The sequence below is a fragment of the Miscanthus floridulus genome, chromosome 14, assembly GCF_019320115.1.
Source record: "Miscanthus floridulus cultivar M001 chromosome 14, ASM1932011v1, whole genome shotgun sequence".
Classification (NCBI taxonomy): domain Eukaryota; kingdom Viridiplantae; phylum Streptophyta; class Magnoliopsida; order Poales; family Poaceae; genus Miscanthus; species Miscanthus floridulus.
In genome coordinates this window covers 75,450,423-75,521,766 of record NC_089593.1, presented here as the reverse complement: position 1 = coordinate 75,521,766, position 71,344 = coordinate 75,450,423, and the positions used below count along the sequence as shown (strand labels likewise).

Genomic DNA, 71,344 nt, shown 5'->3' with positions numbered 1-71,344 from the left:
CCCGGACGGCATGGCGTCGATATGACCCACGTCGCGTCGGCCACTCCGCTGTGTCGAGCCGTCGTTCGGCTGATATCGTGGGAGCGGTTGAACGCGTTAGTTGGACGTGACGTCCTGTCAGAGAAGTTGGTCAAGGCGAAGGCGACGGGGTTGTTGCCGAGCCGGCCTCGAGCGAGGCGGAGAATCGGCAACTCGTCCGAGGCCTTACGGACGGGGCCTCGGACGAGTCGGAGAATCGGTACCTCATCCGAGGCCTTACGTGCGGGGCCTCGAGCGAGGCGGAGAACCGGCACCTCATCCGAGGCTTTACGGTTTCCTTTTGGGCCGAGCCCACCTCGGATGAGCCCGGATATTGTTCGAGGTGGGCCGGGCGATCCTGCCGATGCTCGGATAAGGTGGGGGTTTGCCGGTGGTTGTCTCTTAACTTCGATTTTGACAAGGTTCTAAGCGATTTTTTTAGTCCTTGCTTAGGGGACCCCTTTTTATGGTACCCGACAGTAGCCCCCGAGCCTCGGGGAGAGTGTGAGCGCTCTCCCTGAGGTTTTGATGAGACTTGGCTCGCGGTAGCCCCTGACGGGATGGTGTTCCATACTCGAGGTTTTGGCGGGTGCGCGCGAGCGCACCCGCCGGGTGTAGCCCCCGAGGCCCTGGAGGAGCATATTTATTCCTCCAGGGGCTTTTCTTATGTTGAGTGAGGGGTTTAATCGCATCTTGCCGAGTCCACGAGTGCGAGTTCGGGTCGCCGGGTCTTGGCTTGATTACAGGAAGAGCCCCCGAGCCTCTGTGCGGAGCAAGAGGGCGATCAGGAGTTTCCCTGTCTTTTTGTGTGGCCCTCGCGCATCCTTTTCGTTCGGAAGGAGGGGTGGAGTATGCCAGGCTACCCTCGGTGGGCGCGAGCAGTGACACCTCCGGTGAGCTATTATCGGGTAAGTCCAAGTTGAGACCTGTGCCCCATTCGATAGGGGTCGGCTAGCGGTCCAGAGACGCACTCCAAAAGTACCAGAGGGCTTCTCTAGTGGGTCCCAGGGCCGTTCGATTGGCCTCGGGGGCTCGGTGCCTCCCTACGGTGGGATCCCATTCAGAGACGTCCCTGTCGGTTTCGGACACGACTTAGGGCATCCCAAGCAATTGCTTGCTTGGGCCTTGGCCATGTACGGGCTCGCCCATAGTCATCCCTGACTCTGTTTGTCCTGGGGAGGCTGTCGAAACCCTCGGGGGCCCAGCCTTCGAACCCCTAGACCGTAACAGGCTCGGTGCCTTTTATCGAGTTTTATCGTGCGAGTTCGGGTTGCTGGGCCTTGGCTTGGTTGCAGGAAGAGCCCCCGAGCCTCTACACGGAGCGAGAGGGCGATCAGGAGTTTCCCTGGCTTTTTTGTATGACCCTCGCGCATTCTTTTCGTTTGGAAGGAGGGGATGTTTGTCGAGCCCTCGAGTGCGAGTTTGGGTCGCTGGGTTTCGGCTTGGTTGCAGGAAGAGCCCCCGAGCCTCTGCACAGAGCGAGAGGGCGATCAGAAGTTCCCCTGGCTTTTTTGTGCGACCCTCGCACATCCTTTTCGTTCGGAAGGAGGGGATGTTTGCCGAGCCCTCGAGTGCGAGTTTGGGTCGCTGGGTCTCAGCTTGGTTGCAGGAAGAGCCCCCAAGCCTCTGCACGGAGCGAGAGGGCGATCAGGAGTTCCCCTGGCTTTTTTGTGCGACCCTCGCGCATCCTTTTCGTTCGGAAGGAGGGGTGGAGTATGCCAAGCTGCCCTCGGTGGGCGCGAGCAGTGACACCTCCGGTGAGCTATTATCGGGTAAGTCCGAGTGGAGGCCCGTGCCCCATTCGATAGGGGTCGGCTAGCGGTCCAGAGACGCACTCCAAAAGTACCAGAGGGCTTCTCTAGTGGGTCCCAGGGCCGTTCGATTGGCCCCGGGGGCTCGGTGCCTCTCTACGGTGGGATCCCATTCAGAGACCTCCCTGCTGGTCTCGGACATGACTTAGGGCATCCCAAGCGATCGCTTGCTTGGGCCTCGGCCATGTACGGGCTCGCCCATAGTCATCCCTAACTCTGTTGTCCTGGGGTGGCTGTCGAGACCCTCGGGGGCCCATCCTTCGAACCCCTGGACCGTAGCGGGCTCGGTGCCCAGTTCCTTAGTCTGAAATGAATCGGGTGGGGAATATTCCCCTCCCATCGGCTGACAACGGCGGGCGCGCCTTTTGGGGTGGTTTCTCAGGGAGACAGAACGGCGCCTGCCGTCGCTGTGGTCAGATGCGACGCGATGTCTGCGAATGGGATGTTACTGTGCGTGCGATTAATAAGGAAAAGGTGGACGCGTGGGCGGTTTAATCAGATCCAGATTAACAGCGCCAGATCTGAGGGAAATTTTCCCGGTTTCGTCGCCCGTCCGTTTTGCCCCCTTCCCTCATAAATACGTGACGAGCCTCGCCCCTCCCCTCCTTACCTTCCCTGCATACGTTCGACCTTCCTGCCCTCGAGCGGTTGCTAAGAACAGAGAGCGCCGGGGAAAAGAAGGGAGAAGGGGGAGGGAGAGAGAGAGAGGGAGAGAGAGCGAGCCTTACCGCCGTAGCCGCATTCTCCACTGCTCCCATGGCTGGCGGCACTGTTGTCCTCCAGGTGGATCCTTGGGGTCCGTCCGACGTGTCCGTAGAGACGCTGCAGTCGCTCATCGATGATGGCCTCCTCCGCCCGGTTACCGACCCCACTAGGCCAGAGTGGATTGCTCCGGGGGGCGAGCCGGAGCTGAGGCCACGCGATGGCTACATTGTGAGCTTCGTGGCCTTTCACGAGCGCGGTCTTGGCCTACCGGTAGACCGGTTCATGCGGGCGCTCCCGCACTACTACGGCGTGGAGCTCCACAACTTCAACCCCAACTCCATCGCGCAGGCGGCAATCTTCGTCGCTGTTGACACCATTTTTTGCACGTGTCAAAATGATCAGAGTGGGCTAATCGGCAGGTGGAAAGTTACTGTATACGTTGACAGCCGATGAAAATCAGCTTGTAAAGATGGTTGCCGATGAATGGTGGTGATCGATGGAAAAGTTGATTTACTCGGGCGTTGCCGATAAGGTTGGAGATGTTATTGTCGATGCCGATGAAGGGAGGCTTGAAGACTACTGCCGATGAAACAGGAAGTATGCCGATGGAAAGGAGGTTGGTGAGATTTCCATCGTAATTGAAGCGGACAGGGAAATAGATAGGAGTTGATTTCCTTTTCTATATTTGTTAGAGTATGATTCATGTAAAGAGTCACGTGTTTCCTTAGATATGGACTTGGTGTCCTAGTTGTATTTTGGTTATGTCTCTTCAGATCAGGGTATAAATATAGATTGAGGGGCAATGTAATGGATATATCAATCAATATCAAAACCAATTTTTACTCCTATTTGCATCTACTTACTTTTCGGCGACTTCGTCAATTTGCATATTTTTTCTTTTTACGAGTTCTCATTGATTCGGCGAGTTGCATCGCTTCAGTGCGACCTTCGGCAATTCTCGAGTTCCGTGTGAGTACCTCTTGGCCGTGACTTCCGGGCGTATCGCTGTTGTCAGGACCAAAGTGCTCGTATCTTCATCCTTGTCGATTAACAGGTCAAATCGACTGGCACGCTTTGGATATCGATTCGGGTATTAGCCCTTTGTGTTTGCAGATCCACTTTTGCATCAACACATCTTTTGGCATGCCCGGTGGGACCAATCAATCCGATCAATATGTTCAATTCCGAGATCGATTCAGGGAACATTATCGCGGTATCAGAAGAAGATCTTAAGGAAGAGCAAAGGCAGGCCATGGAAAAGGCTATAGAAGAATACAGGCAGCTTTGTCTGAGATCGTTTAGCCTGAACAAGAGTGGACAAGTCATCCAGAAGCAAGATTTGCCGTTGCCTCGGTAGGTTACCTTTGACTCCAATCCTGGTAAACTTCAAGAGATGGTTAATTCTGCAGTAAATCATGCTTTGATTAATCATTCCAATGTGCTGTCCAATACTGTTCATAATGCTGTGGTTCGAACTCTCAAAGAAAGACAAGCGTCACCGCATTATGTTGGGCCTGCCTATCACCAACCAGAGCCGTCATCTGTCAATACTCCATCGGCTCCCTTGGCCGTTGTGGGTACAGAAGTTACTTCCCCTCTAGTATCGGCAGGCTTACCTAATATTCAATCTACACCGATACGATCAGATCAGGTACTACCAGGAGGACGAGTTCAGCTTAATACAGATCTATTGGCATCAGCTATGTCCGGCCCTGTGTCTCAGAATAACCAGATTCCTGCTAATTGGTGGGGATATGTTATGCCTCCGGAGTCATCTGCTTTCAATCCTGGGTTACCTCAAGTGTTTGATGCAGTAGGAAAAGCTCCTATACCATCGGTTGTTTCGCCGATGACTCAAGTGCCTCAATATGCTACAGCAACTACTGTGCAACCAACTCCAGGAGGTTTCCAGATGCCTTTGGTTCAAACACCTAATTCAAGTCCATCGGCAAGCTTACTGCCGATGCAGCAGAAAGCCCCTGCTATGAGTCAAACTGGGGTTCAGTTCATGCCTCAAGCTGGTTATAATTATCCAACAATGTCAACAAATTACCAGCCATCGGTAAGTTTTGTACCAATGAGTTCTAATAATGGTTGGTCAGGACAGTTACCTGTTCAACATGCAGTTCAGCAAAATCAGCAGGTTGCAGAGATTCAACAAGGTCATATGCAAGCTGGTTTCCAGAATCAAGCATCGGCAGCTCAGCCGATGAATCCTTTCCAACAGGTTAATGGACCACAAGTAACGGCAAATATGCCGATTGCTGGAGATCGTGGGCCACAAAGATATGTGGAGGGATATTAGCAGGTACCTCCTGTAGAAATTCAGCCAGTTCGTCAGCAGGAGGCTGATGCTTTTTGGGCTGATAAGATAGCAGAAATTATGAAGGATCAGTTTGGGATAAAGCCCAAGGTCAATACTTATTCTTATCGGACTCTATACCCTCCTGCATATGATTTAATTCCTCTCCCAAATCGGTACAAGGTACCAGATTTCACTAAATTCTCTGGGCAAGATGATACATCAACAATGGAACACGTCAATCGCTTCATTATTCAATGTGGAGAGGCAGCTAGCAGAGATGAATTAAGAGTTCGATTGTTTTCATCATCTTTGTCTGGATCGGCATTTACATGGTTCATTTCATTACCACCAAATTCTATTATTACTTGGGCTGATCTAGGAAAACAATTTCATAAGTATTTCTTTGCTGGAATCCATGAAAAGAAGCTTACCGATTTAGTAAAATTGAGACAGCGTAATGATGAATCGGTAGAAAGCTTTGTGCAAAGGCTACGAGATGTAAAAAATAAGTGCTACAGCCTGGTGCTGGATGATCGGCAGCTTGCCGATCTGGCTTTCCAAGGGTTATTGCCACATCTTAAAGACAGATATGCTTCTCAGGAGTTTGAAAGCCTCAGTCATCTTGTGCAAAGGATCTCTGATCAAGATACTAGAGTCTTTGAACCTAAAAAGAATTGGAGTAAAAAAGTATCATTTGTTGAAGAAGTAGGAGATTCTGATTCTGATGAAGAACCAGTTATCGGCTTAGCTAAGTGGGTTAAAAATAAAAAGCCGATATCTTGTCCCTTTGGTCAGAAAGAGCCAGAAAAGTTTACCTTTGATATCACCAAGGCCGACAAGATATTTGATCTTCTGCTTCAAGAGGGCCAAATTAAGCTGTCACCTAATCATGTGATCCCATCGGTAGAAGAGTTGAAGAAGATCTTGTACTGCAAATGGCACGATGCAACTTCGCACAGTACAAATGAGTGCAAGGTGTTCAGGCAACAGTTACAATCGGCTATTGAATCTGGGAGAATTAAGTTTGGTACTTCCAAGGCCCAGAAGCCGATGAAAATTGATCAACACCCTTTTCCAGCAAATATGTTGGAGGCCAAAGGGAAGACCAAGGTATTGACGTCAGAGGCTGCTGAGAAAAGCGCATCAGTGGATCCCCAACATCGGATAACTACCGATGATGCAAAAAGTAAGGGTTTGCTGGGAGAAAGCAGTAGTTCCAAAAATCCTCCTTGACCTGGCATTGTGATTACTCATCGAAAGCAGCAGGAGGGTTGGCGTCAGCGTAAGGACCGATATCAACAACAATAAGAAGAGAGACGTCGGGAAGAATGGTATCGGCATAAAGATCATTGGAGGTGCCCGTTTTTCATCCATTGCTGGGAAGAAGGTATTAGATTGCCAACTGTTGAAAATTGCCCTGAGTGCAATGGTTATTATGGGGTCAATCGGTCAGAAAGGAGGTTTCAACCTGGCAATCAGGGTTTATTTATCAATGAGCCGATCAGAGGTAGAGCATCAGTGCATGATCGGCTGGGGGCAGACTTAGTGTACATGAGAGGCTTGGTAAACGCGCTGGATATTTTCCAAGGAATCAAGAGGAGCTTGAGGAGATGGCAAACACAAGAGTTCCCGATGAAGAAATATTCTACAGGGACCCTAATATACGCCATGTAGAATCAACTGGGACCTATTATCAGCCGATTTGGAAGACCAAGTTTCCTCGATGGTGCCCGAAGGGTCTGACAAAGACACAGAAAAGAAGGATGCAGCGTGAGCATCAGGAGGATTTATACCGAGAGGAAAATTCCTCCAATGAGAAGTCTGGTCATCAGCAATGGCAGGTAAAACACAAAAATAAGGGTCCATCGGCAGATGTTAATATGGTATTCATGTTGCCGATGGAGTTCTTGGCACTATCTGATAATGAGGAAGAAGTTGTTCTCTCTGATCAAGTAGCTCAGTTGACACTAGATCCGATGATGGCTGTTTTTGAGAAACCTACCGATGACGAGAGATAGCATCTTAAGGCTTTGTTTGTGAAAGGCAGAGTTGATGGGCAGCCTGTATCTAAGATACTTATCGACGGAGGGGCTACGATTAATATTATGCCTTATGTGATGTATCAGAAACTTGGTAAGGGAGATCAAGACTTGACCAAAACCGATATGATGCTGAAGGATTTTGAAGGCAATGTGTCACCGGCTAAAGGGGCAGTATGCGTTGAATTGACCGTCGGCAGCAAAACTTTGCCGACAACGTTCTTTGTTATTAATGGCAACGGTGCATATAATCTGCTTCTAGGGAGAGATTGGATTCATGCTAATTGTTGTGTTCCTTCTACAATGCATCAATGCCTTGTACAGTGGATTGGGGATAAGATTGAGGTTGTCCCTGGTGATTCTTCTTATATCATCGCATCGGCAGAATCAGATACTTATGAGCGAACTAAATGCATATTAGGAGAAGTTTGGGAAAAAGAGTTCCTTAGAGTTGCTGATTATGAAATTCCACCGATCCAAGCAGTCGGTTCTGAAGAAGAGTTTTAATGGATAGGTTTGCCGATGATGGAAAATTAGGTCAAGGGTTCACATCGGCAGATGATTTAGTAAAAGTAGATATTGGTGATGGCGATAGGCCAAGACCTACTTTTATTAGTGCTAAGTTAGATTCCAAGTGTAAGCAGCAAATAACTGATTTGTTAAAAGAGTATAAAGATTGTTTTGCTTGGGATTATACTGAGATGCCTGGATTAGACCGATCGATAGTTGAACATCGGTTACCTATCAAATCTGGATTTCGGCCACATCAGCAGCCAGCGCGCCGATGCAACCCTAACGTACTTCCTGACATTAAGGCTGAAATAACTAAATTAATTGAGGCAAAGTTTATTCAGCAGTGTCGATATGCAGAGTGGATCTCTAATGTGGTTCCTGTTTATAAGAAAAATGGAAAACTTCGTGTTTGTATTGACTTCAGGAATCTCAACAAAGCCACACCGATGGATGGTTATCCAATGCCGATTGCTGATTTATTGATTGATGCTGCAGCCGGACATCAAATTATTAGCTTCATGGATGGTAATGCAGGTTACAATCAAATATTCATGGCTAAAGAAGATATTCCCAAGACTGCTTTCAGATGTCCAGGTCATGTAGGGTTGTTTGAGTGGATAGTCATGACGTTTGGTTTGAAAAATGCCGGCGCTACTTATCAAAGAGCTATGAACTTTATTTTTCATCAATACATCGGCACATTAGTGGAGATCTACATTGATGATGTAGTGATTAAGTCTGGAGATATCACAAAACATCTGGCCGATCTACGAAAGATACTGGAGTGCACAAGGAAGCATGGATTGAAGATGAATCCTAATAAATGTGCATTTGGTGTATCGGCAGGTCAATTCTTGGGTTTTATGGTGCATCAGCGGGGCATCGAAATCAGTAGGAAGTCTATTGATGCAATTAACAAGGTGGTTGCTCCTGGCAATAAAACTGAATTGCAATCTTTGATCGGTAAGATTAATTTCATTAGAAGATTCATATCTAATCTGTCGGGTAAGATCAAGGCTTTCAGTCCATTACTTAAATTGAAGGCCAATCAGGAATTTGTATGGGGAGCTGAGCAGTAGTTAGCCCTAGATGAAATTAAGAAATATTTAATGAATCCTCCAGTGCTAGTTCCACCTCAACACGGGAAACCTTTCAGGTTGTATTTGTCAACTGATGATACCGTTATCGGTTCAGCTCTTATTCAAGAATTTGAAGGGAAAGAACATGTTATTTATTATTTGAGCAGAAGATTAGTGGATGCTGAGACAAGGAATTCGGCCATCGAAAAATTATGTCTGTGTTTATACTTTTCTTGTGTCAAATTAAGACATTATTTGTTATCTGCCGAATGTACGGTCATATGCAAAGACGACGTAGTCAAGTATATGCTGTCGATGCCGATATTAAGTGGTAGAATCGGCAAGTGGATTTTAGCATTATCAGAATTTGAACTACGTTACGAATCGACTAAGGCAGTTAAGGGGCAAGTTATGGCTAATTTTGTCACTCAGCATTGTAATACAGTGGACTCTCTGGAGGTTGCTCCTTGGACACTTTTCTTCGATGGGTCCACATGTGGTGAAGGAGCAGAGATCGGCATTGTGTTGATTTCACCTCAAGGAAGGAAGTATGAGTTTTCATTGCCGATTGTTGCTACATCAACAAACAATCAGGCTGAATACCAAGCCTTGATAAAAGGGTTAGAATTGGTGAAGGAGATACGTGCCGATGCTGTTGAAATCTTTGGTGATTCTATGCTAGTTATAAATCAATTGGCTGGGATTTATGAATGCCGAAGTGAAGTTTTAATTTCGTATTACGAAAGATGTTTGCAATTGTTGAAAGGGTTTAGAGATTTTTGTCTTGAACATATTTCTCGACTGCATAATGAGGAGGCTAATCGACTAGCTCAGCATGCTTCAGGGTATTAGCCTATTCAGGAAGTGCTAACATCGGCAGTCGATACCGATGACTGGAGAAAGGAGATTGTCGATTATTTAAAGGATCCATATAAAAAGGTTGAAAGACGTATAAGGTTCCAAGCTACCAAGTATGTGCTCCTCGATGATGAATTATATTATCGAACTATAGATGGAGTTTTACTCAGATGTGTTAGCAGTGATGAATCGAAAAGTTTGATGGGTGAAATTCATGAAGGAGTGTGTGGAGCGCATCAATCGGCTTTCAAGATGAAGTGGATGATCAGAAGGAATGGATACTATTGGCCGACTATTCTTGAAGATTGTTTTAGATATTTTAAAGGATGTCAGGGGTGTCAAAAGTTTGGTAATATTCAAAGAGCGCCTGCATCGGCTATGAACCCTATAATTAAACCTTGGCCGTTTCGAGGATGGGCTATCGATCTCATCGGTCAGATTTATCCGCCATCGAGCAAAGGACATAAATTTATTCTGGTTGCTACCGATTATTTCACAAAATGGGTTGAGGCAATTCCTTCAAAGAAGGTGACATCGGCTAATATGATCGATTTTGTGAAAGAGCATATTGTTTACCGATTTGGTATTCCTCAAACTATCACTACCGATCAGGGTACTATGTTTACATCGGGAGAATTTGATGAGTTTACTGTAGGTATGGGAATTAAAGTTCTAAATTCTTCTCCGTATTATGCTCAAGCTAATGGTCAGGCTGAGGCTTCTAACAAAGGGATCATCAAACTCATTAAGCGCAAAATTAAAGAAAATCCTAAGAGGTGGCATACAGTATTAAATGAAGCCTTGTGGTCATATCGGATGTCATGTCATGGCGCAACCAAAGTAACGCCTTATCAGTTAGTATATGGACACGACGCAGTATTGCCTTGGGAGATTAAAACTGGCTCTAGGCGAATACGTTCTCAAAATCAGCTGACAGCCGATGATTATGATACTCTTATGAAGGATGAGTTGGAAGATGTGGCGGGTCATCGGTTAAGGGCTTTAGTTAGCATCGAAGAAAATAAGAAAAGAGTAGCCAGATGGTATGACAAGAAGGTGAAGGTAAAGGAATTTGCCGATGGAGATCTGGTCTGGAAATTGATTTTACCGATTGGGACTAAAAGTTCAAAGTTTGGAAAGTGGTCTCCTAATTGGGAGGGTCCATATCGGATAAATCAGTCTGTTCCTGGTAACGCATATATTCTAGAAACCCTTGAAGGGGTTGTGTTTCCCAGAGCATTAAATGGAAAATATTTAAAGAAATATTACCCTAGTATCTGGATGGATGCATAAAAGTATAAGTGCCGATAACAGTCCTATCGGCTAAAATTATACAAGGATATCAATGTCTCATAAAAGTGCCGATGCAATAGATAAGATTTACAAGTTTAACAAGGATTGGATAGCCAATATCGCATGCAGGCGAATCTGGTCGGCTTCCTTCATTTCTTTGATGTCTTCATCAGCAGCACCCTCCACAGGCTTGAGTTTTTTCTTCATGGCCAAGGCTTTGCGAGCCTGGATGTCTCTTTCTTGCTGAAGGACCTTGATGGCATCGGGTAGCTGGCTTTCTTCGTGTTGGGCATGAGTTAAGGCTGCCTCGACTTCTTTCAATTCAGCCAATAGAGCCATCCTCTTTGCCGATAAATCTAAGATTTTCTGCTTAAGTTCAGCGCCCGAAGTCTGCAAGTTGTCGATGCCCTTGTGCTTCTCATCAGCAATCTGTTTTAGTTGTAGCATCTCTTCTTTGAGTTGAGCCTGAGCTGCTCTATCGGCAATGCATTGAGCAGCCCGTTGATATTGCAGTTGGCGGCTTTCTAAATGGGCTGCTGGGAAGAGTGCTTCTTCAACATCGGCAGGGACCTGGCCACGGATTGTTTTGAAAATTGCCTTTGCGGGGTCCGAGTCATCTACCAGTTGGGTGGTATCCTATTGTAACAAGTCCAGGAGAGCTTCCAACTTGGACTTAATTTCTGCCGATATTGTTCCCAATGCAAGGGAAGAACTTGTTTCCTCTCCCTCATCGTCAGAAACATCAATGGCAAAGAAAAATAGGCTGTTTGGGGAGTCTTGTTCCTGAGAAAAAGAAAAAGAGGTCAGTTAAGGATAAGTATGAATGTTATAAATCGACTAGGTCAATCAGCTTACCTGTTTCGAGGCAATTTCCTGTAATTGGCTGGAGGAAGCAGCCTGGAGTATGCCGTGTGGAGGATCGGCTGAGCTTGCCGATGGGATATCCTCTGTGGCCTCGTCGGTGGTTGGCCCTTGGGGTATGATGACCGATGGTATGTCCTATACAGGAGGATTAACTGCTTGCTCGGTTGCATCGACTGATTCTGGCCGGCTTGCAGACGTTGGGGCAGATGTGGGGATCGGCATGGACTTCTGTCGTTTTGGCTGTGCCTCGGCATCTGTTAAGGCTTTGCGCTTTGCTTGGGCCTCAGCAACGGTTGGCTGGGGGGCATCGGCACTTGTTGGTTGTGGAGCTTGAACATCTGGTATGCTTGCCGATGTACCCATTTGTTGCTGCAAAACAAGTGTAAGGTATGATATTTAACAGATAAAATGTAAAATCAAAGGAATACCTCTGAAGATTTGCTAGAGGTAGTGGTGCTTGATGTCGGAGGAATTGCCGATGATGATCCAGCAGCGGCTCTTGCACCCTGATGATTAATGTTAATACAGTTTATGATCGGCATGAATAGAAATAAACAGGGTTGTTACCTTGAATGCCTTGACCAGGGTTGTAGCAGCAGCCAATGGAGTGGCCCTAGCTATAGCCAATTTGGACTTGGAGGTGATGGTCTTAGCATGGGTCTTCTGGTGAGCCAAAGCAGCTAAGGTGGGGGCGTTGTAGCCGATCGGTGATATCGGGGAAACAGGCCGAAGATCGAAGGGTTTCCCACTTTTGCTCATAGATGGTGCTGGGTTGTTAACCTGTCACGAGAAAGTTAGCTACCGATATATGAAAGAAAAAAGAGAAAAAATTACCAACTGTATGAACTCGCAATCAAGGTAAAAAGTAACGGAAGTGGAACGAACCGCAGGGACGTCGAAGTTGATTGCCATTATCTTGAGGTAGATGGGGGCATGAGCTGGAGACTCAAGGTTGACGCTGGAGAAAAGTTCTTGTTGGTTGAGGTCGCGCAGTTGTTCATCGGAGTCGCCGCCGGAAAGAGAGAATGCCAAAGATTGGAGTCTGAGGGTAGAAAACGAGGGTTCCGGAGAAATCTATTTATAAGCCGCTTGGAGTAGGGGTATTTTGGACTTATCTCTATGCCGCGCGCATGTAGGTCGAGATGGTTTAGATGGATATGGTAACTGTTCACACGATAATCAAGGAATTGTATAGATGATTTGATGACAAGTAATCATGATTTGGAAGAGATCTCGGTACAAGATATTTTAATTCTGAAAATGGCGGCATTATTATGTTAGGATCTTGCCGATGGATTATTGTTTCGGTATCTTAACCATAATTAGGGCAAGAGTGGTTGGAAATTGTGCGATATTTACTGAGGTGCGTGAATCAGGACTGGATTTGATTAGATTTGATAACAGATCAAGTTTTGGCTTGGAGGATGAGTTATGGTAATTGGGCGAAGGCAAACGTTATCTGGAGTAAATTTCGGAGCATTAATGGTTTTATACTCCGAAATTAGGGGGCATGTGTTGACACCGTTTTTTGCACGTGTCAAAATGATCAGAGTGGGCTAATCGGCAGGTGGAAAGTTACTGTATACGTTGACAGCCGATGAAAATCAGCTTGTAAAGATGGTTGCCGATGAATGGTGGTGATCGATGGAAAAGTTGATTTACTCGGGCGTTGCCGATAAGGTTGGAGATGTTATTGTCGATGCCGATGAAGGGAGGCTTGAAGACTACTGCCGATGAAACAGGAAGTATGCCGATGGAAAGGAGGTTGGTGAGATTTCCATCGTAATTGAAGCGGACAGGGAAATAGATAGGAGTTGATTTCCTTTTCTATATTTGTTAGAGTATGATTCATGTAAAGAGTCACGTGTTTCCTTAGATATGGACTTGGTGTCCTAGTTGTATTTTGGTTATGTCTCTTCAGATCAGGGTATAAATATAGATTGAGGGGCAATGTAATGGATATATCAATCAATATCAAAACCAATTTTTACTCCTATTTGCATCTACTTACTTTTCAGCGACTTCGTCAATTTGCATATTTTTTCTTTTTACGAGTTCTCATTGATTCGGCGAGTTGCATCGCTTCAGTGCGACCTTTGGCGATTCTCGAGTTCCGTGTGAGTACCTCTTGGCCGTGACTTCCGGGCGTATCACTGTTGTCAGGACCAAAGTGCTCGTATCTTCATCCTTGTCGATTAACAGGTCAAATCGACTGGCACGCTTTGGATATCGATTCGGGTATTAGCCCTTTGTGTTTGCAGATCCACTTTTGCATCAACAGTCGCCGTCTGCGAGGGGTACCTGGGCATTGCGCCCACTGGGAGTTGTGGCTCCACCTCTTTCGGGCGGGGCTCACCACCAAGCCGATGGGCACGACGGGCAAGCGGAAGGCGATGAGGGCCGGCAGCTACACTCTCCAAGTGCGCTAAGACCGGCAGCTCATCTACATCCCAGCCCAGCTCGCGTCGTCCAACCGCCGTTGGTACAACAGCTAGTTTTACCTCCGCAACGACGACGGCGGACTTCCCCCCTATATCAGGCAGGTCGTGGAGGGCCAGCCGGAGAAGTGGAGGTACGGCGTTCTGGTGGTTGATCAGCCCAAGCTGTAGCCGCTCCTGGAGGGGCTGGAGAGGCTGCGCAGCCATGGCCTTACGGCGGCTGTGGTTGTGGCGGCCTTCCAACGCCGGAGGGTGCTGCCGCTGATGGCTCGGCGGCGGCGCCTGTTCGACATGACACCAGATGAGCCAATCGAGGGCGTCCGAATGTCCGCCGTCGCCCTCCCCAATGAGGAGATTCTACATCGGGTGAGAGAGACGGTGGCGGGGCGGCTAAGGAGCGGTGGTCTGACCCCGTTAGTGATGCGCCCGTCGCGGGGGTACCTCTCTCTGGTAAGTCATGCGCCGCTGCAGCCCCTGAGGCCTCCTTGCTCCTTGCATTTTCCTGTTCCCTTATTGGCGTTCGCTGTTCCTGCAGGGGATGAGGGATGTGCGAGCCTCCCCACCACCTGTTCCTGAGGACGCAGAGTGGCGGGCGGTGAACAGGGTGCATGCCGAGGTGCAGAAGAAGCGGAAGGACACCGAGGAGGCAAGGCGCAAGAGGAAGAACCTTAAGCACGAGGAGCTGGAGAAACATCGCCGGCAGCAGAGGCACGATGGTCTCCCGGTGGAGCCATCTCCGTCACCGTCATTGTCGGATTCCTCGAGCGATGACGACGAGAGCGAGGTGGGGTGAGGTACCCTGGACCATCTCCCTAACGTCAGGGGGACGGTGCCTGGGGCATCGACGAGCAGCCCGGCATTTCTAGGAGGAGGAGGAGAGGACGCCTTGGGGCCGGCGATCGCCCACCCCGGTGCCGAGGCCGACACGCCAAAGGCTCGGGCGTTAGGGAAACGTGCCGTCAGCCCGGTGGGCTCAACGGCGGAGGCGGAGCAGGCGATGGAGGAGGCGACCCAACAGCCCCCGCAGAGGGTCGAGGCGGCGCTGGGGTCCGACGAGGGCTGGCCGGCACCGATGGACACGGGGGCCGTGCCACCGCCGTTGCATAGGACGAGGGGCGCAGTGCAGAAGGTGTTGTGTCCCCGTTTGGGGTAAGTGTTTTGTCGACGGAGTTTGCAGTATCTTCCACTCGTTCCTTGGCCGTGTGCTGACTTCGTGAATGCCTTTGCCTTCAGCCGGAAGCGTCAGGCGGAAGCGCCCGCCCTGGCGCCACGTAAGGCGCTCAAGGTGAGCACCAGCTCCACCGCCCAATGGGTGATGGAGGCGCAAGCCGCCATACAGCATGGCGTGGCATCGGCGAGGGCCGACCCGAAGGAGCCGGATGCCCAAGGAGAGGCTACCGAGGCGGCCACGAAGCAAGCGGGGGAGGAGGCGCCTACGCCCCACGAGGCTCACTACAAGATTTTCGGTCTACTGCAACGCCGAAGAATTGCAACGTAGAAAATTTGGTTGCCAGAGATTGTTGTATTACAACCATTCTAAAAAATGGTAGCGATACATGCCTTTAATACAACGGTTTTCAAGATGTTGCAAAGCTCTGTTGCATTTGGTGGACGATATTGCAATGGTGAAAAATGGTTGCAGTAGACTTGATTTTGGTTGCAATTGTGTGGTAGTACTGCAACTACATTTACGTTAGTTGCATTTGGTTTTGACTATTGCTACGGTTTTTTTGTGTTGCATAAAATTTGACAAGCGTTGCAAATGCTAGATACTTAATGCAACGAGAACTCTTGGAGGCGAAGCAAAAGTGGGGGTCAATTGCAACCTTTTTTGGCAGTTGCAATATACTTTGATATTGTTGCAAGTGCTAAATTTTATTGCAACGAAATCTATGGGGTCGAAGCGAAAATTGTGTTCAAGTGCAACGCTTATTTTTGGTTGCAATATACTTTGATAATTGCAACGAATTTAAAACTTAAAAAAAGTATGGAAAGAAAAGAATTGGGGACGCATATATTAAAATTAAAAAGTGCTCCCCACAGGATTCGAACCATGGAGCTCTGGTTCAGATAAAACCTTCTCCACCACTGCGCTATGTAGGTGTGTTCATTGTAACTCAGGTTTTAATTTATTTGATATGATTGAAGACCTTATGAGTTATAAAATGCCCCAACCCTGGCCCCATCTCTGCATCTCTGTCCTTATGCCTGGTGTCTGAAACTTTCTGTTAAGTAGTAGTTGCTGTTAAGTACTTGATGTTAAGTATGCGTGGATGTTAATTAGTACTTGAAGTTGTACCGGGGTGGTTGGTCACTTTGTTAGCGATAGTAAATGCCTAACCGTGCACCATCGGTCACATGGTGACCACGCTAATGAACCTTTCCTTGTCCAAACATTTGCCGACCGGTGATTACTCTTGGGCAATCGTGATTTTTATTTCAAAACTTTCCACTTACCTCTTTATTTCAAATACTTAAAACATTTATCTCAAGAGGTATTCATTAGCATAACGAACATTAAGGTTCCATGCAACGGTTCAAACTTAACCATGTCATCAGTTCAAAAGAAAAAAAAATAAAGTGCGACATATGCATATGAAGGACAAGTGACCCTTCCCACCAAACAGTGCAACAAAAAAATTGTCTTCAAGCAAAGAAATCATCTTCTATATTTTCTTCCATGACTGGTGCAATAACCCCATCATCAATGTAGGTGTCATCATTGTCAGAATCATCATCACCAATATAGTCATCAACAGGGCCGGGAATTGCTTCGCTACGCACTTGATTAATAATGGCGGCAGAACCAGTTGTGCCTGCCCTATCTTGTCTTGACCAGTTTAAGAATTCCTGACCTTGGCCTGATTCATTCATTTCTTGGATTCCCACATCAAGTGCATCGGCGTCATTTCCTGTGTCTGGCATGGAAAACAAATTTCTTGGTCTCACCAAAACAACAGTAGACCATCTCGGCTTGTTCACGATAGGGACATAAAACACCGGTTCAGCGTTTGAAGCAAGAATGTAAGGTTCATCTGAATATCTGAACATGGAAGTAGCAATGTCGATAATACCAAATTTATCCCTAGTGTACCCTCTGCTTCTGCTGGTACTGGTAGCCGGCACATCATACCAATCACACTGAAATAATATAACTTCTTTTTCTTGTGGGAATTCTAGTGAGATTATATTTCTAATGACTCCATACCAGGTCATGTTGCCTGTACTATCGTCACCCTTCACAAGGACACCAGAATTTTGTGTCACGAGACTTTTCTCTATGGCAGCTGTCCGAAATAGCCAATTATTGATGTGCACTCTATTCAACACACGAGCTCGAGGGTCAGGTCCTTGAGAAAGGGCATGCATCAGTTTACTTGCTTCCCCTTTCTCATATAGTTTTGCTATCTGCAATTTAAAAATCAAGTTAGACATCTACCGGTTAATTACTACGTCGGTCTGACCATAAAGTTGAATTTAAAAATATAAAATAATACTACATACCTCGATTTCAAACCATCTTACAAAATGCTCCTTGTGTCGTTTTTTAATGTTAATTGAACTATCCCTTGTTAGTTGTGTCTTATGCTCCCTACATCAGAGTGCACCAAATTATTAGTTGATGCCACAAACAAATAGATAAAAGATAAATTTAGTGGTAAAAATTGCGACTTACTCTACCCATTTCCTGGCTTCATCACAATTAGTAATTATGTAGTGCCTCATCTTTTGAAGTTCAACTTTCTCCAAATTCTTAAGCTTATTTCGTCTCCTCTTGTAATCAATTTCACTAAATATGCTTAGACCACTTGGAGGCTCATTCACAACTGTATATTCATGATGATCAGCTCGACTCAGCTTGGTGTCGACGTCGAAGAATCGAGAGCAAAATGTAAGACACTCCTCAGCTATGTATGCCTCGGCTATTGATCCTTCTGGTTGTGCCTTGTTCCTGACATATCCTTTAGCAGTACGTAGATACCTCTCTACTGGATACATCCATCTATAACACACGGGCCCTCCTAGTTTAGCCTCTTCAACTAGATGGATCGGCAAATGAATCATTATGTCAAAAAATGCAGGCGGGAAAACCATCTCAAGCTGACAAAGAGTCTCTTTAATTGAACTGTCTAGTTTGTCAAGATCTGCTGGCAACAACTCATTTGAACAAAGTGCACTGAAGAACCTACTGAGCTCAATCAATGGCCTGGCAACATCTTCTGGCAAAATCCTTCTAATGACTAAGGGCAATAGTTTTTGTAGAATAATATGGTAGTCATGAGTTTTGAGTCCAGACACCTTACATGTTTTATCGTCAACACATCTCTTTAAATTGGAGCAGAACCCATCAGGCATCTTCACTCCTTGAAGAAATTGGCATAAAATCCTCTTGTCATCCTTGTCTAGAGAGTACAACGCTGCTAGCAAGGTGTACGTGTCATCATCAATCACAGGATGCTGATCTTGCCTGATCCCAAGATGTTCCATGTCAAGGCGGGCATTCTCGCTGTCCTTACATTTCCCTTCAATTTCAAGCAAAGTCCCTAATATGCTCTCGCATATGTTTTTCTCAATATGCATCACGTCCAAATTATGCCTTATGAGCAAAGAAGACCAGTAGGGGAGCTGAAAAAAATACTCTTCTTCCTCCAATTGTGCCATCTTGCGTCTTCATCACGCTTCCTCTTTTTTGATATGTCCTTTCCAAATCCCGTTGGATGAAAAGTTGCATATTGGTCTAATACATCTTGACCAGACAGTGGAACTGGAGCCTCCCTGGTTTCCTCTTCATTGTTGAAGCTCATCTTGTTCATGCACCATGGATGGTCTAAGGGCAAAAACCGATGATGTCCCATGTAGCAGAACTTCTTCCCATGTTTCAACCACAAATAATCTGTATCCTTGTGACAGTAAGGACATGCAAATTTTCCTTTTGTGCTCCAACTAGAAAGCATCGCATATGCAGGGAAGTCATTGATTGTCCAAAGTAGCATAGCACGGAGTGTAAAGTTTTCCTTTGCCTTTACATCCCTACAATTAACACCAGTATTCCATAGCGCCTTCAACTCATCAATGAGGGGCCTCAAGTAAACATCAATATTCATTCCAGGAGTTTTCTTGCCAGGTATCAACATCGACATGATCCAATAAGATTGTTTCTCATACAACCAAGGAGGCAAATTGTAAGGTATTAGGATAACAGGCCAACAACTGTAAGTAACATTTTGCATACCAAATGGGTTGAAGCCATCAGAAGCAAGACCCAGTCGAACATTACGAGCTTCTTTAAATCGTGGAAACATATTGTCCACGTGCTTCCATGCCCTGGAGTCAGCAGGATGACGTAGTTTGCCATCATCTATTCTTCCTTCCTCATGCCAACGCATTTCTGATGACGTGCTCTCTGACATGTACAATCTGCGTAGCCGAGGTGTGAGAGGGAAGTACCGAAGGATTTTGACTGGGACACGACGACGTTTCTTATCATGACCATCGTTCACATGGCCATCACCACGGTCATCTGTTTTCCACCTAGATGCTTTACATTTGGGGCATATATCCAGCTTCTCATATTCCTTCCAAAATAACACACAATGATTCTCACATGCATCTATCTTGATATAGTCCAAGCCTAGATCGCGAACCACCCTTTGCACTTTCTCCATTGTGTTTGGGACACAATGACCTTTAGGGAGAAACTTTGAGATCAGAAAGAGTACCCCCTCCAATGCTTTGTTACTTATCCCATACATGCACTTAACCTGGAAAAGTTCCACAATAAAAGATATCTTTGTACCATCTTCGCAACCTGGATATAATTCCTTTTTTGCCTCCTGTAGTAACTTGAAGAAGACCTTGGCTTGCTCGTTCGGCTCGTCTTCATCACCGATCTCTCCTCGTATTTCACCTCTGATTAGGGATTTAATCAAATTACTGGCCTCATCATCTTCACTCGGTGCGCCGCCTTCTTCATTGTCTACTCCAGAATCATGTGGTGCACCTTCATCATCGTTCTGTACTTGTACATCTGCTGCTGCTGGGTCGTCATTGTGTACTTGTACATCACTAGGTCATGCATCTTCATTGTGAAAAACCACATCAGCTGAACCTTCCCCTTCCATTATAAAACTTTCAGCAAACCCTGTTGAAAGGACATGAATCTGAAGCACAGCCCATGTTCTGTGTGACATGCATAGACATTTACGGCATGGACATGCTGCAGTTCCACCCCTCGAAGTGCCACTATATGTCCTGTCCAAAAACTACATGAATTTGTTCTGCCACTCGGTTGAAGAACGAGGCAAGCGCATCCAACTCCTATCATCGCCTGACATCTGCGTGATGAAGATGAACGATGATCACCAATTTAGCCAGCGTATTTACATACATAATTGAACTATATATGTGCAGCCCATAGTGATCTCGTACCTTTCGCCGTGAGGACGGCTTGTCTGATTGATCGATCGACGTGGAAATCAGGGCAGAAATCAGCTATACTCTACCTAAATTAATCACATTACAGCACAATTAGCGAGCTATAGGGTAATACAAATTAGACATCGGAGGCTGGGAGCTTTTGATTCTCATACCTTCAAAACTGATTCTGTGATCCACGGGTTGCACCTCTATGGAGGTCCGAAGGGCAGTGGAGCGGAGGTCGGAGGAGTCCAGATGCCGAGCAGTGGCGGCGGTCGCCCTCACCCCCGTGCGCAGCGCCCCCTGAGGATTGCGACTCCACCCTCGTTCGCAGCGCCCCCTGAATCAGCGAATATACACTTCCAATTTTCAATTACATGCCATGCCTCCACCCTGAGGATCGCGACTCCCCTGAATAAGCGAGTCAGGCAGGGACGGACTGGGTGGGCTGTGGGCAAGTGGCCATGCCCTGCGTCCGAGCCGCACGTATACCTGAAGTGGCGGACCGTCTGGGTCGTTTGGCGGACCGTCCGGTGGGTTGGTAGGCAGCGCATCAGAAAATGACAGAATTAACGGCGGACCGTCCGCGACCTGTGGAGGACCGTCCGCGCGTGTCGGGCGGAAGTGGACCCACCCGGGACCGAGCCTTATCTGGATGGAGTCAACATCCCTCCCTTCCAACCACACCAGACCGCCTCTCCCCCCTTTCTTCTTGACCGCAAGCACCAAAAAGGGAGAAAGGGACCCCTCCTTAGGGAAGGATTTGGCGCGCTCCCCGGACCATCCGAGCTCTTCTTTGGACACTCCGCGTTCTCCTTCATCATGTCCTCTCGGTATTTCATCGAATCCTCTATTGGTTTTCTTGGATTTCACTCATGAACATGATTAGGGTTTGATGTTGGGATTTCGATTTCATCTATGGATTCCTGCAAATAGTTATGGGAATGTGTTGCTAGAGTCAAGAGGATTCTACCCTAATTAATTGGTGCAAATTCATTGGTTAAATTTGGAGATCGATTGATGGATAGATGGACGGTTACTGTTTCTGTTCGTGGCCGCACAGTGTACCGCGGACCGTCCGCCCCTTACTGGCGGACCGTCCGCAGGTCACTGGTGACTGCAAACTGAGCAGCAGCCTTTTCTTGTTGGTTCCCATAACTCTCAAATATAAATGCATATACTTATGACTTGTTTTTGACAGTGCTACAAAGGGAAGAAGCAGAGGTAGAGCTGGGGGGAGAACATCAAAAAGGGCAAGACAAGAACGTTCCGACCCAAGTGATGATGATTATGAACAAAGTAACGATGAGTCAAGGGTTGACACAGACATGGAAGAGGAAGAGAGTGAAGATGAGTTAGTGGACACTCAGGCTCATGGAGGTGGCAGGGTGTGGAATACAACCACATACAAGAGAGATCGAGCTCCAGATCAATATGAACTTGCGCGTGACACAGAAAATCTTTTCTTCCATACTCAAGTTCAAGAAGATGCCTTCTATGGTCACTTGGTTCACAAGGTTGTATTCAAACATCAAAGGATTGACTGGTATTATATGGCAGAGTATGATGTGATGAGTGGGCTTGTGCCAAGATTTGAAACTCTTGGGCTCAGAGATTTTCTTGAACATAAGTGTGATTGGAATGATACAGTCATCCGTCAATTCTATGCCACAGTAGAAGTCGACATGATCAATGAAACTCTCTTTTGGATGACAGGAAAGCAAAGGTATGAGGCTACCTTTAGGGAGTTTGCAACAGTCAATGAGTTAGATTATGACTTTATCATTACTCATAGCCATGACATTACTGATGAAGCCACACTTGGTATTAATGATATTATCCGTTTCTATGAGCCCACTAGGACCGGAATTCATAGAGTGTTTGAAAAATCTATTGGTCTTAGGCATCATCCAGCTGTCATATTAAAAATAGCTCGTACCACTATTCTTCCAAAGAGTGGTTTCAAAGATGGATTTGTTGGATGGCATAGAAATTTTGTAAAACATGTCATGGACAATGAAAGAATGGATGTTGTGGCCTTGATTATGTATGAGCTGTTAGAGAAGAAAACTGATTTTGAGTCAAATATCTACTATGCTCCTTACATAATGTCTCTTATCTTGGAAAAGACGAAGTTCAAAGGTCATTGTGATGTGAAGCACACTCTTTATAGACCCTACAAGAATATTCCGGATTTCATTAATAGACCATTGACACCCTTCTTGGAGGGAGATTTGTAGGGTGGTGTGGAAGCTCCAGCTGCTCCACATTCTCAGGGGGACGGTGCTCAAGCACCTCATCATGATGCTCATGCCATGCCACCTCCTCCACCTCCACCTCTGCAGCCACAGTGGGCTCCTCCTCCAGGGTACTTTGATCCTTACTTTGCATCCATGCAGCAGTCTATGAACACTCAGTTTCAGCAGATGCAAATGGGTTTTGAGAACCATTTTGAGGCTTATGGACAGCAAATGCTTAACCATTTTGAGTCTATGCAGCATGGTTTTCAGCAGCAGCTAGACGCCCGTTTTACTAGCTTTGGGCAACACATTCATGACACCATGTATCAGCCCATGATGAACCGATTGGAGCATGTTAACACTAGTCTTCACGCTGATATTGATGCTCTCAATGATCGTTTTGATGACTTGACTACCACTGATGAGTACCAGGAGTTAGCTCATCAGCAGCAGCAGCTTCAGACAGATTTTCGTTCCTTCACTGATCACTTCCACAGTTATTTTCCGGCCCCGACTCCACCTCCACAGTTCTATCCACATCAGCCATATTATCCTCAGCCGCCACCGGGTGAACCTCCTCAGGATGATTAACTCCTTTTGGTCATTGATGGCAAAGGGGGAGAAGATTTGGAGTGATCAAGATAGGGGGAGCTTCTTCTTGGAAGAATCATGATCATGGAAGGGACTACAGAATCATGATCATGGAAGGGACTATTGCATTTACTTTATGTTATTCACTTTGGCTTGTAATAATGTTGCACTTTGGCTTGTAATAATGTTGCACTTCTGTCATGGAAAGAACTATCTTGGTTTGTTGAACCTCTTTAATGCTTATCTTTTGTGATTAAACTCTCCTGCTCACATGAAATTTCTGCATTAATTTTACTGTTATATTCAAGATTCAAACTCGAGGCATTTGGTTCCAATAACTTATTTTGTTGAATTGCATCACCAATTGGTTTTCTTTCCTATGTGCCTAACTTTTATTTTTTTGGAAAACACAATGTGAAGCCCCATGGCCCCACTGATAACTTTATTTAATACTGACATAAAAGCTTCGCACCTCATTAAAAAACATTGCCATTATCCATGGAATTACATACATATCAGACGACATATATCGTAACTATCACTTATTTGTAATGAAGTCAAATGTGGGTGCAACTTAACTTCATCATGCCACTCAATATGCTACACTTTATGGGTTTATCTACCAATTTATCAATGCATATCATTTATACTCAATTCCATGCCCTACATATATACCATTCACGTGGTTCACTTATGCAGAAATCCTTCCCACACTTGGCATGAGTGAGAATTAGGGAGAACAAAAGAAACTTATATTACTTTGTAAGTTTGAGTCATCTGGGACTGAGTGGCACCAAGAAAGCAATGTTGGCTTCATCGAAATATGTATCCGGATGCAAAAGCAAAATTTGATTGAGTCCAGCAGCGTTTCATAGAAGTTTGGGTGTCTACTCTTGTCGGTACCCCTCATGACGTGGCACTCCGAGCAACTGAGTTTCCTTAACTTCTCGCAAGAGAGCATGGTAAAAACCATCCGGCAACGTCTCTTTTGTCATGTCGAGATGCTAGCTCACCAAGTCAGCTACGTTCTGGCGTGCAATGGCTGATTGGCTTCCTACGTCTGGTTGGTGGTTTCCACAACGACAAGTCGACAACCATGCATGGATGCAGTAGGAAACAGTAGATTTGAACACGAACACACCAGCTCGATGTACGGAGGAACACAAAAATGTGATCTGCTAGCGCATTTATTTAGGATTATATTTATTATAATTTCATGTAAATTTTTTAAATTAAACCAGATTCCAAATTAAAGCTTGACAAAGAAACGCAAATGCATTAAATAATTAAGCTTCCATTCTCTTCCCACTTTGTGAACATTATCGAGACACTTGTAACAACCAAAGTAAATCCGATTTAGAGTATTTGCATATCCAAAGTTTACTCTCGTCTCTTTATGAAAATTGACGAGCCGTACGAAACCAAGCAAACCTTTTCACTACTGGACGCAGGGTTGAAAGCATCTAGGCCCCTAATTTGTGTTTTGGTAATTAATGACTATCAGGGTGGACTAACAATTTCTTGAGATGTGAGAATAGGTTAGTCCCGGATATGAGTTGAGCCAAAAAGGGTGTCTTGGCGATAGTTTGAAATCTTTGAATCTAAAGAAGCTCAAGGCAAAGGTATAAGATAGGGTTTTTCTATTTTACCGGTCAAAAGGTGATTAGAGGATGAAAATCGACCGGATTTATAGGCTAGATAGCCGTACTATCAAGAGGGGTCAATTTCATTTGCTTGACGGTTATATAGTGCCACTTTGCTTGAACAATTGCATTGCATGCATGAGGGCTAACCTCTTTTGAAAAAGTGCAAAAAGAAGTTGAGAAAAATCTTTTTTTTGAGAAAAGTAAACTAGTGAGCGGCGGACGGTCCGCTCCTATGAGAGGACGGTCCGCAGGTCTTTTTCTCTGCGCAAAATCTGACCAAGTCCCAGGCATGGCCTGATAAAAAAATTGCCCGGCAGACCGTCCGCGACCAGCAGCGGACTGTCCGCAGGCAAGTTTTTTCTGCGGCGGACTGTTCTGGCGGACCGTTTAGACAGAGGTGCGTTTTTGAGGTTAGAGGCAACTTTTGTAGGCGGACGGTCCGCAGGCAAAAGAGACATGTTTTTTAGCCTTGACCGAGTGGTGCGTTTTGTGTGGCGGACGGTTCGGCCCTTGTGGCGGACGGTCCGTGACGAAAAACTCTCGCGCGCGCCCATCCCCGTTTCCTCCCCCCACGCCGCCCCCTTTTATTTCGCGACTTCCTCATCTACCACGTCGCCGCCCCACACGCGCTTCCTCATCTACCACGTCGCCGCCTCCACACGGTTAGGGTTTTTGGATTCCACCAAAGAGAAGTCGAACATGACGACAACTCCAACGAGTGGAACACCTCCGTCCTCGACGTCGATGCGCACACCTGCAGGAGCAGGGATGCCAACAACTCCAGCGGCGGCGGCGACGCCGGCAAGTTCATCCAGACCCAACGCCACCATGTCCCTTTTTGGGGCAACACGTTCGTCCGGGACGCCAACAACTCCGGCGGCGGCGGCGGCGGCGCCGGCAAGTTCATACAGACCCAACGCCACCATGTCCCTTTTTGGGGCAACACGGTCATCCGGGTCGACAGCAACACTTGGTGATCAACAAGAGAGCTCCCTGCCAATCAATGAGACCAATGATAGGTAACACCTATTGGCTTCCTATTTTTGGATTCAACATCTCGGGTTTAGAGTTTTAGATATATAATCTTGAAAATGTTCTGGGAAAAATGTAGCCTAAGAGCATCGACGCTGCAGGGACATGCAGGAAGCAGTGCGCCATGGGGATAATGTAGATCGAATGCCTGGGATTAATGATATGTAGGGATTAATGAGTTTGGTCTCTGTCCATACACATAGTATACATATTTCTAATTTAGAATGGGACTGTAAGCATTTCCTATCAATTAAGCTAAGAAGAACAAGTGTGCAATATTTAGTGTTTCCTAGTATAAATATTTTTTTGGTTTACTTTAATTTCAGTCATGGGGGTGCACATATAGTTCAAATAAGTGGCACTAAGTTTTAATTACTTTCTCTGTCTGTACACATACTATATGTACACTGGTTTCCTTTTAAGTATATTGTTGTATCATCACTAGTGCTTAAGTTTGATACTATTGTAATATTTGGCAGCTCGGATCAAACATGGACTCTCTATTTCACTTGCGAGGGATTGCCGGGGGGGCAAGAGTCTTCTACTATTACAATCACTAGGGCTGATCTCACCCTGAGTAACTTGCTTGCAATGAAATTACAATTGGGGTATAGGGTAAGGGACTATTTGTACTACAAGAGGAGATGTGGTAATGCAGCAACATTACACGAAATCGAAGAAGTCAATGCAGATGCTATGATAGCATGTAATGAGGAGGAAAGACAGGTCAGACTATTGCTGTCCAAGGAACAAAAAATAGACCAGAATGTGAACATAACACCCTTGAAAGTACCTGGAAGGAGACCCATTAGGGAAGAGAATATAGATGAAGATGAGGAGTCAATTGATGCTTACAAGGAATGGTTGCACGTCATGCATAAGGAAAACCGATTCACGGGTAAGTGTTATGTTGGACTCCTATATATTTCAAAATTGTTGTATTATTTTATATTGGAGAAGCCTTTGTACTAATATTAGCTTGGCTGACCCAGATTTGAAAGATATCGACAGGGATGACACCACCAAAACTTACAAAGAATGGTTAAGGGTGCAAGGACAACTGAATGATATTAGTAATATAACATCTGTCCCTACATGTCTATTGTTAATATTCCTTCACAAACATATCATATCTTACACAAGTGACCAATATTTTCTGCAGTGGCATATGTGGACAGTAATCATCATACAGATGTAGTACTTTCAAGTGAAGATAGCAACCCCACACCGCCAGTAAACAGACCATCTCATGCTCGGCGTTTCATTCCACAGGGAGAGGGAACTAGTAAGTAATGAATATTTTCAATTTATTGTGAGGTTCAATTAATTTTAAACTATGTCAATAGTTTTTTAAGTGTTTTGCTTTGTATATAATTGTTTTTCATGGACAAGACTCCAAAAAGAGGAAGCCAAGAGGTAACTTGAAAGGATGGACAGCAACAAACAAGAGAACCAGGGAGGCGTCTCAGAAGCTTAGCATCCAGTTCTCTAGGCTTGGAGGACCTGTAGGTTCAAACAAACGAATATTTGTTGATGAAATAACACTGTTCACAAGGAAAAGAGCACCTCTCATCGGAGTAAGAACATGGAGAGATATCCATGTGGATGTCAAAATTGCAATAGCAAACGATGTGCTGGTAAGCTTCTGTTATCCATGTGGATGTCAAAATTTCAATACCAAATTATTGTTTAAGAAGTAATTTATTTAGGCTTTACCTTGAGCAGGCTAAGTGGGACCTTGAGGATAACGAGGCGAACAGAATCAAGATATGGACGGTGGCTAATGACCGTTACAAAGGATGGCGATCTACATTTAGTGCTACCTACAAGGCGTACACCACCTATGAAGAGAGAATGAGACATAGGCCAGAAGAATTAGACATTGTTGAGTGGCACTATCTGGTGTTGTATTTTGGCACCGAAGAATTCCAGGTTTGTTCCCAATTTTTAAAAAAACTTGCCAATTCCACTTCTGACGTCAAGGTTTATGTTTTGCGCACTGCTGATTTTATAAAAATCAAATCATTGCTGGTTCTGTGCATAGGATTAGCAATAAGAATTCTCAGAATCGGCACAATCGACAGATACACCATGTTACAGGATCAAAGGGTTTTTCTCAATTGAGCTATGAGAAGGTAAAAAATTATGTCACAAGGTTTTCCTTCAGGCATTTTTTTTATGGTTTGTGCTTGTGCCCCCGAATGACAATGACATGATATTGTTATAACCTATATAGTCTTTGTATTTGATAGAGATATTTAGCCCACTGCCCACTACAAAAAAATATATTTTGCATCCTTGTATACAGAAAGCTGAAAAGTACTAAAACTAATGTGTGCCAACAAAAAGAAGAACTTGGATTCCTGTACTTTTTCAATACCAATAAATATTTCTGTTATCTTCTGTTTTTAAATTCGTGGTGGATATCTTCCTGATCTTTACAGTTTATAAAAGCTTCTACATTTCACTAGATTATGAAATATGGCTAATTTTTTTACATTCTTGCCTAATTAGAGGGACCAACTAACTGGTGAAGAGCCAAATGATATGGAGCTTTTTATGATGACCCACCAACAAAATGGACAATGGACAAGCGAGGAATCTAGGGAAGTCTATGTGAGTATTAAACAGTTTTTACAACCCTTATTAAGTGATGCAACTGTCCTCGCTTAGAATTAAAGTTTTAATTAACTAAATGTCTTTGCTTTGTTAGGACAATGCAACCAGGAAGATTATGGAGCTGGAGTCAAGGCCTGACGCAAATGTCGTCTCAGACTTGGAGCAGAACCAGATTTTCCAATCAACCTACAAGGAAACGAGAAAAATCAAATCAAACAAGATGCATGCTAATGGTTACCTTGCAAGGTACCCAACTAGAAAGGAGCTACTATCGGAGGACTACCAGCGCAGACTGCAACAGGAGGAAGCCCTCATTGAATCGTTTGGACGGCTGCAAGATAGACTAGAAGCTCAAGAAGTTGAAAGGGAAGCCGAGAGGCAAGAACATAGGCGTCAGCTTGAACAGATGAACAAGGAAAGGGAGGCTGATAGAGAAGCACTTAGGCAAGCTATGTTAATGTTGCAAGCAGCCCAACAGCAAGCTTCAGTACAAAAGGTAATATTAACAACATCTATGTTCTCATAGTTTATTGAACTGAAAATCATGATCTTGAATCCAATTCGAAATGCAGGCTAGCACAATTGTGGAGCCAACTGAAAATGTTGCTGCTGCTGCAACAATTGAGGGGACACAAAATGTAACAACTACAATGGGAGAACACATGATGCATAGTCAGCAGGTAGTTTGATGATAATTGAAGAATGTTTAATTGTAACATGCATGTCATATTCTTGTCAAGGGGTGTAATTTTTACCACCAACCATTTATTTTCAGGTTACCCAAGAAACCAGCCAGCCAGAACAACAACCCCCTTCTTCCGCAGCTAAAGAACGTCTCACTAGAGGGCGCATGACTAGAAGTAATTTGGCAGCGAATTCGGGTGCTGTTTATACTACAGCAAAGCAACTGAAGGAAACTACGGCTAGGAAAAGATCTGCATTGTCCAAAAAAAATACACAGGTACTATGTGAAACCTTTTATCTCTCTTTGCATTAAAAAGGAACATATAGTCCTTTTGGAGAAGTACATAGCTATTCTTTTGTTCTGCTCCTAAATATGGTCCAGGCTTAGTTTCCTCTTGCTGATTAGAAATATATATGGATGTGTTTGTGCTCATAAAATGTCTTGGGAGGCAGCTGCATGTATGTTTATATTTGCTTTACACTTCAAAGTTCATGGTTGATAGTACTGCAGCTCACAGAACTCTAGTACTGCAGCTCGTGTTTTGCTTCAGTGTTCAATTAGCTTTGCCACCACTAGTCTCAGTTTAACTAATGCATGTCAATGATTTTTTCAGGAGGAATCTTGAGTTTGAGAAGGAGCATGCGAATGGTGGGACGATGGCCAACATACATATCAAGGGAACCTTCGCTGCTACAGTAGACATTAGTCTTTTGATTCGAATGAGTTCAAACAGTTGTCTGTGCTTAACACATTATTATGTGTTAAGCTATCTACTTGTGTTCTCATTTAGTTTGACACTCGGTGTGTTTTGTTAAAGATTTTGTATGAACAAATTATATTTCGTTTTAATGGATGTCGATGCTTCCTTCATTATGTATTTGTCGTTTTGCGATTATTAATTTAAGCTACCAAACAAAGTGTCGCAACATGAATTATTAATATATTAATCTGGCGTTGCAATATATGATGGCACATATAACAACCACATTTAGTCGTGGCAATAGGTACGATAATCATGGCAATAGAGAAACTATCTCTTGCAACTACAAAAAGATGACGGTGGCAATAGAGGAATCTACCTATAGCAACCAGATAGTTAGTAACGTGGCAATAGATGACCTGTCTGTAGCAACCAACCTAAGTAATGTGGCAATAGCCTATGCCATCTATAGCAACCATTCAGAAACGTGGCAATATACGACCTCTCTGTAGCAACCAACCTGAAGAGATGTTGCAATAACCTAAGCCACCTATAGCAACCATTTAGGCGACGTGGCAATAGAGAATCTCTATTGCAATGCTTTCTCTGCGTAGCAACAACCACGATTGCAACACCTGTGTTGCGTTGCGCTTGCATTGTGTTGCTACACGACCAGCGTGTCGCAATACGTATCGCTAGCAACGCCTAGTTCATTGCAATTGATACTATTACCACACCCATAGTGGTTGCAATTGCTTTTGTTACAACACTCACCAGGTGTTGCAAAAGCGTCAAAAGTGTTGCAATAGAGGGGCTGTGTGTCGCAACTAAAATGTAACCCATTGCATTATGCTATTGCTACCCTTACAAGTGCAACGACATTTAACCAAAAAAAATTGGTAGCAAAATTACTATGGCTACCATTTTTGGGTCTTTTGCTACACTTTTTTGGCGTTGCAGTAGACCGAAAATCTTGTAGTGGCTGAGGCTCGTGAGTCAGATGAAGCCGAGGCGCCCTCAGTCGCTGAGGCCACCAAGGGCGAGGGCGAGGCCCCTAGGACCTCTGAGGCTGAGGCGATGGAGGCCGGGGCGTCCAGGACCACCGAGGCCGAGGTGGCAGAGGCCGGAGCTCCCGGGACCACCGAGGCTGAGGTGGCGGAGGCTGGCGTGGGCGCGGTGGAGCCGGCGGCCCAGGAAGCGGAAAATGAGGCGGGGAAAGCTTCAGTACCGCCCCCGGTCCAAGACCCACCGCTGTCGCAGGAGAGCACCCGGGAAGTGGAGGTCCATTCGATCTCCTCCGACGATACTTCCCGGGGGAAGGAGGTGGCAGATGCCGAGGCGGCCAGCACCGTGGAGCAGCCGGCTCCGACTTCTGGCGAGGGAAGCTCAGCCCTCGTGTGGGTGCAACCCGAGCCCCACGGGTGGGATCACCCGCGTGTCTTGTGGCAGAGCCAGGACAACCCTGAGGGGGAGCCTCTATTCGCCCTCAAGGACGCGACTGAGGGGGGCGCTGGGACTCCTTCGAGCAATTTCGCCAGCTGGCGGAGCGGTCGCTACGAACAGCGCTGTCCGTCATGGCCGACGATCTACCCGGGGTTGCCCAGGTGCGCGCTTTGTTTCCCGGCGTTGTGTCGTCTTTTTCCGAGTTTTCTCGCAGTGCTTGACGTCCGTTCTGCCTATCCAGGAGCTCAAGGCCCGGTCCCTCGGGAAGTCATTGTTCCTCCGGCGGGAGAGGGACGTCTGGGACCAGCTTCGACGGCAGAAGGACTTACTCGCCAATGCCAATGAGCTTCTAGCGGCGCGGAGCGTGGAGCGCGGAGGTGGAGGACCTCCGCCTTCGCTGTGCTGATATGAAGGCCAAGGCAGCCATGGCTTAGGAGCAGGCCACCCCTTTGGCGGCGCGGATCAAGTTGCTGGAGGAGGAGCTAACCCAGGTGGCCGGCGAGCGGGACACCTTCAGGTTCCGGGCCGAACAAGTGGAGGCCTCTGCCAAGGCCGTCGCCGAGCAGCTCAGGGCGGAGCAGGGCGCGCACCTGCTGACGAAAGGTGCTCTGGCTGAGGCCCTCAAGGTGGCCGAGGCCACCTGGATCGAGGCCTTAGCCTGGAAGGAAAAGGCCGAGGGTGAGTCCCGTTGAGCCGCGCCCCTTGTTTTATTTGCTTTTCTTGCGTTCGACCCCTAACTCCCCGATGTGACGCAGGGCTGGAGAGGGAGGCTTCTAGGGCGGCCAAGGCCTCTCGAATTGAGGTCAAGGACTAGAGGGAGAAAGCCAAGGGTGAGTCTCGTGGGCTTGCGCCCCTGTTCAGCTTGTTTCCTTTTGTGCTTAACCCCGTCCCGCTTGTCTTGGCGTAGGGTTGGAGAAGGAGGTCTCTCGGGCAGCTGAGGCCTCCGTTGAGGTGCAAGCGGTGCTCGAGGCCGAGATCCAGGAGCACAACGCGCTGCAGAGCACCGCCCGTACCGCCTATGAGGCCCTAGAGGTCGGGGGGTCGAATCGGGCAGCTCCCTCGGGAGTCGCTTGATCGCGTTGAGCGGCCGAGTCCACGAGCGACTCCGGGGGGCGCTGCATATGGGCGTCAAGCGCGCCCTGGCCGTTGTCTCCTCGCACTATGCCGGCATCGACCTCAAGGCCATCAGCGACGGTTACGTCTTGGCTGAGGATGACGAGGAGGCCGAGGCTGAGGTCATGAAGCTGGTGGAGGCGGCCGAGGCCCCTGGCACGGCGCTGGCCAAGCTATTCGAAGAGGAGGTGGTTCCTCCTGCACCGACCGCCGATGCTGGCGACCCTAAGTTCTGACCTGGGCCAAAGGGGCCATGTAAACAGATTAGGATTTAGATTATTGTACCGTAACGCTTGAGGCCGTTGAGGCCTTTTTTGAAGTACTTATGCGTCTACGATTTTTAATCGTTTTTTGTTGTATTTCGGAGCCTCTGCCCTCTGTCTCGTCTCTGAACATATCACTTTGCAAAAAACTTCCTCGGAGCCTAAGCTACCCCTCGGGCAAAAGGTGGTGAGGGAGATGCCATAGCCGAGAGGCATAGGCCGTCTCGTGGCTCGGCCGGCCTTTTGGCCCTGAGACAGACTTTTAGTCCTTAGGTTTTTTACAATCGATTTGTTAGAGCACGCTAGAGAGTTTGGCGTAGAAATTTTTTTGAAAAAATGACTAAAAATGGTGCCTGGGACTTAGGGGGGGTCCCCCCCCTTCTAGCCCCTGAGGGAGGCTCGGTTCTGCAGAGGCAGAGCCAAGTCTCCCTTGTAGCGTTATCGTAACGTTGATTCCCCATCGATAGGTTCGGGGTGTTTCTCAAAAAATTAAAACAACTAAAGAATGCTTCTTTATTGTATTTCGAGAAACAATGTATAGAATGCTTGGAAATTTAAGGGTAGAAGCGACGTAGCTGTTCTATGTTCCAAGCGTTGGTGAGGATTTCACCCTTCTCGTTGGCCAGCTTGTAGGTCCTGGGCTTTAGCACTTGGGCGACGATGTACGACCCTTCCCATGGCGCGGTCAGCTTGTGGCGGCCCTTGTTGCTCTACCTCAGTCTCAGCACTAGGTCGCCCACCTTTAGGTCTCGGCTTCGAATGCGTCGGGCTTGATAGCGTCGTAGGGCTTGCTGGTACTTGGCCGAGTGTAGCAGCGCGACGTCTCGGGCTTCCTCCAGTTGATCGAGGGCGTCCTCGTGGGTAGTGCGGTTGCCTTGCTCGTTGTAGGCCTGTAGCCTCGGGGAACCGTATTCCAAATCAGTGGGGAGGATGGCCTCGGCCCCATAGACCAGGAAGAACGGTGTGAACCTCGTGGCTCGGCTCGGAGTATTCCTCAGGCTCCAGATGATAGACAGGAGTTCGGCAAGCCATTTCTTGCCAAATTTCTTCAACTGGTCATATATTCTTGGCTTGAGGCCCTGTAGGATCATGCCGTTGGCACGTTCTACTTGGCATTTTGTCCTAGGGTGTCCTACGGCCGACCAGGCCACACGGATGTGGTGGTCATCGTAGAACGTCAGGAACTTGTGGCTAGTGAATTGTGTCCCGTTATCAGTGATGATGGTGTTTGGAACCCCGAACTTGTGGATGATATCAGTGAAGAACAGCACCGCTTGCTCGGATTTGATTCGATTGATCGGACGAGCCTCGATCCACTTGGAGAATTTATCGATCGCTACCAGTAGATGGGTATAGTCCCCGGGGGCCATCTGCAGAGGCCCAACCATGTCGAGTCCCCATACGGCAAATGGCCATGTAATGGGGATGGTTTGGAGGGCTTGGGCCGGGAGGTGCGTCTATCGTGCATAGTACTGGCATCCCTCGCAGGAGCGTACCAGCTTGGTGGCGTCAGCAACCGCCGTTGGCCAGTAGAATCCTTGGCGGAAGGCATTTCCAACGAGCGTCCGAGGCACTGCATGGTGCCCGCAGGCTCCTACGTGTAAGTTCCAAAGTAGGGCTTGAACTACCTCGGTGGTGATGCATCGTTGGAGGATGCCAGATGGGCTTCGCCTGTACAACTCGCCGTTGCTGAGGACGTAAGTTTTGGCTCATCGCGCAAGCCGTCGGGCTTTGGTCCTGTCTGCAGGAAGCTCTCCTCGAACAAGGCAATCGAGGAACGGGACTCGCCAGTCCGTGCCCTAATTGGCCTCGGGAGGCTCCGCGTTGACTTCCATGGCCTCGAGCTCGGCCGCAGGGGCCTCGGTGATAGAGAGGGCCTCGGGCCCTGTGATGGGCTCGACCGGTGGGCCCTCTCCCACCGCCGAGGCGTAGTTGACGGAAGGCTTGTGGAGGTCTCTAGCAAAGACGTTCGGGGGAACCGGGGCCCGTGCCGACGCCATCTTTGCCAGTTCGTCCACGGCCTCGTTGAATTTTCGCGCAATGTGGTTGAGTCGCGCCTGCCCCGGTCTTCATCAGGGACCCGTCAAAGTACATGGTCTAGCATTCCGCCTGGATTTGAGCAGGTGGCAGTTGGGTGTCGGTCCACTCTACCACAAAATCGGTCAAGACCTGGGATTTGATTGCTTTCCGAGGCACAAAAGATAGGGCTTCTCCCATGAGTTCCACGGCCCACTTGGCTATTCTACCCGAGGCCTCCCGGTTCTGGATTATCTCTACCAGAGGGAAAGACGACACCACGGTCACCGGGTGGGACTCAAAGTAGTGACGCAACTTGCGTTGAGCCAAGACTATGGCATAGATCAGCTTCTGGATGTGGGGGTAGCGTGTCTTAGTCTCGAAGAGCACCTCGCTGATGAAGTAAACAGGTCGTTGGACGGGTAAAGTGTGCCCCTCTTCCCGCCTCTCGACCACTACGGCCGCGCTGACCACTTGGGTCGATGCGACGACGTAGAGTAAGAGGGCCTCGCCCTTGGTCGGTGGTACTAGGACGGGAGGATTGGTGAGCAGTGCCTTGAGCTTGGTGAAGGCTTCTTCAGCCTCGGGGGTCCAAGAAAAGCATTCGGATTTCCTCAAGAGGCGGTACAGAGGCAAGCCTTTTTCGCCAAGGCGTGAGATGAAGCGGCTCAGGGCCGCCAGGCATCCCATAACCCTCTGCGCTCCCTTGAGGTCTTGGATTGGTCCCATGTTGGTCATGGCCGAGACCTTTTCTGGGTTGGCCTCGATGCCGCGCTCTGAGACTATAAATCCCAAGAGCATGCCTCGGGGGACCCCGAAGACACATTTCTTGGGGTTGAGCTTGATGCCCTTCTCTCTGAGGCATTTGAAGGCTATCTCCAAATCATCGACGAGATCACTGGCCCTTCTGGACTTGACCACGATGTCGTCCATGTAGGCCTCGACGGTTCGCCTGATGTGCTCGCCAAAGACCTGGGTCATGCATCGCTGGTATGTGGCCCCTGTGTTTCTGAGGCCGAATGGCATAGTCACATAGCAGTACATGCCGAATGGTGTGATGAAAGAAGTCGCGAGCTGGTCGGATTCTTTCATCTTGATTTGATGGTAACCGGAATACGCATCAAGGAAAGATAGGGTTTCGCATCCCGCAGTGGAGTCAATGATTTGGTCGATTCAAGGTAGTGGGAATGGGACTTTTGGACATGCTTTATTCAAACTGGTGTAGTCTACACACATCCCCCACTTCCTGTTTTTCTTCTTAACTAATACAGGATTAGCTAACCACTCCGGATGGGATACTTTCTTGATGAATCCGGCCATCAAAAGCTTCTGCACCTCCTCACCGATGGCCCTACGCTTTTCCTCGTCAAATTGGCGCAGGCGCTGCCTCACCGGTCTGGAGCTGGCCCGGATGTCCAAGGCGTGCTCGGTGACTTCCCTTGGTATGCCCGGCATGTCCGAGGGACTCCATGCGAATACATTGGCATTCACACGGAGAAAGTTGACGAGCACGGCTTCCTATTTGCTATCGAGGGTGGCGCTGATCCTCAGCGCACGGTCGTTGGAACAGGTGGGGTCGACCGGGACGAGTTTGACGGCCTCTGCGGGCTCGAAAGTCCCGACATGACGCTTGGAGTCAGGTGCCTCGCTGCCAAGTCGGTCGAGGTTGATGATGAGGGTCTCGGCCTCCATGAGAGCCTCGGCATACTCAATGCATTCGACGTCGTAGTCGTATGCATGCTCGTACATGGACTCGACAGTGATGACGCCGTTGGGGTCCGGCATCTTGAGCTTGAGGTAGGTGTAGTTGGGGATCGCCATGAACTTGGCGTAGCACGGGCGCCCCAGGATGGCATGGTAGGCCCCCTTGAACCCAACCACCTCGAAGGTGAGGACCTCCTTGCGGTAGTTGGAGGGAGTGCCGAAGCAGACGGGCAAGTCGATGCACCCGAGGGGTCACGTGCGTTTCCCTGGCACGATGCCGTGGAAGGGCGCGGCATCGCCTTGGAGCCGTGATCGGTTGAGCCCTAGGAGTTCTAGGGTGTTGGCATAGAGGATGTTGAGGCCGCTGCCTCCGTCCATCAACACCTTGGTGAGCTGGGTGTTGCCGATGATCGGGTCGATGACGAGTGGGTACTGCCCGGGGTTTGGGACGTAATCGGGGTGGTCATCCTGATCAAAGGTGATTGCCTCCCAAGACCAGTCGAGGTACAGGGGAGTGGCCACCTTAACCGAGAAGACCTCCCGGTGCTCCCTCTTTCACTGATGTGCTGTGAGGCACGCTGAAGGCCCGCCAAAGATCATGAAGGCGTTGTACACCTCAGGGAACCCGTCGTCCTTGTCGTCGTCCCTGTCGCCGGTGCCCTTCTTCTTAGCATCGTCGTAGGGGAGCTCGAGCTTGGCGTAGTAACATCGGAGCATGGTGCACTCTTCGAGGGTGTGCTTCACCGGGCCCTGGTGGTAAGGGCAGGGCTTCTTCAGCATGTCATCGAAGAGCCCGGGGCCTCTGACAGGGCCTCGAGGAATCTTGCAATCTGCGACCGCGACGAGACCGGCCTCGAGGACCTCCTACTTCCCCTAGCGCCCCTTTTTCTTTTTCTTGGGGAGGTGGGGAGCCGAGGCCCCAGGGGCCTCGTCCCTCCGCTTCCCCTTGGCATCATTGTCGGGGAAGATGGCGCCGACAGCCTCCTCGCCCGAGGCGAAGTTGGTGGCGATGTCGAGGAGCGCGGCCGCCGAGGTTGGCACGTTTCGGCCTAACTCTCAGACCAGGTCTTGGCAGGAGGTGCCAGAGAGGAATGCCTGGACGATTTCTGAGTCGCCGACGCTGGGCAACTCGGTGCATTGCTTGGAGAAGCATCGGATGAAGTCTCGGAGAGACTCGTTCGGCTTCTGGCGACAACTCTTGAGGTCCTAGGAGTTCCCAGGGCGCACGTATGTGCCCTGGAAATTCCCAACGAAGACCTTTACCAAGTCACGCCAGTTGTGGATCTGTGAGGGAGGGAGGTGTTCGAGCCAGGCTCGCACCGAGTCTAACAGGAACAATTGGAGGTTGCGGATGATGAGCAGGTCATTGTCCGTGCCGCCTAGCTGATAGGCCAGGCGGTAATCGGCTAGCCACAGCTCGGGATTGGTCTCGTCGCTGTACTTTGTGAGGTTGGCCGGTTGGCGAAACCAGGCTGGGAAGTGAGCGCCACAGATGGCCTTGCTGAAGACTCGAGGGCCAGGTGGCCCAGGAGAAGGACTACGGTCCTCTCCACTGTCATAGCGACCGCCTCGGTGCGGGTGGTAGCCTCGGGCGGGCCCCTCATTGTCGTGGCGCCGTCGCCAGCTGACCACATCGTGGTCGCCTTGTGCCTCACGTCGGTCGCCAAGGCGATCGTGCACCGAGGGGGGCCTGTTGGTCGTTAGTGCCCAAGCAGGCTCGGGACAAAACGAGGCATCTCTACCCTGCCGAGGCGATGCTGTGGGTAGTTCCGAGGCGCCTCCGCACCGTCGAGAGGTAGAACTTTCGGCCTGCTATACCGCAGCGGTCTCGAGGAGGTCTCAGAGCTCGCCGTGGACCAGTCGCCCCTCCGTGGTAGAGGGCTCGGGCATAGTCCAGAGTAGCATCGCTGCTGCCGTGACGTTCTGGCTAGCGCGATTGAAGATAGGGGGTTGCTCGCCCCCTACGTCGTTGTTGATGCGGTGGTTGACGTCGCGAGCCCTCCGTCGGGCTGGTCCGCCATCACCGCGACCCCGCTGCTCTTGCTCGAGGGTGTCTCGGAGCTGCTGCAGAAGGAGTCGGTCCTGCTCGACCTTGGCCTGGAGCTCACGGAGCTACTCTAGGTCAAGGCGTCGAAGTTCCTCATGGGTGGGGTTCTCGTTCCGCGCTGCTGGAGGCTCGATGCGTGGAGGTGTGGGGTCGCCTGCCCCTCACGTGGTGGGAAGCGACTGCCCGCCCCTTTGTCCTCGTCGCCCATGCTCGGCATCCCGAACTCAACATAGAAGCACTCACGTGTGGGATCGTAAGTGCCTTCGTCGTCGGAGTCGGGGTAGCCGAGGCAGTAGTCGCTCGCGGCCATGAAGCGGCACATGGCTTCAGGGTCGCGAAGCCCAGAGAAGTCCACTCCGGCCCACGTCTCGTCCTCCTTCGAGGAGTCAGCGTGGGTGTGGGTCGAGGTCGTGGCGTCGAGGTCGAGGGTGAAGCGTTGGTGGCATCCTGAGGGCTCCGCGTGAGCGGAAGCGTAGGCGGCGGTGGTGTTGCCAAACCCGAAGGGGTACGGGGATGGTGCCATCGCCGGGCTTTGCTCCGCTGGAGTCGATTCCTCAGGAGGTGGCGAGGCAGAGCTTGATGACGGGGCGTCGCTGCGCGCCACCAGCGTCTTTCCCTTGCCCAGGCTTAAGCTGGACAGGTCCCCAACCAGGGACTCCGTACCAACAGACGGGCATGGGATACCGGCGGAGCGCGGTGCGTTGCCCTGAGCTCGCGCGGTGTCGGGGTGGTCCCGCTCGCGTCGTGCCTGGCGAGCGCGACAAGAGCGGCGGCCCGGGCGCCGTCTGCGCCTGGGCTGCTGGTGCGTGATGTCGTCTTTGGTCGGTGGGGCTCTGGGTGTGAGGAGTACCATATCATACTCAGATCCTAGAGACATGAACTCTAGGCTCCCGAACCAGATCACCGTGCCGAGATGAAGTGGTCGCACGGGGTCTGCCATCCGGAACTTGTTGGGATGACGAAGCTGACACACAGTATGGCCCCTATCTGGCGCTCCAACTATCGGTGTTTCGGACCCGGGGGGTCCTCAACCAACTAGTGAAATGTACTGCGTGCCCCTAATCCCGGATGGTGATGCAAAGAGACACAATGTTTATACTGGTTCAGGCAGTAGGTGCCCTACGTCCAGTCTGAGAGATCGATCTTGTATTCCTTGCACCGAGGTGCTTGTAGTAGGGGTTTACAAGCAGGGCGAGAGAGGGAGCTAGCCCCAGGTCTCTGCGTAGTGGCGTGAGTCGCTCGTTCGTCTGTTTGTGTGTGTCTGAGTCTACGTTCGTCTGTGCATGTGTCTGAGTCTACGTTTGTCTGTGCGTGTGTCTGAGTCTACGTTCGTCTGTGCGTGTGTCTGAGTCTACGTTCGTCTGTGCGTGTGAGCCCGTCCCTAGAAACGGCCCCGGTCACTCCCTTTTATAGTTGAAGGGGGGGACAGAGGCGATACATGTGTTCGCTACGTGGCGTTTTTGTGAGCGGAGGCGGTATGTCCGAGCCCTGTAGCTTGTCACTGCGGCGGCATGGTCGACGGAGTGGTCTTGTCCTCGATGCACTGGAGCGACGTGCTGGTCACGCCCGGTCCTGTGCGACGTGGGAGCTCCTGTGACGGCTTGACGCAAGACATGGCGCATACTGTGGACGATGTGTGGGTCGCTGTATGTTGTCAACGTAGAGAGCCGAGGCCTAGTTGGTGCAGAGGCTGAACCATCGTGGGGGGGCTCGGCGAGCGCGAGTCCCGAGGCTGACGAGACCCCGAAGCGGATAGCCGAGGCTCGGAGGGAGCAGTTGGTCTTGTACGCTGATTCCGAGGCTACAGGGGCCCGGACATGACTCTCCACGCTGCGCTGTCCTTGAAGCAGGTGGGGTTAGGCAGCACAGTGCCGCATGGGTGTCCATCGTGGGCACAGTGCCGAGCACAGCGGTCGGTAACCCCTGCCCCGTCCTGTCCCAGACGGCATGGCGTCGATGTGACCCACATCGCGTCGGCCACTCCGCTGTGTCGAGCCGTCGTTCGGCTGATATCGCGAGAGCGGTTGAACGCGTTAGTTGGACGTGACGTCCTGTCAGAGAAGTTGGTCAAGGTGAAGGCGACGGGGTTGTTGCCGAGCCGGCCTCGAGCGAGGCAGAGAATCGGCAACTCGTCCGAGGCCTTACGGACGGGGCCTCGGGCGAGTCGGAGAATCGATACCTCGTCCGAGGCCTTACGTGCGGAGCCTCGAGCGAGGCGGAGAACCGGCACCTCATCCGAGGCTTTACGGTTTCCTTTTGGGCCGAGCCCGCCTCGGATGAGCCCGGATATTGTTCGAGATGGGCCAGACGATCCTGCCGAGCCTCGGATAAGGTGGGGGTTTGCCGGTGGTTGTCTCTTAGCTTCGATTTTGACAAGGTTCTAAGCGATTTTTTCAGTCCTTGCTTAGGGGACCCCTTTTTAGGGTACCCGACATATAGCTTGTAAAATTCAGATTGTGAATTTATTCTATAGATGTGTTTGCGTGTTCAGGCTTTCAGTACCCCTCTTATAACGCTGAACTTTCAGGATATCATTCTCTGTACGTTCTACAAACAAGCATCTTTTCATGTAATTGAAGAACAAAACAGAATAAAAAATAATAGAACATTACAATATCAGCAACGCTGGTTTTAAGTTAGCTGATGACTCGTTATAATCATATTGTATAATATATGTAACAATGACTCATATCATTACATAGCTGTTTCAGTGCCACTCCGATCCTGATGGAGCTATCGGCTGAAGAATCTTGTACGTATAATACCACTCAGCATTGTTGGTCTCCTAGAACAGTGCACGGTAAACACTGGCAACTGCAGATACAACAAGTTACAGATAGCTGGGCACCTGGTTTCTGCCCAGCTATGTTTTGAAAACGGGGAAAGTCGAAGAAGAGAAAATTAGCCGACAAAAAAGGAAACCTCATGTTGTTGCAGATGACCCATCAGAGTGATCTGAAACTTTCTACAGGGTCCGAGTCCTCAAGCATTGAGGCCGCCTGGAAGCAATCCGCGGCATCAGCTAGCCTGCCGTCCTGCTTGTGAACCTCCCCCAGGTAGAACCAAGCCATTCGGTTTGTGGGTTCGAGCCTTAGGGCATCCGAGAGGAAACACCTCGCCACAGGTAGGAACTTGGGCCCTTGTTTACAGAGGAGGGCACCGATAGAGACCTTGGATGGGACATGCTCTACCTCCATAGAGAGGGCGTTGAAGTATGCAGCCAGCGCATCCTGTATCTTCTCGTGCACCTCATGTATGTTACCTGGGGAAAGGCGAGGAATCACAGGATCAGATATATGGAACAACAAACACAAGATATAATCAACTTCTCAGGCTTACAAATATCTGGCCTATATGAGCATTAAAAGTTCAAAAAAAGGGAGGACAGTATGCATTGTAAATGAATTATTATTTAATAGCCATTTATGATAACATACAAATATACAAACAGGCAGACATGAACGATACATTTCAAACTAAGTACATCCCCATTAGCCAGAGGCATAGGCATCACTAATGAAACATGAGTTGTAACAAAGTTTCCTCACCTTCTGCATGAAGGGTTGTTGCAGAGTATGTTTTGAGGGCTTTAGCCTTCTGTAAGCAAATCTCTGCATCTCTCCAATAGGAAAGACTAGAGTACAAGTTGGCAAGACCTTGCCAAACTTCAAATTCGCTCACTTTATCCTCGTCATCCTGACAGAGTGTTCACATAGAATTAGACATCAAGAAGATATGCTAAGGTATAAGAAATGTAATTAGATGAAATAAGACTCTAGATAGGGTGCATCTATGTTAGTCCACTTCAGCAGTTAATACAAACACCAAAACAGCTCTCTTTTGGACAAACATAAATGCAGTTTCAAGAACAAATCTTTTGGATAACACTTTTCAGTGCAAGAATCTGGAATTCTGGACACCTTAGGGAAAAGGTAGTCTTTTTACATCTAAGAATCTCAAAAGCTTCTTTTACAAGCAAATAAGGATTTCAAGCATGTTCACAGAAATCTCAAACATCCCATTAAAATAAAAACACTATGCAAATTAAAAAATGATCTTTAGTATTTGAGAAGACAAACCTCTGTGCCATTTTTGGCAGATCCATAAGCCTTTCGTTGTGCCTGAACAAGAGCAAGAAGGGTGCGATATGCTTCAACTGCTTCCATGGGCAATGATTGAGCAACCTTCAATTTAGCCCTTATTCTAAGCAATGGCCCTTGTTCCCACTTCGCGGTCTCATCTAATGCCGCATCAGTCACAACTTCAGCTTCTGAATACCTTTGTTGTGCAGAAAGAACCAACAATAGCAACCTCCAACCTTTAGAGACAGATCCACCAGTTGCATCAATGAACTCCTTCGCACATTTCAAGGCAGCATGCATGTTCCGCTGCTCAGCATACTCAATCCCCATGTCAAATATTAATTCTGGGTTGTGACGGTCAAGAGAAATTGCCTCATTAAGTGACTTCAAAGCCTCAGTCTGCAAGAGAGATCTTTGGTGATCAGATGAAGCAACCTTAGACTTCTTGGACAGGCAACTCCCCAGAACATGGAGGGCCACACTCTTTAAATGGCCATCTGATGATTCAGCATCTTTGACTGCTCTCTTTGCATACTCTACACCCTCAGAAGAAAGAAGATAACTGGAACTGCATATCTTGGCAGCTAACAGAAGGGCCATTATGTCATTCGGACTCTCGTTCTTATTCAAAGATTTTCTCAACAAGTTTAATGCAGCTTCATTATGAGAAGCTGCAAAATAGCACAACGCTAGACTATACCATCTCTCAGATCGAGGGTATATTCCAGGTAAAACCTCTTCGAGGTGTTTGGCAAGAATAGATGTCTGGCCACATAGTGACAATGCAAAAGTTAAATGCTCCATAACAGATGGATCCCAGTGTGTCTTCCCAAGGAACCACTTCTTCAATAGTATCATGAGCAATAGGATTGCCTCTTCCAAATTATTCCTAGGAACAAATGAACCTTCAGTTTGTGAAGCCAAGCTCGGGGGGGCCACCTCTACACCACCGTACAACAAGAAAACAGCAAATCTCTTCTGAATCCTTGTGCAGCATTCATCATCGAGATTCCATTGACTTAGAAGAGCACGGCGGTATGAAGCAAGTGCTTCTTGATAGGCCCCAGCTTGCTTCCAAAGTTCTGGGAGAAGCTCAACAGATTTACTGACAGTTTCCTGCAGCTTTTGTTCAACCATAACACCAGGTATGCCACATTGGAAGATACTTTCAACAGCATCAAGGACACTTTTACACTGTTTAGCAGCCTCTGCAAGTCAATGGCTTCAGAAAGTCAGATAAACCTAATTGGCTAATTGATATAATTATATAGTGAGATGAACAATTCATACCCATTGCCTTGCCCAACTTTTGGAGAGACATTGATTTCAAGTAAATGGCTTCAAGAACAAGGCTAGCAGCATGCTGTGATCCTGAATTTGACGAATCTGTCCGTAATTTGTTATTTCGCTTCGAGAGTGGTTTTTCAGAAAGAGATGGTTGGAAGCGCTGAATAGCAGCTTGAAGGTCAATTCCATCAAATACTCGCAGAGCAGCTTCCACATTGCCTCTCTGATATTCCAGTCTCCCGAGGAGAGCTCTAGCTTCCTAATATTAACAGAAAATACAGAAACTACAGTTAGCAACAATAAATACAACTATAGTTTAGTATATCCCAGATAGAAGCTTATGTAGGTTGTTGATAAAAAGTTAATGAATACAAATATAGGAAAGCAGACTGTAGCGATAAATATTGAGAACAAAGATCGTCATGTAAAAAAAAGAATCGAATGCACAATTTTCACTGGGCACACACTACGACCATATCTCTTCTTTTTCCCTCTTGTTGTGTCATGTGGGGCAGCCGGGGGTTGCATGGTGACCGGCTGCATGGTGTCCAGAGGGGGCGCAATTACCGCAGCCAGATTTGGTCAGCAAAGGAGAAGCATGCGGATCAGCATACAGGGAAGGCAAGATTTAAGGGCGGTGACCGCGCCCCTATGGCGCCAGCAGCAATCAAGGAGCAGCATGCAGATCAGCATGCAAGGAAGGCAAGAATTAGGGGATTTATGGGGAGTTATGGAGTCACTTTATTTAGCAGGCCAAGTGCCTATATATATCCATGTACCAGCTCTCTGATGGATAAGTCATGTGTGGCTGGTCTTTGTGGGGCTGTTGTTGCTCACATGGTCCTTGTGGCTGTTTTTCTGTTTTTAGGACAGCATCTTAGACTAGAGGACAGCATCTTAGAGGACAGCATCTTAGACTAGAGGACAGCATCTTAGCTAGGACAGCATATTAGCATCTTAGACTAGCATCTTAGACTAGCATCTTGGCATATGCTTGGCTGGCTAGCAGCCTATAAATATGTAACCCCAACCCCTCAGGTTGGTATGGCATTTGTGTGAGCTTGTGTGAGAAATAGACAAGAAAATTGCCCCAACTCCTAGTGTCATCCTCTCTCGATGAGAGTAAGAATTCTCCTACTACCAAGAGTGAGAATTCAGCGACTAACAAGTGGTATCAGAGCCGTATTATCCTGTAGCCTGAGCATCTCTTGCTCATCTTCTCTCCCAGCCCCACAACAGCCCCAGCTGTTGGCAGCAGCAGCTCCTCCGACCGCAACTGTTCACTCCTCTCCCAGCTCGTCTGAAGCAGCCCTCTCCCCACGCAGCAGCCCCCCGATAGCGCGTCATGTCCGCAGGGCAGTCTCAGCGCTCGGTCGCCTCGAGCACGCGGCGTCGGCAGGAGGCCGAACTTGCCGCGGCAGAGGAACGCGAGCGAGCGGCGGCAGAGACCGCTGCGGCGGCGGCAAGGGCGTCGAGGCTGGCAGCGGCGGAGCTGGCAGCAGCCAGAGCAGAGGCGGAAGCGGCGGCGGCGGCGAATGCAGCGCGTGCGGCGGCGGCGGAGGTCGAGGCTCTGCACGGCAGCATCGGCAGCTCCATTTCCGCTGACGACACCGCCGACGCGGACCTCGAGCTGCTGGAGAGGGAGGCAGCGCGAGCGCGGGCGGCGCAGTGGGCGAGCGACGTGCGCGGCGGCAGCCCAGACAGGCGCGGACGCGCTGGCGGCGCTCCTGGAGGAGGCGCGCACGGCGGTGGCGCTCCTGGGGCAGCCGCGCACGCCCACGAGCGCAGCGGCAGCCCAGACAGGCGCGGACGCGCCGGTGGCGCTCCTGGAGGAGGCGCGCATGGCGGCGGCGCTCCTGGAGGAGGCGCGCACGGCAACGGTGGCGGACGGGTCGATGGAGAGCGCGGCCTTCACAGGCAGCGTGGCTCTCTCTCCCCGGATCGGTACCGACGGGTCGATGGAGAGCGCGGCCTTCACAGGCAGCGTGGCTCTCTCTCCCCGGATCGGTACCGTGGTTACCACGGGCTCCAAGCTGTTGTCAGGGACATCGGTCCCGGCGGTGGGTGGCCTACCCTCACCAAGACCAACTACGTCGAGTGGGCTGCGGTGATGAGGGTAAAGCTCCAGGTGCGGCACATGTGGGAGGCAGTCCGGTATGGCGACGTCGACTACGACCTAGATCGACGGGCGCTGGATGCTCTCATCGCTGCAGTCCCGCCCGAGATGCAGTTCTCGCTTACCAGCAAGCGGACTGCCAAGGAGGCTTGGGACGCCATCGCTGCGGCACGCATCGGCAGCGACCGCGCTCGCAAGTCCACACTGCAGGCACTTCGCAAGGAGTGGGAGAACCTGGCCTTCAAGCCAGGTGAGGACGTTGATGACTTTGCTCTCCGTCTCAACACTCTGTTGCAGAAGATGGTGCAGTTCGGCGACGACACCTACGGCGAGGAGAGAGCTATCGAAAAGCTCTTCCGCTGCGTCCCCGAGAAGTACAAGCAGATGGCTCGCTCGATCGAGTCGTTGCTGGATCTCTCCACGATGTCGATCGAGGAGGCGATAGGTCGCCTCAAGGTCGTCGACAGTGATGAGCCACAGTCCCTCTCGGGGCCCATCACCACTGGCGGGAAGCTCCTTCTCACTCGGGAGCAGTGGCTTGCCAGCCAGGGTGACCGGAGGAAGGGGGAGCCTTCTTCCGCGACAGGCGGCCGCAAGCGTGGCAAGCCGCGCAAGGCGCGCAGAGACGCCCAGGCCGGGGCGCGAGGACGTGCCGAGGGTGATGCCCGCGGAGGCGCCCAGGGCGGCGCCGTCGGCAGGCACAAGCCGGCACGAGACGACACCTGCCGCAACTGCGGCCAGCTTGGCCATTGGGCCAAGGACTGTCGACAGCCACGACGTGGCCAGGCCCACGTCGCACAGGCGGAGGAGGAGCCGGCTCTGTTCATGGCACATGCCAGCATCGAGCTACCTCCAGCGGCACCGGCCGCAGCGGCTCTCCTCCACCTCGACGAGCCAAAAGCACACGCCCTCCTCGGCGACAGCTCCGGCAACGACAAGACTGACGGGTGGTGCCTCGACACCGGCGCCACCCATCACATGACCGGTCGACGGGAGTTCTTCACCGAGCTTGACTCTAGCGTTCGAGGCTCCGTCAAGTTTGGGGATGCCTCCGGCGTGGAGATCAAGGGCGTCGGCTCCGTCATCTTCACCACCGTGTCTGGTGAGCACAGGCTGCTCACCGGAGTCTACTACATCCCCGCGTTGAGGAACTCCATCATCAGCTTGGGACAGCTGGATGAGAACGGTTCGCGCGTGGTGGTTGAGGACGGAGTCATGAGGATTTGGGATCGTCGTCGTCACCTTCTTGCCAAGGTATCCAGAAGCGCAAATCGACTCTACGTTCTTAACGTGCAGGTGGCACAACCCCTCTGTCTCGCTGCTCATCGGGACGACGAGGCGTGGCAGTGGCACGAGCGTTTCGGGCACCTTCACTTTGAGGCCCTGAAGCGGCTCAGTGCCACGGAGATGGTGCGAGGCCTGCCGTGCCTCGACCATGTGGAGCAGCTCTGCGACGTCTGCGTGTTGACGAAGCAGAGGCGACTCCCCTTTCCCCAGCGGACGAGCTTTCGAGCCAAGGAGAGGCTCGAGCTTGTGCACGGGGACTTGTGTGGCCCGGTGACACCGGCCACACCGGGAGGACGACGCTACTTCCTGCTGCTCGTCGACGATCTCTCCCGCTACATGTGGGTGATGGTCCTCGGCAGCAAGAGAGAGGCTGCGGACGCCATCAGGCGCGCGCAGGCTGCTGCGGAGGCGGAGTGCGGCCGCAAGCTGCGCGTGCTGCGCACCGACAACGGCGGCGAATTCACGGCGGCTGAATTCGCGTCGTACTGCGCTGACGAGGGCATTCAGCGCCACTACTCCGCGCCGTACAGCCCGCAGCAGAATGGCGTCGTCGAGCGGCGCAACCAGACGGTTGTGGGGATGGCTCGGGCCCTCCTCAAGCAGAGGGGGATGCCGGCTATCTTCTGGGGAGAGGCGGTGGTGACGGCCGTCTACATCCTCAACCGCTCGCCTACCAAGGCGCTCAACGGCAGGACACCGTACGAGGCTTGGCATGGGCGCAAGCCGGCGGTCTCCCACTTGCGGGTCTTCGGCTGCCTCGCATTCGCCAAGGAGCTTGGCCACATCAGCAAGCTCGACGACAGGAGCACTCCGGGAGTGTTCATCGGCTACGCGGAGGGCTCGAAGGCCTACCGCATCCTCGACCCGAAGACACAGCGTGTGCGCACGGCGCGCGACGTTGTGTTCGACGAAGGGCGAGGATGGGCGTGGGACAAGGCAGTGGACGACGGCTCGGCTCCGACGTACGACGACTTCACTATCGAGTACGTCCACTTCGAGGGAGCTGGGGGAGTAGGCAGTTCTTCGGCGAGCGCGTCTACCCCAGTCTCCGAGCCTCCACCGACCCCGGCACCTACTACTCCGATAGCACCACGCTCTCCAGCCAGGACCTCGGCTGCGATGAGCTCTTCGCCGGCTCCACCACAGCCGGCAACGCCACGCACTCCAGCACCGACAGGCACCACTCCGGGCACGTCTACTCCACCACCAGCTCGTGTCGAGCACGGCCCGGTTGAGCTCGCTACTCCGCTCTCTCACGACGAGGAGCGCGTCGACGCGTACCACGACGGTGAGCCGTTGTGGTACCGTACGGTGGAGAACCTTCTCGACGACCAGCCGGTGCCGGGACCGGTGCCTCACGACCTGGAGGCGCAGTTGCACCTTGCGTGTGACGACGGCGAGCCTCGGTCGTTTGCAGAGGCCGAGAGACACGCAGCATGGCGCGCCGCGATGCAGTTGGAGATGGATGCGGTTGAGAAGAACCACACCTGGGAGCTTGCTGACCTTCCTCGTGGTCACCGCGCGATCACCCTTAAGTGGGTGTACAAGTTGAAGAGGGATGAAGCCGGCGCCATCGTCAAGCACAAGGCTCGCTTGGTGGCACGAGGTTTCGTGCAGCAGGAGGGGGTCGACTTCGACGACGCTTTTGCTCCCGTGGCACGGATGGAGTCCGTGCGACTCCTCCTTGCGCTAGCTGCCCAGGAGGGCTGGCGTGTTCACCACATGGACGTCAAGTCGGCGTTCCTTAACGGCAACTTGAAGGAGGAGGTCTACGTGCACCAGCCGCCGGGATTTGCGATCCCCGGCAAGGAGGGCAAGGTGCTCCGCCTGCGCAAGGCCCTCTATGGCTTGCGGCAGGCACCGAGGGCGTGGAATGCCAAGTTGGATTCCACGCTAAAGGGGATGGGCTTCGAGCAAAGCCCGCACGAGGCGGCCATCTACCGACGGGGCAATGGAGGAAATGCCCTGCTGGTGGGTGTCTACGTCGACGACTTGGTGATCACCGGCACCAAGGATGCGGAGGTGGCGGCATTCAAGGAAGAGATGAAGACCACCTTCCAGATGAGTGACCTGGGGCCTCTCTCCTTCTACCTGGGAATCGAGGTGCACCAGGATGACTCCGGGATCACGCTTCGACAGACCGCCTACGCCAAGCGCGTCGTTGAGCTAGCTGGGCTCACCGACTGCAACCCAGCTCTCACTCCGATGGAGGAGAGGCTGAAGCTGAGCCGCGACAGCACGACGGAGGAGGTGGACGCTACACAGTACCGGCGCCTTGTGGGGAGCCTTCGCTACCTCGCCCACACACGGCCGGACTTGGCATTCTCCGTCGGCTACGTTAGTCGGTTCATGCAGCGACGGACGACGGAGCACCAGCAGGCTGTGAAGAGGATCATCCGCTACGTTGCGGGGACTCTCGACCACGGCCTCTACTACCCGAGGTGTCCTGGGGCGGCACACTTCGTCGGGTACAGCGACAGCGACCACGCCGGCGACATCGACACCAGCAAGAGCACAAGCGGGATCCTCTTCTTCCTCGGCAAGTGCCTCGTTAGCTGGCAGTCGGTCAAGCAGCAGGTGGTGGCCCTGTCCAGCTGCGAGGCCGAGTACATAGCGGCCTCCACTGCTTCGACTCAAGCGCTCTGGCTCGCTCGACTGCTTGGTGATCTCCTCGGCAGAGATACTAGAGCGGTGGAGCTCAGGGTGGACAGCAAGTCCGCTCTGGCCCTGGCAAAGAACCCCGTGTTCCACGAACGCAGCAAGCACATCCGGGTGAGGTACCACTTCATCCGAGGCTGTTTGGAGGAAGGGAGCATCAAGGCGAACTACATCAACACCAAGGACCAGCTTGCGGACCTGCTCACCAAGCCCCTTGGGAGGATCAAGTTCCTTGAGCTCTGCTCCAGGACCGGGATGGTTCAACTCTCCCACAAGACGACGCACAAGACTTAGGGGGAGAATGATGGATAAGTCATGTGTGGCTGGTCTTTGTGGGGCTGTTGTTGCTCACATGGTCCTTGTGGCTGTTTTTCTGTTTTTAGGACAGCATCTTAGACTAGAGGACAGCATCTTAGAGGACAGCATCTTAGACTAGAGGACAGCATCTTAGCTAGGACAGCATATTAGCATCTTAGACTAGCATCTTAGACTAGCATCTTGGCATATGCTTGGCTGGCTAGCAGCCTATAAATATGTAACCCCAACCCCTCAGGTTGGTATGGCATTTGTGTGAGCTTGTGTGAGAAATAGACAAGAAAATTGCCCCAACTCCTAGTGTCATCCTCTCTCGATGAGAGTAAGAATTCTCCTACTACCAAGAGTGAGAATTCAGCGACTAACACTCTCATGGGGATTAAGCAATAACAAGACAATTCTATCTCCCAATTCCCCTTCTTCAACAACAGGGCGCTGAGGAGTAAAACCTCGCCGCGAATCCAATTCCCCCAAATGCTCTAGTCTCCCACCATGCCAACTTTGCCCGGCCTTCCTCCTGGCAATGGTTATCCTCCAATTCCCCAAATGAACTAAGGTTCATAACATGTTGGTGGCTGATGGTGGGTTTCATTTCCAGCCTATCCCAACTTGCTTGGGACTAAAATATATTTTTGTTGCAGTGGTGGTGGTGCTTTCTGGTTACAGTTACAGACCACAATCAAACAATCTTAGCTAGTATACATACAATTATCAATGTTGAAAAAAAGCTTTCAGAGCAAAAATAAGCCTACGAATAAGTGCCTTGACTTCCATCATCATTATCTAAACAACACAGGATTTAATTTGATATGGATGAAACAGTGCATAAAGTAACTCAGAACACAGTATAGAGAATTAAAGATTCTGAAATCTTGGCATCAACTATGTCACCGTTGTCCTACAAATGTGTCCAAGATTTTTTTGTTTGTCATAAAATAAGTTGATTCAACATTAGCTGGCATCAAAACTGCACAATCATTTTATAGAAAAAAAAATAAAGAAACTGAAGGGAATATCCTCTCGCCACAACAAACATTAAGAAAAGTACCAACTTGAACTAAACAGAGAAGAATAATCATCTGGTGATGATCATTCTGCTAAAGGAAGTGGATCGGGAGCGCATCAGGCATGTGGTGGAGGGCGTGATGCAATGGATGAAGACTTTCAAGCCCAGCGTGGTGGAGCTCCCTGATGTTGGCGAAATCTAGCGCCTGTAGCGATGTTTTGGAGTTCTTGTCTGGTGTATGCCTATAGAGGCCTAATGTTTCTCTTTTGCTTAGTTTCTGTTTTGGCCTTGGTTGGTCTTGTGCTGGTTAAACTGGTAACCCCAGTCTTGTATCGGATGCTTCCTTTCTTAAAAGCAGAGGTAAAACTCTTTTTTTTTTTAAATAATCTGGTGATGGTTTGAAATTCCACCCATAAAAATGAAATTGCTACAGCATTAAAATTGAACGTGCACAGTTGACCTTTGCATTATGGTTTTTGAGAACTAGAGAAAACAAAGGGAATGGTCATCCTTTTGTCAGTCACCACTAGAAACAGTAACATAAGAACATGCCAGTATCCAACCAAACAAAGAGGGTGATTTTCCACATTCAATTCCCATTTGTAGATATTGTGAATTATTTCTAAATTCAACAAAAAATATCACCTTACTGTCTGATTTGAACTCCAAAAATGGCACCACCTTTGCTAGTTCTAGAATGGCGTGCAGCTCCCAAAGTCATCAAATAAAATCACAAGCCACAGGTGAAGCATAATCCTACAGCTAAACCAACAGCCACACATGCTATCTCCCAACAAACTGCCAAGTTCACAAGGCAGCACCACATACCCACAACTCCGAATCATAATCGTATAGTTACACAATGAGCCACAAATTCACAAAATAACATAACCCACCAATTAAACAGTAATCATAATTCAAACGATTAGACCATTGGCCACATAATTGAACTAAAAGCAATATCATTTCCAAACATACCCTCACTTGAATTCTGACAATTATGTATACCAACAACACAACAACTTCTACATTACTTTGGTTTTCAATATTGAAACTCTCCACGAAAAGTGGAAATTTTGGACGCAAGGAATAATCATTTCCATCATTTACAAATTCTGGATAGCTAAACCAAAAATGCTGCTCAACTAGACCAATCCACGCGATGTTCTGAAAAACATCACATAAGGATGGTCACTACGACCCCTGAAAAGAACCAACATCGATCTCCCAGACGCAGTCCCCTTCCAAGTTCCAAATGAAATGAAGGAACCAAACGTAAAAACGCCATTTTGTGAGAGCGTATAGTTTCAGAGCCTGAAATTTCGCCGCATCCCGATCTCCCCCAAAGCGCAACAAAGAACGCCGCACGGACTCGCATTCACCACAAAGATTCCATCTTCCCACCCCATTTCGCCCAAACCACACCATAAATAACTGGATTCACGTTCCCAGATCAAGCCAAGAACGAGCGGCAGGGGGCAAAGAGATTTCGAGACCTCGTAGTTGAGGGAGAGGCCCTCGCGGAGCGACGACTCCGCTTCCTGGATGTTGCCGTCGTCGACCTTGGCCTCCGACGAGCCCGACGCCGAGGCGCCCGCATCCGACTCCGGCAGCGCCGCCTTCCCCTTTACCGGGGACGCGGCGGCCGCCGGAGGCCAGTCCCCGGCCGGGCTCGCCATCGCTGCCGTCGTCGATCCCGATGCGTCACCGCTGCCGCCGCGGTAGCGGGATTCCTCCGGCGAGCATGCTAGGACAATGTGGGGGAAGGTGCCGTTGGGTACGACTACATCTACGAGAGGGAGAAGGCGAGATCCAACTCTATTCTTGGGAGTTTCGGGAGCTCTTGTTTTGTTTTTGTTTCCCCCCGGCCCCGGAGGAAAACAACTTTCTATTTGCGGTATTTCTCCAATGTGAATTCGGCAGTTTTTTTATGTAAAATTTGACAGTAAAACTTGGCCAATTTGCAAAAGGCTGCCTACAAACCAGTGAGAGTTGCTAAAGTACCATCGAGTCAGTAAAAACAAACTTTTGCTGCATTTTATGGACACCCGTGATGCTAAAATCCTCATCGTAATTTTAGTTTTGAACGGACTCGAAAAAAATAGTTGAATGCTTTAAATATTAACATGCAAGTAGATCTAATCGCAGTGCAAAATTTAGAGTTTGTTGGATAAAGTAAAATAAATGTCTTCAAGTTGCTCATTCTCTAGTCTAGTTATAAGATTTTAGAGTTTGGTTGGTTTAGCTCAAAAAGTCGCTACGAGTAGTGAGGTGTGAAAAAACTATCGCGAGCCATGTGTGGTAAAAAAAAAATTATAACTATTTAGTCAAAACAACTAACTTACTCACACTCTTTTTGTCTCCCTTGAAACAGTGGTAAATAAACCTCACTTCATCCTTTTGGAAAAAAAAAGAAACCAACAGCAAGATTCAAGATATTATGAAAATTGTACTATGCGAAGGCAGCTTCATTTAATTGGTGTCCTTCTTTTTTATTTACGAAACATTTTTTAAAGCTAAAGCAAACACAACCTAAGAATAACTAATCCCTATGCCCTAAAACTCATATTTTGTCCATATTCATAACTAAAATGTCAACTACTTTAGTATGGAAGGAGTAGGTCATAAAATCCTTGGTTTTTAGGCTTTAGGGCCCAAATGAATCTATCTCCCAGAACATGTATCGAAATAACTAGCGTCCTGATTTACAACACTACTTCAGTAGTACTTTTCATCGAAGGACAGTATTTTTCTCTCACAATAAATCAGCATTAACATCGGCAGCAGCTAAATTTTAGCGAAACAAACATAGCCTAAATCATAGAAGTTATGTCATTAGAATCTATGGGTATCAGACCCCGTAAAATCCTAGATAATTAGATCATAGAAATGATGTCGACGAAAGTCATATATAATCACAATGGTATCTCTTATTATCAAAGCAGGAAGCTTTGGCTAGCAACCAGACGGTCCACGTCGCCCCGTTTTTTTTCGTCCATCCAATCTCCCATCGTGCGGTCTAGATTGATTGTAGCTGCTTCCGTTTCCTTTGGCCGCGTCTCAGGCTATCCGCGTCACTCCATCGTTTACAGCCGTTGGATCTTCGATCGTGAGGCCATGGTTGTCTGGAGCAGATTCGGCCGGGAGCGGCTTTTACCGCTCTGGCTTCGCTTCCACAGCTTTCCCTTACCTTTCTCTTGGTGTTGTGCAGCTTCCGCTCTGGAGCTGGCCCATTAGATATATACGCCGGCTTCCGATTCTGCCTTCCCGATCCTTCCACCGCTCCCTCTCGCGTCCGCATCCGCGACTCTACCCTCTCCCTCATCTCTCACGGCGGTGGCTAGGGCAGGCCCCCAGCCCGGCGGCCAAGCGAGCCCGTGGCTCGGCGGCCCCCTAGCACGGACGCGCGGCGGCCAGGCGAGGCCGCCAACCAGCGCCACGCCGCGGGTGTGGCCCCCACGCACGGCGGTGCGGCAGAGCGAGTCGAGTGCTCCTGTCGGCACAGCTGTGCGGTGCGGCGGGTGGGCCAACAGTGCCCCCAGCACGCAGCGGCTCCCGCGTGAGCAGACGCAAGTGAAGGTGGCCTCTCTCCTTGCTCCTCCTCTCTTTCCCTCGCCGGTGCCCAGTGTCGATCTATGCGGTATGTGGTTGTTGCCTTCTTTGCTGGGTCGATCCGAGGCCTCCATGGCCGGATCCGGTCGTTCCCCGCGAGAGCACCCAGCACGGCCAGCCCGGAGTCACGAGCGGCCCCCGGCGACGCAGCCACCGAACGACGTCTTCTTGCCCTGCTTCCACGAAACCCTACCTGCCTGTGCTCCATGGCTCTGGCTGCGCGTGCCATCTTCGTCGTCGACGGCCACGGTGGCGTCTGAGCTCCGAGTCTGGATCTGGCGGATCTCTTGTCTCCTCGTCGATTTATGGGACGCAAGGTACCCAGCTAACCCCACCACACTTCTGCTGGCAAGTGCATCGCTCCGCTGGTACAAGCTGTGAAGGAATCAGTTGTCGGCTGACAATTTCCTCTGAAATCGTCTAATAGTTATTTTTGTATTCTGTGTTGTTCTATTTTTTCGGATGTTCTACTACATCCAGTGTGTTGGAACAATCGCTCAGGTTCAAAGATGCAGCTGGCACCTAATCTGCAAGTTCAGTGCAAAAGTCTTGAGAAGTCTAGACAAGCTAGATCAGCAGCGGCGATCACGTCATCTTCAGTTTGTTCCTGCTACAAAGTTAAATTAGTATATGTATTACTATATGCATATAATAGGGTATCATTTAGTGGTTCACAATCATCACTCTCATGTCTGCCTTGTTCCCAGCATGTAGCATTTGAGCTTGCTGTTCCTCCTGAGGACATCATTGCAGACCTCATCATTGCAAACCATCTGCTCTTTGCCATTTCGGGGGAGTACACTGGATTTCTTGCCACAGAGGCCACTTCACGCAGTGGGGGTAAAGTTGTGATGATTTCGTTCTAACACCGTCAAAAATTATCTTCAGCTTTTCCTTTGGGTCATTTTGCAATTTGCTCTGTGCACATCTTCAGTTTGTTTCCAGCTAAAAAATTAAATTAGTATAAATGACATAAATGAGCTACAAATTGCTTCATGAAATATCTCTAAGGTTGTATTTAAAAAATAGATATGGCTTAATTTATATTTTTCCATCCACACATAAAAACAGTGCAAGGTTTATATGTGCGAAACCTGAATGGGTTAGTTTGTATTTACACACCTAAAATGATGTCGTGTTTAACAAAATGGAATTTGGGCCAGTTGCTGTAGCTCAGTACCTTAGTTTTTTTGTCTATGTGCTGAATCCATTACATACCTGCCTTCTCTTTGTGTTGTCTTATTTACAGGCTTATTTCATTGCGTTAGGTAATTTCATGTTCGCGGCAGCTTCTATGCAGATGCAGTTTCCTGGATGTGCTCCAGCAGACCCTACACGCACCCTCCTCGACCTTATTTGCATACTCTTGAACGGCTCCTATGGTATTGAATGGTCTGTCTTGCTGATTTTGGTGCCAAAAATATTTCATATATTCTACTGTTATTTAATATGTTTGCATCTCAGCCTCACATAACTGGATTGAAGCTATATGAAACCTCTACAACCAAATAATACATTAGACTTTTAAATTTATATAATTATTCCCTGCTACAGATACTTTCAAATTTATAGGTTCTCCCTGCCAAAATCTTAAAGTTTTCCCTTACAAGCTATGTGAGCTGCTACCTTCCCACCTCCATATGTTCACTTGACCAAGTATTAGCTGATTTGTTGCTGCCTATTTCCCTATCAAAATTTTAAAGTTTTCTCTTCCAAGCTACGTGACCTCCTAGCTTCCCACCTGCACATGTTCACTTGACCAAGTATTAGTTGGTTTGTTGCTGCCTATTGACATACCATATTTACATAATATAAAAGTGCTTGTCGTATTGTAGTGCTGATGATTATAGTTACAAGTGTTTTTTATGCCTCGGTTTGAAATTTGGAGTGGCCACGATTTAAGATTTGGAGTGTCTATAGTCTGGATTTATGAGATATTTTGGGTTTTCATTTTTTTGTCTATTATTACCATGGATTATGTCACATTCAAATTTGGACTGAACAGCTCAAGGCGCTGTGCAGGTATTCTGTTCTTCATGTGATAATTTTGGAATGCTTCTTGTCTTCAGTTAACTCCAATCTCCTAATGTGCTGGTTTTTTGTTTCATATTTACTGGGCAGGTTGCTTCTTCATGAAATCAATTTACATTTATTCAGTTTTATCATCTATGCTACCGTGGTTTACGTTCTTGGCACCACGTAGGTACAACAGCTATATATAGTCATGCGATCTCCCTGACTATATTTAAAGCGTTCGTTCTAAAATTAACTGAGTTGTTAGTTATGCCGGCCATTTTTTCCCATTAATCATGGAGATGTATTTGCCTTTCACTGCCCATTTACACTGTCTAATTAAAATGTACTGTCCTTTTCCTATTTACACTGCCTAATCAACGATATAATATATGGAAAAATCCTATTATACATATTCAGTTAACATGTGTTAGTACCTTTCGTATAACACCATCTCCATACCACAAACAGGTCCAAATCCAGTGTCTCCAAGCTCCAGCCAAAACGCAGTACCCGTAGGCCTTCCCAAGTCCCAAAATAGGTAAGCACTACGCAACTGCTTGGGCTTATACGTAACTTCATACTCTTGCACTGCTCCACACAATTTCTGAACCTGCTATTATACAGTATGCAAATCAGTACATAGTACAAAGAGTTGTCGCTGAGCTTTTTGGAGCGCCCAGTAAACCACACCTGCACAGCCCCTCAAACAAAAATAGACGGCTATTCCCTAATTTAGAGTTATATCCATCAACAGAACTACTAGGCAAGCCTTACTTATATAGCCTTTCACGTCCTTTGTAAATGAATTGACCTACAACATACAGTCCAGCTTCTTCAAAGCTTAAAAAAGGAATACCATGTCTAGCCTCTTTATAAGCAAGGACCGTTCGTTTGCCTACATGTAGCAACATTTTTCGAAGGTGACAATATCATTTTAATAGTTGGAAACTAAATAACCAGAAGATATCTCCCTGCTATTGTTGATTGTAGCAGGATACAGCTTTTAGGTTGATGTATATACCATTAGATAGAGGTCAGCTAATCGACACATCTATCATTTTAGTTTTTTTTAACAAATTTGGACATCTAAGATGTCGTGTGCACCACACCTAATGAGGTACATCTTTCATGGTTCTATTGATTCTCAATCTTGCTTTCTTTTATCGGCTTCACATTCACGCTTGCTTTTTTTAAACTAATGCAAACTTGATGGGGTTTATTTTAGCTATTGCTTAGTATGCCATTCCTTTGCTACACTCTAATTCCCGTGCCTTTTTACCTAGCTTCATAAATCTAAGACCGTCTAAATTAGTATATTTTCTCCTCTGCTGTTTATGTTGGTTGGTGGTTTACATAGTCCAAATTGAAAGCACAGGAACTGCCTCCTGCTAATTTTTAGTGTTTGTACTTGCAGCGCTGGAGTAGAAATCATCCATCGTGGTATGTTCATCAGCCCAACCTTTCAGTTTGGACCAACAGTCCTCTAAATTAAACTCCTAATATTATTTTTATGCAAAGATTAAATATATTTTTTTCCTACGCCTTAACCAGGTGATTTGCCGGCGCGCGCGATGGCGCGTGTCATGGACTAGTGCATAAACATTTATCAACGAAGTCGTCTATGATAGTCTAAGAGATACAAGATTGCTAATGTTATATTATGTACATTTCTAGTATTCGTGGCAAGTAGTACATCTCAGTTCAAAATGAGAACCGAGGTAAGCTGATAAACAATGGCCGACTATGGTAGGAAGACTCAAACGATATGGGCTGTCTCGAATAGGAGATTCAAATATAAAATGAGTCTCCAATAGAATATATATAGTCTTCAACATAGTACTTATATGGAATATCTATTTTGGGTATCAAGAGAGGTATAACTCAAATTTGAGTATCCTCTCCTGAAGACCCATTTATAAAAAGGATTATCTTTTAGGTCTTTTGTTGAAAAAAAAATAAAAATAGTTATTGAACTATTTATCTGTAGCGCTACCTAAATATGAAATAAGTCTTGTATTTTGAGTAGTGGTTATTGAAGACAGTTGAAATATGCCTAATCAACTCCTCCAACATTATTAATTATTACAACTTGCAAGCAATGACACCCTCACAACCAGAACCTCTGACTATCTGAAATATGCTGCTGCAGGCTGCAGCCGGCATTTTCTCCCTGTCATGATGCTGCCAGGTCGGTAAAGCTTCCAATGTCCCCTAGGCAAAGCTTCACGACCAGTGCCTCGCTAATAAACCATGATTAAAAATACTGTTGATTAATTTATTGTGAGAAAAAATATATTATTCATTGGCCGAGGACGCAGGAGCTTTGGGGGACTGCGAAGTGCAATTCAGCTGGAGCTTTCCGGGCGGTGGGCCCGACCCATGTATATGCCCTTTTTCAGTGACAGGGGCCACACCGTCTCAGAAAGGTCGGGTCAGCCTTGCTTGGATGGATTCTGGAGCAGGAAGCAAAAGAAAATGGGCCCTGGGCCCTGGAGGGAAACAAACGTGTACTAATTTGATTACAAAAAGCTTGATGCATCTGTCCTTCGACTTTTGTTCGAAACTCCCAAGCTTACGAGACTACGAGAGGTGATTGCCTAAGAAATAATATTCAGGATACGAATTTGGTCCAAATTTTTATTGCATTCGCGTAATCGCGTTGCCATTTTGTCTACGCAACAAAAGTATAAAAATTTGAGAGTATGCTCACTTTTCAAATATTGTATTGTATTTTATAAAAATAATAGCAATTAGATTTTCCTCTAAAGAATCATAAATAATTTATTTTAAATAAAAAAACAGTCCATGAATTTCCTAAAAAATATAATATGTGTATTACTGCTAGATTTGTAGTTATTTGGATTGTATTTGTATTTATTCCTATTCTTTTGTTGCATGTAATCATATTTATTTCAATCGTCATTTTATGCTATTGATCCTTGAGACAATCCAAGAGAAATTTATACTCCAAATAGAGTACTAAATATTGTCCATCCAATCAACCAAATTATTTTTAGAGGGCTATTCCATACTAGTTGTAATACCTAAATATGATCAATATGTGGTAGAGCATGATACCAGCATGATTAAGTTTATTCATTATTGATAGTTCGATGATTAGAGGTTTTTAATTTTAGATTTGGACCGAAAACAAACTAGGACAATAGTCGAATGTCTAAAATTTGACTCCTCCCAAAAATATAACACTTTGATCTTTTGAGAAATTTTAGGTTAAAAATGTAAGAACTATCTATCGGTTTGCATTGGAGGGGTAAAAGATAAAAGGTACATGTTAGAAGGAACCTAAGTTGTGGACTAAAACTAAAATTTTGTGGGCTGGAACCCATTAGAAAAATAAAAAGAGGTAGGTTATATCCGTCATTTCATCTTGCTACTACCACTGTCATTATTTGCCGCCAGCATCTCGTTGTATGCAATCATCACCTCCATGGTCCATCTCTGTCCCTGTCTAAGGTGCAAGGCAGGTTGTCCGTGAACCTGTAAATAAGCTTAATTTTGCATGTTACGTGCAAAATTAAACTTATTTTTTGGCTTTACGTACGATCACCTTGAATCTCTACACTCGTCATCTGTTGTCGTAGTGGCGGACTCAGAAATTGAATCATATCGAGCATGGGCGAAGGAAGTTTTCACTTTCATCCTAGTATATATAGAACAGGGTTGCAACCACAAGCCATGTATATTAATGCTAGCCCTTTATTGTGATCATAGTGTCTAAGAACGTTTTTCATTAAAAATAGAAAAGAGTTATATATAATTAATGGTCTTAGTAAGTACTCTCTCCAAGTTGGTAAAAGAAGTCGTTTTAGACAACGACACGGTCTCCAAAGCATAACTTTGACTTCTTATTTTTATAAAAAATATTTATTGAAAAGTGATACATGTATGTTTGTATGAAAGTATTTTTCAAAACAAATCTATTCATATGGTTCTCATATTTTCAAACTCAACAACTTAAAAGTTATTCATGATTTGTATTCCTAATATTTTTTGCGAGCATTTATATTTGAAAGTGCATCTAGCCCTTTAGTAGGTTTTGGATGATTGAATGACAACGTGATTAAAAGTTTAACCCGTTTGCTAAGTGTGGATAGGTAATAGGTTATCTCACAGGTACTTAATGAAAGTCAAAATGATGTGTTGTTGTATAAATAATCTAGTTCAAGCACGACAACAATGCAAATATAATTCATAAAAAGACTTATTGATTGTGGGATTTTCATATGTTATGTGTAAGCAAGCTCGTAAGAATTAATTAATGAGACATGAGGAATTACATATGGAATGGTCTCATATTTGAAGCTTGCTAAATTGAAATGAAAAAGATAACAATACAAATGAATGGATGATTCAACACAAGGTGTGACTTGATGGCTTGAGATGATGAAGATAGCAAGGAATGGCTTCGAGGTACTAAGCAAGGGTGAAGGGCAAACGATGACTTGACGGCCGAAGAACCTAGCTAGGGTGAAGAAGGAAGTACTTGCATTTAGTTGAGGTACTAATCAAGCTATGATGATCATGTTAATGTGAAGGATCAAATCACTATTGGAGTGTTTGATGGAAGTGACTTGATATATTTGGGATTATTCAAGAATTTGGTGAATGAAATCAAGTCACGTGCTCAAGATGGCTATGCTCTAGTAAAAAAGATCAAAGTTGACATGTTGGCACCCTCACTTGATGAAGATCGGAATACATGGCTTCGGTTGAAAGAGATCAACTCAAAAGTTTTAAATTCGTTATACTTTTAAATTTGAGTTAATAGGAATGTCGTACTATTAAGAGGGATGCATCATGTTGATAGATAATATTTCATAAGTGCTCAAGCCAACCCATGGAGTATGGCCTTCTTAAAGTACATGCTCCTATTTTACCCAACTATGTTGTCAGAGTCAACTACAAAGGAAAGGGTATGACTATGAGAGCAAGAGATCAGAGGAGGATTGATCCAAGAGGTTTGCCTAGAATTCAGTATGATCATCGCTTTCACACTATGTTCCATTTGGATTATTATACTAGTGTGATACTTGTTAGGAATCCTGTGGCAGCCAAGTCTCAATGGATAGATTGGAAACATGTCAGAGAGCTACGGAAGTCCTCCATTGACTATGCTATTTCCACTTGTCAACGCATAGGTGTATACATGCTCATAGAGTTTGTGCATGATTGGAACTCTGAAGTCATTGCATAGTTTTATGCCACTCTATTTGTGGAAGAGGAGCCGAGGCGTATGCATTGGATGCTTGAAGGTCAGTGGTATAGTATTGACTATGATGCCTTTGCAGTTTTTCTTAGCTTCTCAGAGGAGGACCTTCAGAGAGACATGATCCACACAGAGCAGGTGTTACCTCCTGAGCAGCTCACCTACATGTACCCACTAGGAGGTGAGAGAGGAGCAGTGGGGAAGGTTCTAGGTCTTCACCCTACCTACAGATACCTGGATAGGATGTTCAGGAAGACTATTGACTGCAAGGGAGGAGACAAGGACAACATTGTAGATTATTCCAGGAACCTGCTCCACAGGATGGCACCTGATGCATAGCCATTCAGTGTGTTTGACTTTATTTGGTCAGAGATCAGGAGTGTGGGAGAGAGGCCCCTCAAGGGCTATGGATTTGCACCTTACATCATGTTTACGATTGAGAAGGTCATAGGACACACATTTGAGTATGAGAAGAAGCATAAAGTCCTAAAGATTGTAGATGACTTGACAGAGATTGGGGTACCTCCAGCAGGACTAGGAGGAGGAGTAGCAGCACCAGAGGCAGATTCACCTGCAGGTGGTGCAGTAGCTGGATGAGCTTCTCCTCTACCACATGCTCCTTCACATTCTTCTTCACGTCACTGCAGTCCTCCTTCTCCTATTCGCAAGATGTTCAGTGCTATCTTTGGGATGTGCAAGGACATACGGACCTATCAGCAGAAGGAGAGGGAGGCTAGGAGGAATGATACTCGGACTTTGAAGCAGATTGCTTCTAGACTTGAGCTTGATCCTCCTAGGTCTCCATTATCATATGAGGCAGCTAGTGAGTCTGAGACTAAGGAGCAGCAATAGGGCAGGTACGACGTAGAGTATGCTAAGTTCCTTCAGCGATAGCAGCAGCAGCAGGCTCCAAAGCACCCTAACACTTTACCACTACAGGCTCGTGTGCCTACTCACTCTCAGCCATGTCCCAGTGCAGCAGACGAGTATGCTTTAGACTGGTGGAGTGACCTCACAGGTAGTTTCTATGACCCATCTGGTGCGGGTGGTTCTCGTCTAGCCGGTGCTACACGCTCAGATGATGCGGATGTTGGTAGAGATGAAGATGATGATGAGTGATCACAGCTTTCAGAGACAGCTTGCAGCCTCTTTGTCCTTAGTATGTCATTGTTGGACCTTTGTGGTGATAGATGACAAAGGGAGAAAGAGACTGATTAAAGCTTCAGGATAGTTTCATTTTCTTATCTTTGTACCTGAAGATATGTACTGCAGGCTTGTAGTTTCTTGAGCTTCTTTTTAATTTATGAGCTTCATTGATGTATCTTGAGTTTGAGATGAGACTTACTTATGATTTATCTATGTATCTCTTGAGACATGATCTTTATTTATATTATATTAGTGGCTTGTGGACTTGAGAAAATGTGAAATGAGTGCTATGTGTGACATACATATGTTATATTTATTTTCATAAGGACTATGCATGCTAGAATGAAAATACTTGATGAGATGCCTTTATATTTATTCCTGTGTGATATATCTTGTCATATGCATCACGGTTTTACTTTGTCACACACACATGCACCCCACGAATGCAATGATTTAGGGAGTCTCCTAAATGGTTTAGTATGTGCAATTGACATTTGAGGTCATTTTGTGAATTCTAATCATAAGCACATATTAAGGGGGAGCCTCTCATAAATCATTAAACCCAAAAGTTTAAATGTTTATATTCTTTTGTAAGCTTTAATCAAGTTGTCATCAATTACTAAAAAGAGGAAGATTAAAAGTGGGTTTTGGATGATTGAATGACAACGTGATTAAAGGTCTAACCCGTTTGCTAAGTGTGGACATGTAATAGGTTATCTCACAGGCACTTAATGAAAGCCAAAATGATGTGTTGTTGTATAAACAATCTAGTTCAAGCACAAGACAACAGTGTAAATGTAATTCATACAAAGGCTTATTGATTGTGGGATTTCCATATGCTATGTGTAAGCAAGCTCGTAAGAATTAATTAATGAGACATGAGGGATTGCACATGGAATAGTCTCATATTTGAAGCTTGCTAAATTGAAATGAAAAAGATAACAATACAAATGAATGGATGATTCAACATAAGGTGTGACTTGATGGCTTGAGATGGTGAAGATATATAGCAAGGAAAGGCTTCGAGGTACTAAGTAAGGGTGAAGGGCAAGCGACAGCTTGGCGGCCGAAGAACCTAGCTAGTATGAAGAAGGAAGTACTTGCATTTAGTTGAGGTACTAATCAAGCTATGATGGTCATGTTAATGTGAAGGATCAAATCACTATTGGAGTGTTTGATGGAAGTGACTTGATACATTTGGGATTATTCAAGAATTTGGTGAATGGAATCAAGTCACGTGCTCAAGATGGCTATGCTCTAGTAAAAAAGATCAAAGTTGACATGTTGGCACCCTCACTTGATGAAGATCGGAATACACGGCTTCGGTTGAAAGAGATCAACTCAAAAGGTTTAAATTCGTTATACTTTTAAATTTGAGTTAATAGAAATGTCGTACTATTAAGAGGAATGCATCATGTTGATAGATAATGTTTCATAAGTGCTCAAACCAACCCATGTGAGTTTTGAGTATTTGAGAGACAAAAGTGCTAACATGTGTTTTGCTGATCCAGCAATACCGGACGTGTCCGGTATTTATACCGGACGTGTCCGGTATGTGCCCAGCAACGATAAAATTCTTGTTGTTCTCGGGTTGGTTCGTCGGGAGTTCCGACGGTCAGGAGTTCCGACGTGTCGCGCTTAACTGACTTAGATGGTTCACTGTCCTGGTCATACCGGACGTGTCTGGTATGGACAACCAGAGGCCAACGGCTAGTTTTCAAATGCCTTGAGGGTCGGGAGTTCCGACGTGAGTCGGGAGTTCCGACGGTCGGAAGTTCTGGCATGCGTCGGGAGTTCTGACAACTCACAAACTTTAACTCAGTTACTTAGTTTTCAAATATGTTGAGGGTCGGGAGTTCCGACGTGAGTCGAGAGTTCTGGCTGTCGGGAGTTCCGGCATTCATCGGGAGTACCGACGCCTCATATTGACACTGTAACTTAGTTACCGTTGGTGCAGTGTAAGTCATACCGGACATACCGGACGTGTCCGGTATGGCAACGGCTATAAAACGGCTAGTTTTTCTAAGGGGGCTATAAATACCCCCAAGCCTCCACCTTTGGAGGTTGCTGATTCTGCTGATCCTCTAGCACGTTTTTTAGCTTTGCCAACTCTCCCAACTCTCTCTTAGTTAGTGTTTGATCAAATTTGCCAAATCAAATTGTGGGTTGAGTGAAATTAAAAAAGAGAGCAATCCAACTACTTGAGCACTTGTGCATATTATCAATCTCATGATTTGCATTTGTTACTCTTGGACTCTTCGGTCCTAGACGGCTAGGCGTCGCCGAAGATCACCCGAGAGATTGTGGTTGCCTCGGAAAGTTTGTAACGATCGATTCCGCCACCTCAGAATCAACTAGTGGAAGGAGGAAAAGGAGTTGGAAAAGACTCCGGCTAGAGTGACCTTCGTAGTATCCTTTAGGGCTGACCTTAGCTGGGTCGCCCGCAGCCCCTTCAATGGAGAGTAGGACTCGAACGAGTCCGAACTTTGGAAAAATAAATATCATGTCTCAATTCACATTTCATTTGATATTTGTGTTGCTCCAGCTCTTGTGTAGGTTCTCTGTGTATATTGTCATCTCTAGTAGGTGCCTGCAGTTTGGTTTGAAGATAGAAATCGAAAGGAGCAAGTTCGGGGCTTATCTGCAGAAATCGTGTATATCGGACACGTCCGGTATTAGAGCTCAGGGCTGAATATTATTTGATCTATGTTCTAACTTTGTGTTGCAGGGTTGTAGCTTCTAGATATATTCTTTATACCTTGTTAACTCTATGGCTAACTTGTGAGGGGTGGTATTACTCTTAATTTGGAGTTTTCATTTTGAAAACTCCCTTTTCTAATTGTTTCTGCGTTTAAAGGTGTTAATTTTCATAAACGCCTATTCACCCCCCCCTCTAGGCGGTATCCTAGGTCCTTTCAATTAGTATCAGAGCAAGGTTCTCACCTAAAGCTTCACCGCCGTGAGAAAAGGATGTCGACGCCTATCGAGTTGGAGCCGGTGCTTCTCCAAAATGATGGTACAAACTTTCTACCTTGGTCAATTCATGTACTCAATACTTTTAGGGATATTAGTCCTCTTGTTAAGCATGTTGTGGATGCAAGCATACCTTTTCCTATAGTTGATTGGAGCAACTACAAAAATTTGTCAAAAGAGGAAGAGATATGCGTGCAACTCAATGCTCAAGCTATTAATGTCATGTTGAGTATATTGAGTGCAGAGGTTTAAGATGAGGCAATCTTCAATGGACAACCATATCTGGAGAGTACTCATCTCATTTGGACTATACTTTTTGATTTATATGAAAAATCCAAATGTGATGATGCACTTGAGATCGAGTCAATGGAAAGTATGTCCATCGTGTCTTCACGTCCGGTATTAGAGCTCAGGGCTGAATATTATTTGATCTCTGTTCTAACTTTGTGTTGTAGGGTTGTAGCTTCTAGATATATTATTTATACCTTGTTAACTCTATGGCTAACTTGTGAGGGGTGATATTACTCTTAATTTGGAGTTTCCATTTTGGAAACTCCCTTTTCTAATTGTTTCCGCATTTAAATGTGTTAATTTTTAGAAACGCCTATTCACCCCCTCTAGGCGGCATCCTAGGTCCTTTCAATATTCCTAATGTTTGACTCGAACCTTGTCCAAAACGACTTCTTTTACCAACCTGGAGAGAGTATAGGCTTACCAAGATTATATCATCACAATCTCTACAAGAATAGTGGTGAACCCTAGTCTCTTCTGACCGTTACATTGTGCTATCAGAAGCGTCCGACCAATGGTGCCGAGAAATCCCATCAGGGGAGATAAGCATGCTGTGCCGAAAAAATAGTTATAATTATTAATGGTCTTAGTAAGTATAGGCTTACCAAGACTATGGGTCTGTTTGGTTCCTTAGACTGAACTTTAGTCTCTGTTCTATCGGATGTTTGATACATACATAGAGTATTAAATATAGACTAAAAATAACTAATTACACAGATTACGACTAATTTGCGAGACGGATTTTTTAAGTCTAATTAGTTCATGATTTGACAATGTGGTGCTACAGTAAATATGCGCTAATGATGGGTTAATTAGGCTTAATAAATTCGTCTCGTAAATTAGTCTCCATCTGTGTAATTAGTTTTATAATTAACTCATGTTTAATCCTCCTAATTAGCATCCGAATGTCCGATGTGACATGAACTAAAATTTAGTCCGTGAAATCAAACACCCCATATATCATCACAATCTCTACAGGAATAGTGGTGAACCCTAGTCTCTTCTGGCCGTTACATTGTGCTAGCGTAAGCGTCCAACCAATGGTGCCGAGAAATCCCGTCAGGAAATAACGAGCTCGTTTGCATCTATCCATTTGCTGCATAATCCACGTAAGCGTCCAACCAATGGTGCCGAGAAATCCCGTCAGGAAATAACGAGTTCGTTTGCATCTATCCATTTGCTGCATAATCCAAACCTCTCTAGTTTTGTATAGTGTGTGCTAGGCTAGATAATTGTACAGTCACATAGTTAAATTGATATACCCAGGAGGAAAAAAAAAGGAAAAAGCGCATGCAATACATTCACAGTTTGACAGCTCTGCTTGCATGCATGGTTCCCTGCCGCTGAGGTCTGCATGTTTTATTGGAAATTGACGTGCAGTGCTAGTGTCCTAAGTTCTGTCACCAGCTCCGCTCAGGGTCAGCACAGCATGCTTGTACGAGCGCTTGATTTTGTGCCTGTTTAGTTACCAAAATTTTGCAAAATTTTTCAAGATTTTTCGTCACATCGAATCTTTGGACGCATGTATGAAGCATTAAATATAAATAAAAAATAAAACTAATTACACAGTTTAGATGAAATTCACGAGACGAATCTTTTAAGCCTAATTAGACTATGATTGAACACTAATTGCCAAATAACAACGAAAGTGCTATAGTATCATTTCCCAAAAAAATTTGCCAACTAAACAAGGCCATGCAGCAGCAGGCCTCTGCTCCCGCACTGCCGGAGCTCGTCTACTAGCACTAGCGCCCCCCATTGACGGGCCGGCCGAGCTCCTTCCATCGGCATCAGTCACGGGATACACATATACACCCTGTTCGCTTGTTGGTTTCAGCCAGCCTAAACCAGCCAGCCAACAATATTTTCCTCTCACCTAGAAACCAACAACGAACATGCTGATAGCTCTGTTCTGCTGCTTCTGCTTCATTGGTGCAGGTCCGGTCAGAGGAGGAAGGGGCGTGGCCATGCGCATCACATCCAAGAAGAACAAGTCAAGGATCCTCTTCTGCTCTGCTCTGCTCTCCACTCGTTGCCTTTGGCTTGACAAGCTCAGGAATCTCTTCGTTGTCGTGCTCGCAAGATGTTTGATGTACCACCGTCTCTGCTTGACTGCTTGTGATTTTCAGTTATACGAACAAGCACATGTAGTGCTTTGATTCTACTCTCGGTCTCATGATGTCAGAGTCTGTTTGGCAGAGCTTAGGCTGTCTTCAACAGGAGATCTATTGCAAAACTCAAATTTAAAATGGGTCTCCAACACAATATATATAGCCTCCAACATGATACTTATATGGAAGACCCATTTTAGGTGTCAGGAGAGGCATAACCCAAATCTAAGTATCATCTCTTCTGTAGATTCATTTGCAGAAAAGGTTGTCTTTTGAGTCTTGTTGTCGGAGAAGACCAAAAATAAATATTGAACCATTTGCCTGTAGCGCTACCCAAAGAACAAATGGGTCTTGTATTTTGGATCGAGGTTGTTGAAGACAATCTTAGTGAAGAGTTCTACCAAATATTTTTTTTACTGAAAACACTAGTACACAAATGATTTTTTAGCAATGGAGACATTTTTTGGACCGAGGCAGCTTAATCAAAATACACCTTTAAAAATGGTTTCTGAGCCAACCCAAGCGATTTGCAAGCCAAATCATCTCTAAAAATGGTATTTTTTAGAGGCGGTTTAGCTTGCCAACCGCCTCTAGAAATGGAGGTATTTATAAAGGTGGCTAGAATATCATCGGTCTCTAAAAATGAATTTATAGGGGCTTCATGCAATCTAAAAATAGGTAGAGCACAATAAAATTTATAACTTTTGCAAAATAAGTCATATGGAGACAAACTTTATATCAAAATTGTATTACTTAAAGTGATCTACAACTTTATAGTTGATGAATTTTCCATTTGAATTCATCTAGTGCATAAAAAAACTGTTTAAAGTTCTTATATTTTGAAATACACTTTTAAAAGAAAAATCCAAATGACCTCGGATGAATAAAAGACCTAAACCAAAGTTACAGTACTAGAAGAGATATGTAACTTTATAGTTGACTACCTTTTCATTTGAAATCAGTTAATGCCTGGAAGTTCAGTTTTAAGTTTTTATTTTTTTTAAAATCAGTTTTTTTGAATTTTAAAGTACCTTGGATGGAGAAATCACTTAAAGCAAAGTTCTAAGTACTCGAAGAGATATAGAACTTTATTATTGATGAATTTTTCATTTAAAATTATTTAGGTCCTACAAACTCTATTTAAAGATTAATGATTTTAAATTCATATTTTTTTATTTTTTCAAATGACCTCAGATAGAGAAATTACCTAAACCAAAGTTATACTCAAAGATATCGAAGTTTTTCCAGCTTCATTTTTATTTGAATTCGTTTAAGGTCTCAAATATGCATTAAAATATTTACGAAGGTAAATAGAAAAGGAATGCATCTTCTATTGAGGTAACTCTGAGGAACACTGGTAAGGTAAGAAATGCACGAGGCTTGAGGTTGAGAGTTTGATCCCAGCAACCGCACATGCACGCGTGACTTATGACTTAGGATGCACAACCGTGTGAGGCTGGCTGGTGGGTCTCTCCTGGATTTTTTTTTTTGTTATTTTTTGGTCCGATTTATGAAGTCCGCGCTTTTTTCTTCAATTGTGGAAACCTGGGGCCGCTAAGTAGTAGGATTGGTTTAAATAATTATCACATAATTAGAAAAATCAAAAAGAAAGTTGGAAATCAATATTAAGTAACGTGAAATCAAGTAGTGGGAAACAATTCTTAGAGGCTACTAGGTTCTGGACCATCTCAAAAATCAATATCTAGAGGTGGTTGGGATTCAACCCGCTTCTAAAAATTGATTTCTAGAGGCAGTTGCATACCTGGCTGATTTCTAGAGACAATTGAGGCGGTTGGAATATCCATTACATATGGTTTCTAGAAGACTCTAAAAATCTTGTATGTAATAGTGCAAGTGATTATATGCTAATTCTGAGAAGTGATTCTCTAAAATGGATTAAAGGGCTCGGAAGTGAAAAGAAAAGTAGTTCCTCCTGATTCACTCAATGCATAGAGTCATTGTATGTATAGAGTTGATCTTAAAGAATTATAGAAAAACATTTTCAATTAGAGAACCACTGCTCTCATAGAATCAGTTTCCACGGAGAATCTCAAGCACGAGGAGCACTACCAAATAAGGCCCTCAGGCTAGTCGCAACGCAGGCAGACATCACTACTAGTCTTAGAAAAAAGTTACGTTCCATGTATGAGAGCTACCACTGAAGCTAATATTTCTCCAAACGAGACATACTGCCATCTTCTTCCCCTTTGGTCCCACCACTATCCCTAGTCTCCTATCTCCGTTCTTGAAATCAGCTCCCATGCATTCTCTCTCTGCAGAGCAATTTGGCTGCTTCGTCACCACAACGCTATCCCGGTTCGCTACTCTGCGTTGGTGTCACATGAAGCTACAAGCTCTTCTGCAGGAGCTTCTGACACTGTGCGAGCCTACAGCTCGGTGTGACATGGAACTTTGGTGCCGATATGGACCTTGGAGCAGCACGACAGACTGGAGCATTGGGAAGGCCTCATGCTTCATCTCATTTTCATTGAGCCTAACTAAGCATCTGACGACAATACGACATCTGTGCTTACTGCTTAGATTCTTCATGGGAATTTCTTTTCCCGTACACGTCACAGTACTGGTAGTAGCACTTAGCATATCCGAACATGTTTAGTTCCATAGTCAACAAAAAAAATGTGATCTTTAATTCTTTCTGAACAAAGTAGGCTTCTTTGGACTGTGCGGCTCAAGAATCAGAGGCACAATTCTGTATACTTTAGATTCAGTTACACGTTCAAATGCTTATTCAATGCATGTCATATTAGTTCCTCTCTC

The 71,344-nt window shown here is 47.1% G+C and overlaps 2 protein-coding genes and 1 long non-coding RNA gene across 3 annotated transcripts; 1 reads left to right on the top strand and 2 right to left on the bottom strand.

Annotated features, from left to right (window-relative positions):
* Positions 1 to 17,202: 17,202 nt before the first annotated feature.
* LOC136505231 (uncharacterized) lies at positions 17,203 to 17,688 on the bottom strand. Its single transcript, XR_010771141.1, has 3 exons — positions 17,600 to 17,688; positions 17,428 to 17,515; positions 17,203 to 17,331 (listed from the first exon to the last, which is right to left on the bottom strand). It is a non-coding gene; the product is annotated as an uncharacterized lncRNA (long non-coding RNA).
* Positions 17,689 to 27,763: 10,075 nt separating this feature from the next.
* LOC136503769 (uncharacterized) lies at positions 27,764 to 32,110 on the top strand. The gene is made up of 9 exons (XM_066498741.1): positions 27,764 to 27,781; positions 28,364 to 28,465; positions 28,563 to 28,964; positions 29,041 to 29,148; positions 29,244 to 29,429; positions 30,817 to 31,254; positions 31,538 to 31,660; positions 31,731 to 31,974; positions 32,052 to 32,110. Exons 2-9 carry the CDS (start codon positions 28,397 to 28,399, stop codon positions 32,108 to 32,110), a joined length of 1,629 nt encoding a protein of 542 aa, XP_066354838.1. The 5' UTR covers positions 27,764 to 27,781; positions 28,364 to 28,396.
* An 8,958-nt stretch (positions 32,111 to 41,068) lies between these two features.
* Positions 41,069 to 53,030, bottom strand: LOC136504825 (protein NPG1-like). The gene is made up of 5 exons (XM_066499848.1): positions 52,687 to 53,030; positions 43,812 to 44,067; positions 42,519 to 43,729; positions 41,988 to 42,135; positions 41,069 to 41,701 (listed from the first exon to the last, which is right to left on the bottom strand). Exons 1-5 carry the CDS (start codon positions 52,867 to 52,869, stop codon positions 41,385 to 41,387), a joined length of 2,115 nt encoding a protein of 704 aa, XP_066355945.1. The 5' UTR covers positions 52,870 to 53,030; the 3' UTR covers positions 41,069 to 41,384.
* Between the last annotated feature and the right edge of the window lie 18,314 nt (positions 53,031 to 71,344).

What these genes read in the sequence shown, in the direction of transcription:
- LOC136503769 (XM_066498741.1), top strand. Translation starts at nt 28,397, where the DNA reads ATGGAGCTTTTTATGATGACCCACCAACAAAATGGACAATGGACAAGC. An exon ending in AGCAAGCTTCAGTACAAAAG is followed by an intron (nt 28,965 to 29,040) that starts GTAATATTAACA and finishes TTCGAAATGCAG; the next exon opens with GCTAGCACAATTGTGGAGCC. An exon ending in CTGGAAGGAAAAGGCCGAGG is followed by an intron (nt 31,975 to 32,051) that starts GTGAGTCCCGTT and finishes GATGTGACGCAG; the next exon opens with GGCTGGAGAGGGAGGCTTCT.
- LOC136504825 (XM_066499848.1), bottom strand. Translation starts at nt 52,869, where the DNA reads ATGGCGAGCCCGGCCGGGGACTGGCCTCCGGCGGCCGCCGCGTCCCCG. An exon ending in GCCTCTCCCTCAACTACGAG is followed by an intron (nt 44,068 to 52,686) that starts GTCTCGAAATCT and finishes TGTTAATATTAG; the next exon opens with GAAGCTAGAGCTCTCCTCGG. An exon ending in AACAACCCTTCATGCAGAAG is followed by an intron (nt 41,702 to 41,987) that starts GTGAGGAAACTT and finishes GCCTTTCCCCAG; the next exon opens with GTAACATACATGAGGTGCAC.